The 61,147-nt window shown below is 35.0% G+C and overlaps 1 protein-coding gene across 6 annotated transcripts; it reads right to left on the bottom strand.

The window, feature by feature from the left end:
- Positions 1-7,588: 7,588 nt before the first annotated feature.
- Positions 7,589-14,142, bottom strand: LOC107867885. Of its 6 annotated transcripts, none has more exons than XR_001673424.2 (7): positions 13,919-14,128; positions 11,647-11,737; positions 11,079-11,172; positions 10,836-10,925; positions 10,450-10,573; positions 8,580-8,668; positions 7,589-7,923 (listed from the first exon to the last, which is right to left on the bottom strand). XR_001673424.2 is itself a non-coding variant. In XM_047411874.1 (7 exons), the coding sequence occupies exons 2-6, from the start codon at positions 13,554-13,556 to the stop codon at positions 10,562-10,564; spliced, it is 315 nt and encodes a 104-aa protein (XP_047267830.1). In that variant the 5' UTR covers positions 13,557-13,605; positions 13,919-14,142; the 3' UTR covers positions 8,681-10,316; positions 10,450-10,561. The 6 variants fall into 6 exon arrangements, 1 of the variants encoding a protein (XP_047267830.1); XR_007054983.1 differs by lacking the exon at positions 10,836-10,925 and adding an exon at positions 13,529-13,605 and having other exon boundaries at positions 13,919-14,120; XR_007054984.1 differs by lacking the exon at positions 10,836-10,925 and adding an exon at positions 13,553-13,605 and having other exon boundaries at positions 13,919-14,116.
- Positions 14,143-61,147: the final 47,005 nt, after the last annotated feature.

The following is a 61,147-nucleotide window of genomic DNA, read 5'->3' as shown; positions in this document are numbered from 1 at the left end:
TATCAGAGCCCAGTATCACAAACACATTGTGGGCGTATTGCTTATTCCATCAAGATTTAATTTTTCTCATTCTCAACAATCATGGGAATATTTCTAACACCATTTATATCACTCCCAACCAACACATATTAAATATAAACTCGAATAACTATTACATTGGGGCATCAGTTTCACCTTTTTCTCCTTTAACTTCTCAAACTCCTTACTAAATTGAATTTTTAATAAAGTACTTAGGAGCTTTATTGGATCAAATTATGGTCTATAAAAGAATGGGATAACGCTACATATGAGGAAACCACAAAAATAATCCAAGGGCTCAATGGGGGTTTACTAAGATAATGCACAAAGGCTAGAACATATAGAACGTATAAAACTGGGCTATTAAAGAAATTACTATATCATCTCCTAATCTCACATTACTATATCATCTCCTAATCTCACATTCTTTATTTTGCTTCACACAAACACCGGGCAAGTTCTAAACATCACGTACAACAAGGAATATACAAAAATCTCACTTCAAACATGGGACATGCTAAACTCAATAGGATCATCATAGACTCCTAACAAAATAATAAAATGAATTCAAATTTAAGCAAAAAAGTACAAGTTTCAAAAAAACTTGATCCTAAGAGTCTCAAAAGTAGTAATTCACTCATTCAAAATGCTTTTACCAAAAAAAATACTTGCACCATGTAATACAAAAATAGCACCAACAAGAATATCTTAAACAAAAAAATTTTAAATTGAGCTAAAATTTAAGAATTTTCCTACCCCACACTTAAAAATCTATTTTGTCCCTAAAATGAATTTAAAATTAAGAGACACAAATACTCCCTGAGGCCTCTAGGCCTAGCTAGTACCATCTGTACACATAAGTTAGATTCGTGGACCCTACACTGAGTTTTTGTCATGCTCCTTAGCTCATGTTTATGGTAATCAGATTTCTCATTAAACTCAACCAAAAATAAAAATTACGTGAAATAAAAACTAAAAATTGAAAAGAAAAAACTTACCTACTTAACTTGGGTTGCCTCCCAAGCAGTGCCTAATTTAGAATCGCGGCACGACCCAACTCAACTCAACCATATTTCTTCACCATTTTAGTCCCCTTTGGGAGCCATTTTTCATTAATTTTTAACCTTTTCAATTTGCACTCTCAAGGTCAATATCTCTCTTAACTTCAACCTTCATCCTATTAGGAAGTAGTAGTATTGGAGGCTCGGGCCGCTCTATAAGGGTGTTAGAAGAGGCCTTTAGTGGGCTAACCACCCTACACTCATCTCATTCAACAACAGTAATCATGCATACATCCTTATAGTGGGATAGCGTGTTTAGCGATTTGTAAACTTTAAATACCACCTCTTCATCCTCCAACCTCATTTTTAGTGTGCCCTCTCTTACATCAATTAAAGCGCTGCCTATCGCTAAAAATGGATTTCCCAAGATGATTTGTACCTATTCATCTACCTCAAAATCAAGAACAATAAATTCAGCAGAAATAATAAATTTACCAACCTTTAAGAGCACATCCTCAATCACTTCTTTGGGATGGGATATGGTCCCGTTTGCTAGCTATAGTAGTACAGAGCTCGGTCAATGTTTTCCCCAACCTAACATGTTGAACAATAATTGGGGCATTAAGTTGATACTTTTCTTTAAGTAATAAGTGTCTACACCACCTCAGTGTTGCAAATCTAAATGGGAAGAGTAAACTTACTTGGGTCCTTAAGCTTTTTCAGCATCTTTTGAGTGACTATCGAACTATACTCTTCATTGAGTGCTATTGCATCCACATCCTATAATTTTACCTTATTAGCAAACAGATCCCTGAAGTACTTAGCATACTTGGGCATACTCTGTAAAAAATCTAACAAAGTTAATGTGAAGTTCTTTCAACTTGACAAAGAACTTCTTAAAAATTGCATCTTCTTTTGCTTTAATTTTTCTCTGAGGGAAGGGTAGTGGCAATATTTTCTTTACTTCTGCTGCAACAGATTTTTCTTTCAAGTACTCAGACTTCCTTGAATTTTTAGCACCCTGTCATTTACCTGTTGGGTCACCACATCATTATCTACCTCTTTTATTCCCTTGGGAAGTTCTCCTTGAAACTCTTTACCACTCCTCAAGGTAGTTGCCATAACCTTCTTTCGATTTTATATATTTTCTAGAAAATAACCTTGTGATCTAATATTCATTGCTTATAATGATTGCCCTAACTGTAAATCTAAACTTCTTGTCCTTGCTTGCTGATTTTTCATGTCTGCAACCAACTGTGCTTGATTAGTTAAAAGCTGCTTCAACATCTCCTCTATATTGCTAGTTGACTGAGTATTTTAGGCCTGTAGCTATGGAATTTATTATTTTTTGCGTTCAAGGATGAGTTTTTCCCTTCATGTTGTAGGCATTACAATAATTTTACCTTTGAGCATTGCCCACATACATTACTGATTTCAGATTTGAAGGACACATAGCCGCTAAGTGACCACTATTACCGTATACTTCACACCAACCTGCAGCTTATTTGATGGCATTGACTGTGGCTGCAGGTTGTGGAGCTTCCAATTTCAGGCTATTGAACTAAGTGTTTATCATATTCTCCAATGCTGCAACCTGAGCTAATAAGGCTATGAATTGTTCCACCTCCAATACACTAGTAACTCTATTTGTGGCACTTCTATAATCTGAATACAATTCGGGATTTACTTGTGCTATGTGGTTCAATAATATGTACAGCTTATCATAAGTCAACTCCAGCACTTGACCACCTGCGGCTAAATCAAGCAAATTCTTTGTATTGTGATCAAGAGCTTCTACAAAAGTATGAGCAAGAACCTTATTGGACTATTGGTGGTGTGGAAAATCCTAAAGTAAAGCCTTGAAGCATTCCTAAGCATGATATAGATTTTCATCAGGCTTCGAATTGAAGCTTACTATGTCACTGCGAAGTCTCACAGTCTTGCTTGAGGGAAAAAATCTACTAAGGAACTTTCTGGATAAGTCGTACTATCATTTTATTAAATTGACCGGCTCTGCATTCAACCACCTTTTACCTTCCCCTAATAGTGAATGAGGAAAAATTATCAGCCTCACATAATTTGTATACAACCCAGTCAGAATGAATGTATTAGTAAGCTCAATGAAATTTTGCAAGTAGACTTATGGATCCTCGTATCCTCGTATGGATCCATAAGGCAAATGCATTCATTTGCCTAACAATCAACACCAAAGTCGTATGAAAGAACAAGAAAAGATCTTTGATAATCAATAAGAGTAAAACCTAGGGTTAAAGCACTCCTAACAATCATACTATGTTATTGAATACCATTTGTTAACTTGCTTATCTTGGTTGTTGATTCGTAGGGTTAGTTGCATGATCATGGTTTCCAAACCTCTAATCTTTTACCTAATATGGACATTACAATTAAGTTAATTAAAGCTATCATCCAACATTTTAAAACAGTAAGGAATCTAAGTATATCCCTGTCCTAAAAGCTAAGTTCAATTCCTTATTTTATAAGAGACTAAAAACCCCAACTTTGTTTATTCCCATGTTCTGTCTCCCTATTCCCTCTCCCGAGATCAAACATTTGACAATATATGTATTTTATGGGTGGTCAATCTATAAAATAATTAAAAAATAATAAACAACCAACCAAATATGATAAGAAAAATTAATCAAATTTAATCTGAAACAATAGTACTCATGTTCTTGGCTTTAACCTTGAAGAGAGGATTTTTAGCCTATAATATTAATAACCATGATCCAAATAATTGAATACATGATATGAAAAATTAAAAGCTAATTAAAAAAATGTTTAACCTTAAAAGAACCGTGTAACACCTCCAAATTGATGCCTAGGTACGTCCCATGTGTCCACCCCCGAATCCAATACTGTCCAAGTAATTATGTATTTATAATAAAATATTCCTACTCCTTCTATGATTAAAATAATAACTATCCTACGATTCCCTACTTCCTTAAAACATGTCCCATGCTATTATAACAATAATGGGAAAAACATCCATTGTGTCGGCAGAATTTAACATTTTGGCCGTGCATGGGCACCCATCGCGACAAGAGGGTTGCTTAACCCAAATGTGGGTCGTAATGCGATCCTATCGTGACACCTCTTTGGAATTTTCTTCTCAAAAATTGGTTAAGTGTTGGACATTCCTTCATTCATCCTTGACTTTGTGGTGTATTTCTAATGAATTTTCTGGCTTTAAATCATCAATCTATCACCATATTCATCCCACAAAGCCTCCTACATAATCAAACACCACAAATTAGAGATCAAAACAACACAATATCCTTAATGATGAACCAACACAAGAGCTAAGATATGGCTAATTCGTGATGATCTTCACTTATTGTTTCAGCTCTTAACTTAATTAAATTGAGCTTTGCACATTACAAAAAAGTTATTCCATAAATAATTACAAATTTAACCCATTTGAAATAAATTAAACACATTAGAATCCACCAAAAACAACTAGACACATACCTAGCTCAAGCTAGTAAAACTAGTTTTCCAGGTTGAACTCTAAATGACTTAATTAAGTATTTGTTTAGAAAACATGTGGAACCTTGTAATCACATTCTTGGACACTTGAATGCTTATTTATATCAATATGAACATGCTAATACCACAAATTGCTCTCAAAACAAGTCTAAATAAGCTAGAATAATAATACTGATGTGTATAAAATTATGTCAGATCACTTAATTATTTATTTGAGCATCACCACGAGAGAATCTAAAGAGGTAAATAGATGTTAAGAATCATCCTCACCACACTCATCTCTTATCATAGCTCTTATCATGCATTTATCTTCATAATGTGAGGTTGTGTTGAGAATACTCCGAAGACCACTACTTCATTATTCAATCTAATTTAAAGAGTGGCCTCTCTCACATTTTTAGTGCACTATAAGTTCCAAGAATGGACAAAATAAGATGATAGGTACCCTTTCATCTACATCATAATAAGGAATAATAAAGTCAACAGGAATAATGATCTTACCACCCATAGTAAGAACATCATCTATGATTCCTTTAGGAACAAATATTATTCTTTCCATCATTTAGAGTATAACTGAACATTGCCTTAGTTTTCCTAAACCCAGAGTATAAAATATAAATAGGGGAACCAAACAGATGTTTTTCTCCAAATCACTCAAAGCATGGACCATATAAGATTCACCAATTTGTATTGTAAGGGTGAAACTCCAAGGGTCCTTAAGCTTTTTGGGAATCTTGGTCATCACCATGGAACATCACTCCTTAGTAAGTGGTACTGTCTCAGTGTTCCCAAGATTCATCTTGTTTGACCCCACATCCTTAAAGTACATAGCGTATTAATGCATTTTCGTTAAAACATCTAACAAAGAAAGGTTAATGTGAAGTTCATTAAACATGTTAAAAAATTTCTTACAACGTGCATCCTCTTTAGCCCTTTTAAGACTCTGAGGGAATGGTGGTGGTGGTAACGTTGGTGTATGCTCAGTTGTCTTTCCTTTTGGCCACTCAGACTTCCCTATATATTTTTCTTTTCTTGTTGTCACTTTGTTCTCATTTTTTACTGTGGAACCAACTTTGTTCTTACCTTATATTTTTTCTTTGTTGGTCTGTGAATTAAACTTCCTTATTGCTGCTAAAACTGTTTAGGTTGAGCTTGATTATTGCCGTATGAGTAGTTAGAATGACTTTACCAGTTGCAGTCATAGGCATTGCAATAATTTGGATTTCAAATTTCTTGCAATACACATGAAATTCATTGAATCTAACTTTTCCCCTCACAAGTCTGTAGAGTGACTACTAAAATAGATATATTATAAAATAAAATTAATACTGACTGATGGAAAGCTAATCCGTAATACTCCTAAGATTTTCTGCTATCAGTTGGTCAGTACCCACACTAGTCACTACTTATATTAAATCCAAATAAAAGAGGGAAGTAATCCTTTAAAATGTTCTTGATCTCCTACTTCTATGAAGGTATACTCATTAAGGCATGTGTCGCTAAGTCACGAAAAAAAATCTCATACTCGGTAACTATAATGGCACCTTACTCAAAGTCATTAAACTCATTTCTAAAAAATAGCCTTAATTTTCAAGGCACAAATTTCCTGAGCAAGGCATCAAAAAAACCTATGTCCACATCATAGAAGTTGAAGGCGTACCCAATCAAAGGCAGTGTAACCATATCATGAGACTCAACCACACAAAAATATACAACCTACCAAGAGAATTAATGAAAATCTCATATGCATGTTTTCCCATCCTGACAAACTATCAAATATATTCTTCTCCATTGATCACATCCTAGCTACAACCTGTAGTACAATAACTCTAAATTCTAAAGTATCAATAAGAAAAATTATTGTAGTATTTGGCTATGCTCTATGAGTCTACAAAGCCAAAAATTATACTTGCTTGAGAGGTTGAACTCCATCCATAGTTTGAGATAGATAAGGAGTGATGGATCGAGCTCCTATTGAGCATTACCATCAAAAAATACACAAACCATGGTATCTTTCAATACTATGTTGGATACAAAACCTTGTGGAACTCTGGGTAAATAAGTGTTCCACCTCATACTTTACCACTGCCATGGTATTAAAACCCTCATTGACCCCTAGCTGGAGAAATAGCATTGGGTCCATACAAATCATCCTCATTAGTATCTAATCTAATCCTTAACATTAGTTGAGAGAATAAAATATATGATTTAGAATTCACGAAGTAAGCAAATTCACATGATAAGGAATCAAAGAATATAATATCCCAAAGAATGTTCAATAGAATCTCAAAGATAGATACACATGTTATTGCACCAATTTGTGAGACTCTATTGGACACTTGCACTCATACTCATAAGAATGGTGAACCTTGAAATCTAATTAAAGTATATCGGACCCAAATGACCAAAGATAGTCATTGTCATAACTACAACCCATCTTCAAGAGGAAAGTATAACTTAGTAATCTAGAATACATAAAGTAACGGAAATAATGATAATATTGGATGACCATAACCCAAATGATGTCATCAATCCTAGGTAGGTAAGTGAATAGACCTGATACTACTCTAGTATACTACAACATTTTAGTCCTACTAACACTCTTATAAAGTATGGCCTAAAGTAGCAAATAGTGTGGCGTCTGATCAAAGGCTATGCTTTTGGACTTTACAAAACACTTTTTGGGGGTGGCCTAGAGAGGCGTAACCTTTGAATTTAGGCCACGCTTTTGAAGTGTTACCATATTAGCTACACTTAAAAAGCATGGCCTTAGTTTTGTAACATCTCTTTGGCAGTAGTTTTATTTGATAACACTTGAAAAGCATGGCCTTAGCTTTATTATTGGCCACGCTTTAAAAGTGCAACCTTATATACCTCTTCGACAACAACACATATAAAGTGTAAACTTTTCTTATGTATATGCACACAATTGACATTCCACTTGGCACACTTTTAAAGTGTGGTAACATTGTATAATAGAAAATAATGCTTTTAATTTGCATGTATATAACAAGAAGTATATACACACACCACACATAAATGATCTCAAACACCACATAATCTATATATATTATAGACTTGGTCTAAAACGCCAGATATATAAATTTAAAATATGTACATAATAGACCACAAGACATTATCCAAAGCTTTGAACAATGAGTAGATATGCTCATATCTTGGGAATTACAGAATAGAAATTCCTAGTCTAAGTCAAAAGCAATAAAAAAAACAAAAATAATCAACTTTAGATTCACACAGAAGATCACTATTCCAAGTGTTTGCAGCATTTCTTGCACCATTAGATCAAAAACATAATGTTGCTTAGTGACAAAAATTGTAACAGCTGGTTCAAAGCTTCCTATTTTCTTCTTTCACTCCATTAAGTGAAGCCCATCACCTACACACAAATAAGAGAGAAGGATAGCAGTGTCAACTTAAACCATTAAATTTACATTTCTACTATTATAAGGTGTTGAAGAAATAAGAAAAGGTAAATGAGAAATGAGAACTGAGCGATCTAACATGAGAAAAGTGTCCCTTACTCTTTTTTCTTCACCGTCTTAGTTGTATTTTCAATATCAACAGCTCAATAACAGAAGTTTATAGTAGTGAAATTCTCAGGCGTATTTGCTCTTCCAACCCCTTGATTCGCCCATAGTGCCCACGTCTTCCCGTAATTCCCTTTATTTATATTCATTGTATTTTTTTACTTACCAATGGATACAACAACAACAAAAACATACCCCGTATATTCCTGCCTATTCCTACCAAGTGGGGTTAAGAAAGGGTAAGTGTATGCAGTCCATACCACTACCTCAACGGTGAGATAGAGATGTTGTTTCCTATAAAACTCTGGCTCAAAATAAAATAATCTGGATAAGAAATAGTAAAAGGACAAGATAAAATGGAAATCACCACACCCAATACCATATCCAAAAGTCAAAAATGATACACCAAAAAAATAAAATAAAAGATGTTTTACATGTTATCTTTCATTAAAATTCTGCACAAACACAGGGCATAACGATACATTTAAGAATAATCTCAACATACCTAGATTGAAGTAAGTATAGATGAAACATCATAAATAGGACTCCATTGATTTTGTAGTATTTCCAAGCAAATACTTCCATCGGCATAAACTAACCAATCGATAGATAAACAAAGATGAGAAATCAACAAGATTGAAAATTACTCAAATTTATATTTTATATAACAACGTAGAATCAAGGACATCTTATATATAAAGTTAATTCTTGCTAGTACAAAAGGCAAGAAGTATAAATTTCAAATGATGTGGGAGATCATGAATTAGTTTCTGAAGAAAGTCACCAATGAAAAATAAGCAGGACATAAATCTAATTGATACAGACACATTAGATCACTAAATAAGCTAATAATTAAACATTAAATAATACAATGCTCAGATTGCATGGGTGCTGAGCTTTGATTGTATGGATTGCCAAATGCAAATAGAAGATAGAAAAAATAGGTGCAGTAAAAGAAGGAAATTTGTAGGGAAAAGGGTTACATTTACCTTCTTTGGGGTCCACAGGCAAAAGGTGCACAAGTACATCTACTAAAACTAGATGTAGAAGCCCCCGCTACCGTGGGCCCAATAATATTCCATTGCTATTATTTGTAATCATGCATTTTATATGTCGCTATCAGAATTGTATCAAATTTTAGAGAAAGTATCATAATAATAAATTGAAGTAAATTCAGGGAAGGAAATAGATATCCATCTACCCTTCCATCTTTCCTTCTTGTTGCAAGTTAATAGGAGATTGCAGTAATAAATATCGAGAAAGAAATAGATACATAACATTAAGAGAAAGTTGATACTACTTTTCTGTGCAAGCTATTTATATAAAAACTATTGATATGTAGGTCTATCACATTAAGTTGTGACTATATCATTAGTTACTTCAAAGTGATAGTTGATACTATTTTCCTGTACAAGCTATTTATACAAAAACTATTAAAATACAAGACGTTGGTGGAGGTAGGCAAACTTGGCTGCAGCTAACTTTGGGCAGTTTTTACCTATAGAGATAATTTAATTAGGCGAAGAAAAAATACAATATTTTATTTTTCTAATACGATGCTGTAGTAAAAGGTGGTAGTAATGAAGGGCTGTAGGATTGTTCTATTTACCCATTCAGACAAAGAGGCTACAAAAGGTAGAGGGAAATCAATTGTGATTGTAGTGAGTAGAAAGAATCTATGAAGGAAAGCGTGAGTAGTATATTTACCCGCATGTTGTGGTTGACATGTTATAAATGTCAGAGATAAAACATAGAGGAAAGAAATTTTGCCCGAATAGCAAACTTCAAAGTAGTTGATGAACTGATATTTGTACCATATCATTAATGATCATCACAAGTAAGTCATTGAGATGTTATAGATAAAATTGACTATTAATAGATCAAAAGGGTACTTTTTTTTTAGTCGAGAGTTATACTGAAGATGTCTCGTAATGGAAGTGTTCCATGCAAGAAGTTAAAATGGAGGTGTGTTACAATAGCAAATAAATTGCTGCAAGTATTGTTACCTTTAAGCCTTTTTTGCTGGAGTGCATGGTTCGACTTTTTGCTTCTTGTCTGTTTCTCTAGGAGAAATTGGTGGTGATAATGTTTGAAAATCTGGGTTTTCTGCTTTAGTGAAGGATGTAACAGCCAACATACCAGGTGTTTGGTCGGGAAATCCGTAGCTTGGCTTTTGTAGATGGAGTCTAAACAGTTTATGAGCAAGATGTTGATTTGTACGTACAATAGACAATGGTTTTGTCTGAGTGGCAATAGGAGAAGATGGTGCAGTGAGTAGGAGATTACATAGTGGAGTATTTTTGTTTATTACTATAATCAGATTGGACCAAGATGTTTACTATTGTAATAGGATGTGATGAAGATGAGTTACATACCTGGGTAGCAACATTTTGGTATATTTGTTTGCCAGTGAGGGATAATATTGTCTCTGCCACCATTTTCAACACTATTGTGGTAATTGTATCACTGGTGTCTGTAATGTTAACCTCAAAGTGGCACCTGTGATACAAATAGAACGAAAATAAAATATGTAATGTTAATATCGGAAACGTTATCTTTCAAAAAAACAAATAAACTTATAATGGGATCTTATTTAATTTGACACATTAATTTCGACAGTAGAAGTGATCAATGTGTGATAATACTTCATACTAAATGAAATTTTTTAATCCATCCATATTTAGGTAGAAATTTTTTATACAGTAACTGATTCAGCATAATCAAAATACTTAAGGTTGATCTTTTTTGTCTTGATGCGTACAAAGTGATTGCAATGTGAGCAAGCGAGTAAGTAAAAGAACTGGGGACGATCAGGAAGTGATATTTGTCCTTCCACAAGGAAAGTCTTCACCTGCAGTATGAATCCAAGGATATTAGGAAGTACGCTGATGATCTGTACAGTAAGGCATTGGACAAATTGTTGACAGCAGCGAAAATTAGTGCAGTAGATGTACACACTGCTAAACTAGGATGACAAGTCTAAAATTATGGATATAGGGAAAACCTCATCTTTAATAGGTGCAAGAGTCTGGGAAGATGTTGATTCCGATGAGCTTCGTAAAGTGGACGATATCAATATTTGCTCATTTTCCTCCACCCTGAAAAATGTTTAAGTCAAGTAGCGAGTATGGTTTTAAGTAAAAGTATTTCAGTAGTATGACATGGCGATTGGGGATTAGTTAATAAGTACCACTTCACAAGGGTAGCAACCTACATGTACTTAGGATTCAGTAAGATATTTAACTGGTTCCTTGTGGCTAATCTTATAGCTGCGTATGTCATAGATAGAGAGGAATTTTAATTAAATACAGAGGAATAAGTGCAACAGTAAAAGGGAAAAGTTACAGAGATTGATGTAAATAATATACTACCACGGAATTTAGTAACTCCAATATGTTTAGCAAGAAAAACGTGGTGCCAATGCAAGTGATGTAGTAGTGTAGCGCCTTCGTTATCGGCCAAATCATCCCATATAGTAAATAGGGTAGGTTTTTTGCTGGTTGATGTAAGAAACAAATAATTTTTTATTACGCAATAATGCTTTAATAAGCGAGAAGGGTTGAGTAACTCACCTCTGATATATGAAAATTGCCTCCCGGAAGTGCTTACTTTGGTAGGTAGTATATTGCAGTGCGCTGGAATTGGCTACTGCCACCAATAAGTCTAGCATAACGGGAAATAAGACAGCAGCATCAAATTCTTGTAAAGAACTTTATCACTTATAAGTCTTTCTGGATTACATGCTATGTGTTGACATAACTCTTCCAATACATTAACAGAACCTTTAGATGCATTTTGCAGATATATTTACTATCTATGATTTTATTCATAATCTACCACTACATTAATTTTTTGTAACAAGGTTAGCTAAATATGAAAATAATATTAAAAGAAAGATCAGCTGATGTTGATAACCGATGTTTTACTTTATCGTTCTACTCTTGTGCCAGAAAGATTCACATGATAGAATTAACTCATAAATTAAAGCGGAAGGAAGGCAGGGGGAATAAGTTTGAAGTTCATCAAGGTTCATGCAAGAAATATTACATCCATTGCAGCATTTGATCATATTGGGGTAAGCACAATAAAGGAGAAACTTTAAAACAAGATGTAGTATGTGATACTTTTTCTTTAAACAACTTTTAAATGCAATAATGACAAGATATGATAAATACATGCAATACATTCTGTGAAGGTTAATCAGATAAACTCTATAAACCTTAATCTCTGGTAAGAAATGAGCCTCTATAAGGTTGAGGTCTTTGCACTTATATTCACGGATGTTAAAATCTTCATCCTTAGAATCTCTAGAGTTCGAAAAGATTAATGGAAAAGTACTAAAATAATCAAAATGACCAGCCTACAGGATATTGTTGGTATTTCCTCCAATTGTTTCTAAGGTAGACATCTATTCCATTCCAAAAAATGAAAAAAGATCTAATCCAAGCAAAAGTTAAAATTTACTGGATGTGAACTCATACAATAGAGATAAACAGAAGAATGCATCTCACATGTGTGTACTCAGGTTGCTTCCTTGCAATCAAATACATGGTTTTGTGATTCGAAGCTATGATATGAAAAGGTAAATGTAGATTCCACATTACAGTAACTAAAGATACCTTTTGTTTTTTTTATGAGTTGAGTTAAGATGCAAATGATCAAAGAAATTAAATTGTGTCTAATCCAATGACGCATTAGATTATGATGGGCACCTCAACCCCATGGCTTTGAACTAGATGTAAGAAGAGTACCACAAATTGAACCTATTATCCCAGTATAAGCATTCACGATAACTTAGTGTTTCTATATCAGATCAATAGTTCTTAATTCCACAGCTTTAGGAGTCTAAAGCTGAAATCAATTAGAGTATAATCATTGTCCCACCTATCCCACCACACCCCTACATCAAAAGAACAACATACCAAGTGTATTCCGCTAAGTGAGTTCTGCGGAGTGTAGAGTATATATAAACCTTATCGTACCTCGTGGAGATAGATAGGGTGTTTATATAAAACCTTCAGCTCAAGTAACACAAAACAATGCAATTTGAACAGCAGAACAAAACAATACAGAGGTAGAATAAGGCATAGAAAATAATACATAACAAATAATAGATAAATAACAGAAGGAAGATCATAGAACTTGAGCTGGAAAAAGAAAGAGAGAAACCAAAAGAAATCAAGAACTCACAACCCGGTACGGAAAGGAGAGCACAGTTTGGGTGAATGCAAGCCAAATAACACCATAGCCAAAAAGAGAAAGGCAAACACCAACAAGCAAAATAAACCAAGGAGGTAACTTGTTGCAAGCTATGCCAGGCAAAGTCCCAACATTCTCCCCAATATCATTTGCCAATACAATAATACTCAGCTGTTGCTGACTAAAACCCAACACTGATTTCAAAGAAGGGGAATATAGTGGGAAAGTTTAAGCATTACCAGCTGCTATCTATACCTAAATAGCAGCAGCAAGACCTACCCATGGTGGTCTATTTCATTCTTTTAGTACAGCCATTCTTGAAACCATAAAATCTGCATCCAAAATATGAAAAGATCAAATATTTTTGAGTCCAAACTAAGTAGGAACAAGTTGAAAAAGACCATCAGGTATTATGGTGGAATCACAACACACCATTCTTAAAATTTGCATCCTAACTCCTCACATTCACTTCAATTGTAAAAAGTAGATTCATAACACACCCCAAATTGGCATTTCCAAAATCCAAGAAACTCAAAAGAACTAACAAATTCCCAAAACCAAGCTCAAAAATTAATACAACAACAAAAATGGTGTTCAAATTCACTGATAGAGAAAAAAAGACCAAAAAGAGATATTGAATATCACCTTTAGGTTGACAATTCCTCGCCGGTCGTTGCCCTTCCTTGCCCCTTGCCGGTGGTTGCCCTTCCGAGCAAACGACGACTTTGTCTGCTTCGATGGTGTGTCAGTGCTATTCGATGGTGGAGAGCATTTGGTTCCCTATTCGACCGTTTGTGTGAAGTTATAGCGTAGGGTTTTATATTTTTAACATACTCATTTTTTTGGTGAATTATAAGTTGGAGGGAAATTGAAATATTTGGGAGGGAGAGAGAAAATTTTAATAAATTTTAGGTCACATTTTTAAAATGTTGTCTTTTAAATTATAATAATATTACACTGAAAAATGTAGTCATATATGTGAATAAGTGTTGTCAATTATATCATGATTTGGTAAGATTTGTAAAGTGTGGTCTACATCATTGAAGACCATGCTTCCAAAGCATTGTCAAAAGTAACATGGCAAAAAGTTAAAAACTAAGGTTACACTTTAAAAGCGTGGTATTTAATGGTATAGGCTACAATTGTAAAGTGTGGCTTAGGTTTAATGTGGCCTTAGGCCGAAAATATTATAGTGGTAGTAATACTGTTCTTAGAATCACCATTGACTCTAAGCGAACCCATGACATGGAAATATACTGAGAAATATTGATAATAGCAACAAAAACAACACTTATGAAAAAGATGAACATTAATAATATAATAAATATCCAAAGAAAATTGAATCATCACTAAAAAAGTTTGAGATCAAATATTCAACATCTAACTATATGTCTGGAAAGCGTCTACTAAGATGTTTCAAAAGCAAAAGAAAAATAAATATAGAAGGTAAAGAGGTCAACTTAAACTCCAACATCTCACAGTATCTCCAAATAGGAAACGCAATACGAACTAGCTCAACGATGACGACTAGAACCTGGGTCTACACCAAAAAGGTACAGAAGTGTAGTGTGAGTATTGAAACACAGGTATTCAGTAGGCATCATTAGCTGACTGAGCTAAGCTATAATATAAAGATGATATAAAGTAAGACAATAACATAAAGTCAAGGTATAGAATCAAACCTAAATCACCTCCAATATCACTTTAGCAATATCTATACTGCGAAGGCAATAACATGATATACTATATCAAAAGACTTCATAATTGTCATATCAAATGAGTACCATTTTTGAAGCGTAAAGTCACATACCCAATATCAATCATGTCATTTCATATTCAACACATACACATCACTAAAGTATAAATGCAAGGCTTACCATGAAATCTCAAACCATAGGGAAGTACAGGCAAAAGAACACAACCAAGAACTCATCACGGCCTCCCATACCACCATAGAGTACTCCAAAAGAGTACAATACAAAGAACTCATCATGGCATCCCATACAATCGGAGAGTACACCAAATGATAAACAAATAATACAATAAAGCACAAGTACTCTATATTTGTCGAAGCCGCGGGTTGTACAACCCGACCATGTCTTATTACCCAGAGCAATATCATGTGATCATACCATAATTTACTTACAACGAAACCAATATTATTATAACATAGCTATATAGTTACTAAATCTCTATTTCATTAATAAATTTCTTGTTTTAGTGTATTGAAGTTAACCTTCACTTCCATAAGCCATTAGACTATGATTCTTATAGTTCCTAGTCATCATTTATGGAACGGCTAAAAACTACCCATAATATTCGTTATTCCTCTATCCCAAAGCCATTTGCTAACTAAAATTTTCACGGTATAAGTCACCAATTAAACCACTTCAGCATCACCTAATAGAAGTTGACCTAATGATTCATCATGCAATACTAAGTCTAATATCATTGAGCACATTACAAATTTAAGGACTAGTTCCCAAAATTTATGCAAGTAAGGTCCATCAATAAGTCCACTAGGCTTATAACAACAAGTCATAATTATTTTTTAGATATAACTTGTTATCACATAATCTACTTTATTAGGCAATATTCTGCAACATGACTATTATTCCAAGTCGAATAGATTTGATAGGTAAGCCTTTGGTTCTACCCATGAGTACACATACCAATTAGCCTTAACCTATTAATAAGTATAAGTTACGTCTAGTTACCAATTAGGATCAACAAGGGTCACACCTCTCATTTCATTAATGAGGACAAGTAATGAATAACCATTTTACAAAGAATACATCATGTCACAAGTACATACCCGTTTTGCTCCACATAGCCTAACCTCATAAATATCTATTCATTTACGTAAATTTTTGCCACATGGTATCATCATAACATCTTTATCTCTTTCAATTCACTGGGTGTCAACTCAACATCAACATATCCTCCAAATTCACTAGGTTTCAATCATATCTTAAACATATCCTCCAAATTCATCGGGTATCAAAATAACATCAATATATCCTGTGGATTCACTGGGTTTCATTTTGATAGCACCATCTCTTTAGGATTTATCGGGTATCAACATCTCATAAATATATCCTCCGAATTCACCAAGCAATATCATGACATCAACATATCCTCTAGATTTATCGGGCAACATCTTACATCATAACCTCTTTCGGACTCACCGAGTAATATCATCACATCAACATATCATCCGGATTCCATTGACATCATCATACCATTCCATATTTCTTAAGGCAGACAATATACATACATGTACATAGCCAAAATAATAAGCAAAATCAAGATCATAATAATATGAGTAATAAGGATGTAAGAGAATAGGTATAGTTCTACTTTGCTAAAATGAATTACCACATAACAAGAGCATAAACATGAGCATGAGTATCCATATGATATATATACAATCATCACTTTCATAAGGCTATCCATATCATGAGAACTAGACAGTCCATTAACTAAACATATTAACCAAACATTATCCACATGTATAACCCTACCACCGAGGTAAACCATTAATAATCTCAACTACGAAATTTAGACATTCATCTTGTATCTAGATCTCTAAGGGATTTTATAATTCAATATTAAGGTAGGTCATGTCCAACTCCTAAATTACATGAATAACAAAGTCAACCATCATAAGTATATCACCTACCCTAATTAGACTAAGTTATCTAAATCATACCATAAGGGGTTATGAATCCTTATAAGCCTATTGGGGAAACTTTCTTCAAGTATTCCTCCCATTTCAATCAAACACCAAGGTTATTTCCTAACTAAGCACTAGAAAGGTCAACAAAATCCTAAGGTTAGGGGGAAACACCATTCTCATCTATAAGAACCACTGGAGTATTATCTTACTATTCATGAAACTACAAGTAGACTATCCAAGGTTCCAGGCTAATGGTCAAGCATATCATCTCGTATATTTAATAACCTATAAGAACCAACTAACCCGAATGATCACCAATCAATAATTTATTATCTAGACCCCGTCCAATTTCATAAGATACCAACAATTATACTACAATCAAGATTAATATAACTATATGTAAACCTAACCTACCTTGATTCCAAGCAACTCACGAGCTAACAAGCTTTTCCTTTCCTTTCATTGAAGCTTCCTCTTTCACAAGTCAAGCTATCACAACATAATCTAAGCACTACAATAATAATAACCTTACCCATTATGGCATTGTTGTGCCATGCGTTCAAGATAACAACAAAACCCCAAGTGAGTTTCACCTTTGAAAAAAGAATTTTCTAAACCAACTCATTGTTCAACTACCATGAGAGAGTCACAACCCTCAAGGAATTTGATTCCATCAATCAAATTTGGGGCTACACTTGAGCACTATAGATTTAGGGGTTACGAGTCATGAAATCATGAAATCAAAACCAAACTAGAAGAGATTTTACCTTAGATTGTAGCAAGGTTCAATTTCACAGGTTTTTAAGCTCCAATTCAACACTCAAAACTCACTTAGAAGGTTTTACACTTAATTAGGGTTTAATGCTTAAGAAGGGGGCAGAAAAGACCAAAATCTCCACCAAGACAACACTTAAGTAGGCTTTTCCAAAGGGCTCGAGTAGTGCAATTGCGCCCTCTGCCTAGCCACGATCACATCCTATCCTCTGCGGTCGCAACATCTTAGTCAACGAAAGGCATGTCTGAAGCTTCGAACTTTGTTTCGCGGTTTGATTAATACCTCGAGATGCATCCAGCGTCTAATTCGAACAAATAAAATATACAACCCCATAGTTTTGGACGTTCCAAACCCATTAGCAATGACTGATTTTGCATTTAAGGTCAATTTCTACAGTTTTCTCTTAGTGGTCAATTAGGACCAATAAACACTTCAAATTAAGAAAGTGGTTCAAGGAACCAAACGAACTGCCAGATAACTGATCTATCAATTCTGGCAGGTCACTACTGACCTGGGGCGATTATAGAGAAGCTCTAAAGCAAAATAATCAAGAATACTAACAGTGACCAGAAGGGAAATTAAAACATCCACTACAAAGGAACTTTTGTCTCCAAAAGTTAGTGTTAAGAAAGTACTTGAAGTCTCGAACAAGTGCATATACTGGGACCAAATCTTACTCTCGATCTCCCAAGTAGCTTTCTCTATTGGGCAGTGCCTCCACTGAACCTTGACCACCAAAATCTCCCCAGTACACAGTCGTCTCACATCACTAGCCTAAATAAGCATGATCTCCTCCATAAAAGTCAAATGAGCATCAAACTAGATTGAGTCCCACCTAAGCACAAGAGAAGAATTAGGAATATACTTTTGTAACATGGAGACATGGAAATCCAGATGAACAATGGAAAATTCTAGAGGTAAGGACAACTCTTAGGCCACCTCGCAACTACTCAGAGAATCTCAAAAGGAAAAATATAGCGAGGGTTAAGCTTACCCTTCCTCCAAAATCTCATCATATATCTCATTAGTGAAACACAAAGTAATAGACAATCACCATCTTCTAATCTCAAGACATAGAGTCTACGATCAACGCTGGCCTTCTGCCTATTCTAGGCTGCTCTTAGCCTATCCTCAGTTACCCCTGCCCTATGTGACGAGTCCTGAAGCAAGTATGTACCAAATGGTCTAACCTCATCTAAAACCCTCATATGGGGGAACAACGCAACCTACCATACACCTCATAAGGTTCCATCTTAATACTCAAATGATAACAGTTGTTGTAGGAAAACTCTTTCAATAGTAAGTACTAACCCCACTGATATCCAAAGTCCATAACTTAAGATCGGACCATATCTTTAAGCACCTAAATAGTCTACTCAGATTGACTACTCATTTTTGGATGAAAGGTTGTACTCAAAATCCAGTTGAGTACCCAACTCCTCCTAAAATACTTTCCAAACCTCGAAGTAAACACAGAACCACAATTTGATATTATAGACACAGGGAACCCTTTCAAACAAACTATTTCCCAAACTTAAATCTAGGGTAATCTCTCAGCACTAAAAGTCATCTAAAAATGAATAAAGGTATGCAGAATTTTTCAAGCTATCCACAATAACCAAAATTCCATCGTGACCACAAGGAGTATGAGTCAAGCCACTAATAAAGCCCATGGTGATCCTTTCCTTCTTCCATTCGGGAATGGGTAATCTTTGAGTCAATTTACCAAGTCACTGATTCTTTGCCATAACCTGCTGACAACATAGGCAATGAGCCAGAAAGTCTACCACATCCTTTTTCATACCATCCTACCAGTACAATTGCCTCAAATCTCTATACATCTTGGTTGTACTAGGATGAAGAGAATATGTAAAACTATGAGCCTCATGCAGAATCAATGAAATAAAATCATCGAGTCGGGGAAGACAAATATGACCCTGAAATCTCAAGATACCCTCAAAATACATCGTTCTTCTCCTCGACTCACCACTCACTACTCGATCACAGATAAGGCACAATTAACTATCCTTGAACTAACGGTCATAGATTTGCTCAAATATGGAGGACCTCCCCTCCACACAAGCTAAGATCCTCAGAGGATCTGAAATATCAAGGTGAAACATAAAATTGGCCAAGTACTGGATGTCCCGTGCCAAGGGCTTCTAAAATTAAAATGCAAGCCAAACTGCCTATAATCACTGCCTTTCGACTTAAGGCATCTGCCACAATATTCATCTTACCCGGACGATAAAAGATAGACATATCATTATCCTTAAGAAACTCTAACCATCTATTTTGGCGAGCATTAATCTCTCGCTAGGTCATAAGATACTAAAGACTACGTTGATTGGTGAAAATCTCACAACGCACACCATATAAGAAATTCCTCCAAATCTTGATTTCAAAAACAATCGCTGCCAACTCCGAATCATGAGTAGGGTAGTTGCGCTCACGCACATTAAGCTGTCTAGAAACATAGGAAATGACATGACTCCGCTACACCAATACACACCCAAGAAAATCATTAGAAGCAACACAAAACATAATAAATCATTCGCCCTTAACTGGTAGAGCTAATACTGAGACTAAGGTGAGATAATCCTTAAGCTTTACAAAGATCAACTCATACTCCATGGACTATCTAAAAGGAACTTCCTTCCAGGTCAATCTAGTCATATGGGATGATAAGGTAGCAAAGCTCTCAACAAAATACCTGTAATAATCTTCTAACCTAATAAAACTAGGAACCTAGGTCAGAGATCTAGGCCTACCCCAATCACGAAGACAAAAATCTTAGCCGGGTCTACCATATTACCCACTTTGGACAATACATGTCTAATAAAAGACACTAACTCAACCTAAAATTCACACTTAGAGAACTTGACAAAAAGCACATGCTCTCGTAAAATCTAGAGCACAATCCTTAAATGTTATGCGTGCTTCTCATAACTCCTCGAATATACACGGATATCATTAATGAACACAATAATAAAAGACCCTAGATAAGGTCTAAACATACAATTTATCAAGTCTATAAACGCGGCTAGGGCATTAGTCAACACCAAAGACATCAACAAAAACTCATATTGATTATAATGGGTCCTGAAGGCTATCTTTGGGATATCCTTAGCCCTAATCCTCAACTAATAATAATCAGGCCTCAAATCTATATTAAAAAATACAGTTGCACCCTGAAGGTGGTCAAACAAATCATCAATGTGAGGAATAGGGTAATGTTCTTCACTATCACCTTATTAGTCTACCTATAATCAATACACATCCGTATAGATTCATTTTTCTTCATTGCAGAAAAAATAGGGTCTCCCTACTGGGATAGACTTAATCTAATAAACCTTTTATCAAAAAGATCCTGGAGCTGAGAGTTCAGCTCCTTAAGCTCTACGGGAGCCATATGATAAGGTACCATAGAAATAGGTCGGGTACCAGGCTCAAGGACAATAGCAAACTCAATCTCACGGTTAGGAAATACATTAGGAAACACACGTACAATAGAACCAGAGACAAGTGTCGGGCTCTCTACATGGGTATCACACACATAGGCAAGATATGACTTGCAACCCCTCGACATAAGTCATCTAGCATAAATATAAGAAATAATCTCTATTAACTCATGACTAATCGCTCCTTACACAGGGCATGGCTAAAGTATAGGTCATGGATAAAAAATCCAAGACCCCATAATATTGCGATAATCAATCCATGCAGAGAATCATATAAAAATCTAACATATCCATAATAATAAGATCAACATAATTATCGACATTACTAACTTTCACAACACATGATCTGAATACCTATTCCACTACTAAAGAATTACCTACAAAAGTAGATACACATAATGGCACAAATAATAAATCACTAGTCAACTCTAACCGTGGTGTATAATAAGTAGATATATAAGAATAAGTGGATCCAGGATCAAATAAAGCAATAGTGGACTTGCAGAATATAGGAATTGCACCTATGACCATAGCTTCTCAAGTCCACACCTTGGGCCTAGCAGGTACTACATCCAATAGACCACACTCGCCACCTGGCTGGGCACCTTAATTGCTACCTGCATTGTCTACCTTAGTACCACCGTTAGTACCTCGGTATCTACCTCTACGACCTCACGCATGGCCCCTACCATAGGGATAAATTGCCCTAATATGAGTAACTCCATGGGTTAAAAGAACCATTGCCCCACTACTGGGGCACTCTCTAGCGAAATGTCCAGGAAGTCTATAAGTAAAACAAGACTCATGAGACAAACAAAAACTTACAAATCCTGCAAATCTGACTTAGCTACCACGCCTAGCATGGCCCATAGATGAACCTCTCAAAGACTGATCGTCATCCCTACTAGGGTGCTTATTAGAAATAAATTGATCCCCATCAGCTGCCTACATTAGATTACTCTGAGGCTGGAGAGATGGACACGGAGGATGTCCAGCATAAGAAATACTACCTCTGAATAAGGAATTACAATGACTCCCTCAAAATCGTTCCTAAAACTTGGGCCTCTTATCACGGCCTTCTCAATGCATGTCGTCCATCGCGCTTACATGATCCACAACCTCACCAAAGATACTACCCATAGAAACCAAACTCTGAGCAGCCATACTAATATGAAGTCTCAATCCTCTTACAAAGCAGCGAAATCTCTCATACTCAGTATCTAAAATAGAAGTCGCGTGTCTAGCCAACTCATAGAAATAAGTGCCATACCCAATAACTATCATAGAACCCTTCTTCAGCTTAGATAATTGATTTCTTAAATGATTTCTGAGGCTATACGGCATAAAATTCTCAAAGAACATCTTAGAGAACTGAACCCAAGAAAGAGGGAAATATCCAACTAGTCTAGAACTCATAAAAACCTTCCACCAGTGTTTTGTCTAGTAGATAAGTCGAATTGAAATGTGTTATAGTCCACGCCATGAGTCTCAATGATAACTAACGAATGAAGCCTATCCTCACAAGCAGTTAGAAACTCAAATGCATCGTCTTTAAGAATACCAACAAATCTAGGTAGAGCAAACATCAAGAACCTACCTAGTATTTTCTATTTCTCAGTAGAAATAGCATCCTAAATCATAAATGGTTGATCAATTGTCGGCTAAATAACATCCAGAATAAGAGGAACCTAAACTCCAGAAGCTGTAGCTGCAGGCTGTACTTTTGTTCTGGTAGACTGCAAACTATCAACAAAACACAATAGTTGAATCAAATCATCCATAATAAATGAAGAGGAGATTAATCCTAGTGGAACTTGATCTGGTCCCTAGCCTACCATTGGCTGAGGTAGAGGAGTCTCTAGCTTGGTTATAGGAATACAATCCTGGAGAGGTAAACCCTAATCTCTAACTGGGATAAATCACTAGTTTGAGTCTTGAGACCCTCCTTAGATATCACTAAAGCATGTTTCCTGAGCATCTTCAAAAGTGTAAAATCAATAGAGAATCTTACAAACTAACTCATCTCTTAGCACGATAAGAATGAAACAAGTAAAGGACTACTAAAAATAGGCCATAACCTCCTAAAGATACTAAATAGATGTCAACATTTTTATCCGTAATACATTATTAGACACTTGCTCTTGTACTAATAATACCGGTGAAACCTATGCTCTGATACAAATTTTCCATGACCTAAATTTTGAGTCATGATGGCACCTACCACATCCCACCAGTAGGTAAGCCAATATCATAACCCAAAGTTATTGCAATGGTTACCTCGGTAGGAATGTCAAACAAAGAGTCTATATGTGAATACAATATAAACAATAATATTACACAACTAAACACAATCGGTATTAAAACACAAATCCCATGATCTGATAGTATTAATACAAGAGCTTCTAAACTTGAGAATAGGAATTTTACAATCTCAAAGCCTAAACTGTCTTAGATAGCCTTGTGCATTTTTTCAGAAGCAAAATGCATATAAAGATAGAGGGAAAAGACGATAAATAGAACTCCAAGAGCTCACCCTATCACTATATAGTCAACATAGGATGAAATATCTCAATGATAGCGACTAGAACCTGGGTCTGCACCAAAAAGTTACAGAAGTGTTGTATGAGTATTAAAACATGGGTACTCAGTAGGCATCGTCGGCTGACTAAGCTAAAGTGTAATATAAAGACGATATAAAGTAAGACAATAACTTAAAGTCATGGTGCAGAATTGAACATGAATCTCCTCCAATATCATTGTAACAATATCTTTACTACTAAAGCAATAACATAAAATACTTTAGCAATTGACTTTATAATTTTCATATCAAAGGAATACCATTTTGGAAGCATAGCGTCACATGCCTAATATTAATCATATCATTTCATATTCAACATATACATACTACTAAAGTATAAACACAAAACTTACAATGATATCCCACACTGCTGAGAAGCATACGTAAAAAGAACACAACCAAGAACACATTATGACATCCCATACTGCAGGAGAGTACACCAAAAGAATCCAATACAAAGAACTCATAACGGCGTCCCATACCACCGGAGGGTATACCAAAAGATCAACCAATAATACAATAAAGCACAACCACTCCATACATTCCAAAGCCGCGGGTAGCACAAACCTTCCATGGCTTATTTCCGAGAGCCACATCTAATGATCATAACTTAATTTACTCACAACAAAACCAATATTAATAAAGCATTGTTATATAGTTACTAAATCACTAGTTCATTCATAAACTTTGTGTTTTAGTATAGTAAAGTTCACCTTCATTTCCATAAGCCACTAGACTATGAGTCTTATTGTTACTAGTCATCATTTAAAGAATGACTACAAGTCACCAATTCTATTTGTTATTCCTATATCCCATGGCAATTCTCTATCTAGCAATTTCATGGTATAAATCACTAATTAAACCACTTCAACATTAGATATTAGAAGTCGACCAAATGATTCATCATGAAATACAAAGTCTATTATCCTTACACATATTACAACTTTAAGGACTAGTTCCCATAATTTACGGAAGTAAGGTCCACCAACTAGTCCACTAGGCTTGAAGCCTACAAGTCATAATCATTAATTAGAAATAACTAGTGATCACATAATCCACTCTATTACGAAAAATTCCACAACATGACCATTATTCTAAGTCGAATAGATTTGCTAGATAAGACTTTTGTGCTACATAAGATAACACATACAAATTAGCCTTAACCCACTAATAGGCATAAGTTACATCTAGTTACCAATTTGGGTCAACACGGATCACACCTCTCATTTGATGAATAAGGACCAGGAATAAATAACCATTTGCCAATGAAGACATCATGTCATAAGTACATAAGCGGTTTGGCCCTACACGGCCTAACCTCACAAGTATCAACACATTTATATAAATATTCCCCACATGGCATCATAATACCTTTACCTCTTCCGGATATACCTAGAATCAATATAACGTCAATATATCCTTTAGATTTACAAAGTATCAATCATATCATCAACATGGCCTCCAAATTCACCGGGTATCAACATAACATCAACGCATCCTCCAAAGTCATCGGGTATCATTATAACATCATACTTCTTCCAGATTTACAAGGTATCAACATTTTATCATCTTATCCTAAAGAATTACCAAGAAACATCATGACATCAATATATCCTTTGATTTAATCGAGACACATCTTACATAATTACCTCTTTCAAACTCACTAGGTATTATGATTAAATCAACACATCTTTTGGATTCACTGGATATCATCATGCCATTTCATATTTCTCAAGGTAATGAACATATATACACGTACATAACCAAAATAATATGCATATTCAAGCTCATAATAATAAAGTAATAAGGATGCAAGAGAACGTGTATCATCCTACTTAGCTAATAAGCATTACCACATAACAGGAGCATAAACATGAGAATGAGTATCCATATGATATATAGAAAATGATCGCTTTCAGAAGGATATCCATATCAAGACCACTAGAAAATATATCAATTATACATATTAACCAACCATTATCCACATTTATACACCAACCACTAAGGTTAAACCATTAATAATCTCAATAATGTAATATAGATATTCATCTAGTATCTAGGTCTCTAATGGATTTCATAGTTCAAGATTAAGGTGGGTCAAGTCCCACACCTAAATTCCAAAGTCCACCTCAAAAGTCTATTGCCTACTCGGATTAGACTAAGTTATCTAAATAATATTATAAGGGCTTATTATTCCTTTCTAAGCCTATTGCGGAACCTTCTTCAAGTATTCCTCCTAAGTCAATCTAAAATAAAGGTCATTTCCTAACTAAGCATTAGGAAGGTCAACATAATCTTAAGGTTAGGAAGCAACACCATTCTCATCTATTAGCACCACTAGAGTATTATCTTTCTATTAAAAAAACTACAAGTAGACTATCCAATGTTCTTGGCTAAGGGTAAAACATATATCTCACAAATTCTATGACCTATAAGAACCAACTAACCCAAATTATAACCATTCAAAAATTTATTATCTAAACCCTGCCCAATCTAACAAGATATCACCAATTATACTACAATTAAGATTAATTTAACTACAAGTAAGCCTAAGCTTTTTCTTTCCTTTTGTTGAAGATTCCTCTTTCATAAGCCAAGCTATCAGAACAAAATCTAAGCATTACAACATGAATAACCATACCCATTATGGCACTATTGTCCCATGGGTTCAAGATAACACAAATACCCAAAGTGGGTTTCATCTTTGGAAAAAGAGTTTCCAAAACCAACCCATTGTTCAACTACAATTAAGGAGTCAAAACCCTAAAGGAATTTGAGTAAATCAATAAAATTTAGGGCTACACTTTATATTAATGATTTAGGATGTTTGAGTCAGGAAATCATGAAATCAATACCAAACTAGAAGAGATTTTACCTTACATTGTAGCAACGTTCAATTTCATAAGTTGTTTAAGCTCCAATTCAACCCACAAATCTTACTTAGAAGGTTTTACATTGCATTGTGGTTTAATGTTTAGGAAGGAGGAACTAAGACAAAAATCATGTCCAAGACTAAATAGGTCTTGCTCAGGCCTCAGGTAATGCCGTTGCACCCTCCGTCTAACCGTAGTTGCTTCATTGTTGTCTCACCCAAGCCTGCACGATCTCTTCATCTTGGTCAAAACTAGGAATGGGTGAAGCTTAGAATGTGGTTTCGGTCTTGGTCTATGCCTCGAGATGCATTGGGGTCCGTTTCAAATAAATAAGAAATGAAACCCCATAGGTTTTGACATTCCAAAAGCATTAGCAAAGTTAGAATTTAAATTTAAGGTCATTTTCTAAAGTTTTTCCTAAGTGGTCAATTAGGACCAACAAAGACTTCAAATTGAGAAAGTGGTTCAAGGAACCAAATGAACCGCCAGGTAACCAATCTACTAGTTCTAGCAGTTCACTAATGGCTTGGGAGGCAAAGGAGAAGCTATATTTGCGCAATAAGTAAGATTATGGGCAATGACTTAAAGGGTCATTCCATGAACCCTAACTGTTCTTGGGAAAATAAAACCTCCTATTTTCTCTTTAGAAACTACGTATCAATTATAATTGTATGTAATGGGATTTAGGGTCATATAAACCTAACTAGTGACCTTTGAGATTCCTAAGATGACATATCTTTGATGTTAAAAGAGTGGGAAAAGACTTATATACCCATTGAAACTTTCTAACTTGAAACTTTAAAAACGGACAAATGAGAACTTCATACAATCATGGAGTTCACTACGGTTGGGAGCTTGATTTAAACTTTTTGAACATGATTTGACAATCCTTTGTATGATAATGGGATATATCTATGGTAGTACCTTGGTTCGTATGTTTTCTGCTTACATCAAGGGCATATTTGGGACTCGTGATCACTCTTTGGGATCATGGTTTAGAAGAATGATTGTGGTTCCCTCTTATGGTATGAGGGTACATTTTGCGAACATTCACAAATTGAATTATCTCACTAAGACAAGACCATTGTTAGGTCATACAATGTAATCACAGTTGTTGTCGGTCTAATGGTACATCACTGTAGAGTAGTGCTTTATTGAAAATAGGTCATAACTTTCTACTAGAATGTGTAATTAAGGCGATACTAGATACATTGGAAATATAATTAAAATATCTATCAATTAGTGGGTTTGAGGATAAAAAATACAACTGAATTTGGATGTTATGCTCGCTTTATTCTGATTACTATCCTATGGAATGGTCGGTAAAGGAGGTTTTTTATTGGATATGGGATAGGGGTTCTTGAGTCCTTGGTACTTGGCCTAATACCCTCTCATACTGTAAAAAATTCATTATTTACCCTATATATTCTAGATGTATGGTTCTAGCAAAAGCTTGGATTTTTTTTGCATTACAGTAATCAACACTTAAATATAGAATAAATTAAATTAAAGATCAAAGAATGAAATGAAATCAAAACCTTGGAATAAAGTCAAACAAACAATCAATATTCATAATGTATGTCAATATTCTAAGAAGCACTATTATGAGTACAAAGTGACTCTAAACCAACAACAAATACCAGTACATAAAGTATCTATCTCTAAATTGAAATAAATATATAAGTTGGATAGACAAAACTAGGAACAAGCTTTGAATAAGATTTCAACATGTATTTGGTAACTCTAAAATACACAATCTTTTTTTTGTGGGTAAAACTTGTAATAGCATCTTCACCGAACGGTATACAACGTAGAAGTGAGTACGGTTCACTTGTACTAATTAGGTGTCATAGGATTTGAAGCTAGAGTAGACAACTAAATTAAGTAAAGTAAACTATGAGTTAAGTAAATGACAAACATATTAAAAAGCCCTATGCATATCAACAAAAAATAATTACAGAATATAGGAATACCTCAATATTATGACATACACACTATATATGAATATTCAAAATCATAATATTATTCAAATGAAAGAAGATTAATGCAATTCCATACAATGAATAGAATGAATATAATGACCAAATATACACCATGTACATCATCTTCAGGCTTAAGCTTCCAAGTAAGGACCCATAGGAGGTTCACAACCCATCTACTAATCATAATTAAAATATTTTATCTTATTAATGCTTTTTTTGGTTTTTTTTTACAATATCTAGATTTAAGTTTACAAGAACTTTCATTGATTAAGTCATTTATGTAAAGGTTTACTTTTTTTATAATGAATTAAAGTTCAACAGTATTACCAATTATATTGGTACAAGAGATAAATAAGTATGCATAAACATGGCAATCAATAATGCACCACAATTAGCTCAATAATTTGATAAATGATCCCAAGTTACCAATACCTTAATATATCATGATATTAGCCTCATATGACAAATACGTAGATAAAACTAGCTCAAATCTTGCATCAAAAACATTATAAGCATCAACATTGGAAAAATACAATAAAATCAATTCAATGTATTAATAAGATCCATACAAGCACCCACATGAGAATCACCAAAGTAAAAAAATCAATTAAGAAACTTTTAAAGTCAAGATAAGCACTCTTAGGTAAATCAGGATGGCAATAAGATCTTTAATCTATTATAAGATTCACACATGCCCTTAGATGTGCATCACAAAAGTGATAATCAACCCAAATAATGTAAATAATAAGATTTCAACAACCCACAACATGCCTTATTTGATAAGTTCCCTTCCATTTATGTTTGAAGTACTTTAAGCCCTAAACATCCTCGAGGTATTATAAAAAACATGAAAACACTTATCATAAACCATTCCCTTTTGAAAATTCTCAAAATTCTTCTGATATATCAAAATAACTTACATATTCAAATATGAGTTTCCTGATACCCATATTGATATATTTTTGTGTGGAGTCAAAATCACCTTAGAAATCAACCCAAAAAATAAAGAGAAAATATGAAGTTTAGTATAATATCATTTTACGCATAGTATAAGGGTATAAAATATAAAATTTGATAAATAATGCAGTTGTAATCAGGTTAGAAATCATTAAAATATCAATCTTTCACTTTACTAGGAAATCTCAAAAATATCAAGTTTATGACATTGTTTAAGATAATTTCACAATTTAATCAATGTGTAATTATCAAACATAAGTTCAAAAGCTTATCTAATTTAAAGGTGATGAAATTCCATGTCGGATTCCCCAAAAACATGCTCCCAATACTTGAAAATGGTGAAAATGTTTTCAAGATCAAAATAGGAGATTTTTTTATACTATTTAGCGATAGTGCCATACCATGCATACTCTACCGTATACAGAAGTAAAGGTGTCCATCTAGATAAACCACATTCATGGTGAATCGATCGCATGGATAATTGTTCACCTCTGACCCAAACACAAATAATTCCTTTGTGATTGCGGTGATTACCCTCACAGTCTTTATGATCAAAACTTCAACTTCTCAATTGATCTTCGGCTATCAACATACATGCATAAAAGGAATATCTGGTGCACCAACAACTACATAGTAAAAATATGCAAAGGCTTGAAGGTTGTTTGAATAGACCCTCATGTTTCAATCAGTAAACCACAAAAACAAACAAATAATGAAACTAAAGTAAAGTAAACTTCCAAACATAATTGAACTATAAGAATCATAAAGAGAGGTCATTATCAGCATTTTCAACCTATAACGCACTTTAGGAAATACAAACTAGTTTCTTGCCCAAACCTTAAAAATAACAATAGCGCCTTGGAAACCAAACCAATCACACTAACAACCCAAAATTAAAATTTTGGAGTTTTTGAAATTTAAAGAATTTTGTCAAATACTCGAATCTCAAAATATTTTAAAAAGTTAAACATAATAATCTGAAAGCCTCTTAAACAAATAAAAACTTTCATAAAACCCTCTTAAACACTTTGAGAACCCCACCACCAAATCCCGTTATTCATAAAGCTATAATGCTATAAATGGGAGGGATAAAATAGTCAAAACATATAAAAAGCTAAAACTCACCCCAAGGGTTGTTACATTATCCACCATAAAACCTACTTTCATCCTCTAATTTTAAGTATGGAATGTACTAAATATCTGGGGGTATGTACTTTAAATGCAAAACAAAAATTCCTATGCAGTCTCCTTATTCCAATAATGTTTGCACTAAACTTTCACTGCAATTGTTGGACCTAAACTTTCTAGTATATGATGTAGTCAAAATTACACCTTACGATGTAATATAAACTAGTCACTGTAAAATATAGAATCCAATAATGGTTAGGGTCAATCCCGCAAGGAAGAAGTAAAAATATCAATTAAGATGCATGTAGAGGCAATCAATAATAAATTCCAGTCAAAGTGGTGGTTTGAAAATAAATTAAATAATAATTATTGATTTGTAAGATCTAAAATAAATATGAGAAAAACACTACGACTGTCTTCCCAATTTCTTCATAATTCAATAGGTTCTTCATGCTTTGTAACTTATCTAAGTATTCAACTTATAGAATGAAAGATTATGTATACTTAGAATATCTCTATGATCTTGTTTGAGTAGTATCATAAAGTAAGTTTTCTCTTTGCCTGATCCTGCATTACAAACCCATATCTTGGATCTCAGATAACTATTATAGTGTATTGGCTTAAGCAATAAAGTAGATATTGGTATCTCTAAGTCTCTACTGATTGTTCCCTTCCTTGCATCTGTATTTGCAAGTTCTAATGTCGTGAACCATCAAAAAACATTCAATTCAAAAACTATCAATACACGTCCAAAAGCTATTAGAGCTTATAGGCTTAAGAAATTAATTAGAGGTTTATATCTCATGTTGCTTGTTCCCTTCTTTGCATCCATATTAGCAAGTTCAAATGTTCCACAACATAAAAAATCATTCGATTCGAAGGAACCTATCAATACATGTGAACACCGATCAAAGATTAAGGATGTACAACAAATACTACTTTGTTAATTCATCATCATTTCTACAAACTTGATTGTGATGTTTAGCTACCCTAATGGCAAGAGTACAAAAAAGAAATTTTATACAAAAATGTAATCTTTCTTTTAAAATAATGAAATAATAACCTAAAAAATCTTACATTAAATAAAAACCATAAAATCGATGTTTGTGTGATTCCAAAGCCATGACTGTTCCTTCAAAACTTACAAGAAAGTCATAATACAGTGACTAATACAATAAAACAAATAGTAGTATTTATAGACAAAACAAAATCTATCATAAATAAAATAGAAAATCTAAGTGGGTCATGTCAGACAAGAGGAAAGAATTATTGTGGTTTGATACCACAATAGTCCTTTAGTGCTTGTGGTATGCTCTTATATTTTGTAGATTTCAGGTCCTTAATTATATGACATTCAATACAACTCCATGACTTTTCTCTATGTTCATAAAATGTGGTCGTCTGATCATCATTTACTTAAACTTCTGCAAACTTCACTTCTTCCCATGATTTTCGTGACCACATGGTATGATCACTATTTCTAGGTACAGTTGTGGGATCCAATTATCTGATTCTCTCTAAATTTAGATCTTGTAAGCATGTTTACTGAAGATCCTTCCCACGATCAGGTGGTATAATTGTATGATTCAGGTATGATTATGATTGATTCTATTTTATCACACCCAGAGATTCACTTATCTTCTTCTTTATTCGATGCCCTTTTATGAATGTGGTTAAACTCCATGATAATTATAATATCAACTGAGGCTATTATGTCAAATATTTAGAACTTTCCTTACCTATTTAACCTTCAAGCACTCAGAAGCCCATTATATCTAAATTAAAACACCATTGTTCTTGCAAATATTCATAGTTTTATGTTTATCAAATGTTTTAATTTCATGGCATAACAAAAAATAAAAAATAAGCCGCAACATCAACAAGCCAGGACATGGAGTTAATTACCCAAAGCTAGTACAAGATGAATCTACAATTCAGCAAGAGAATGTTCTTCATTTTGTAGGTGTTATAGTGCTAATGCGGCGGATGAAGATGGAGATTCATTTAGGAAACCTTAATAATGTTTATATATGTAATAGTGTAGGTGGATTGAGTTGAGTCTCGTATCAGATAGGAGTAGGTTCTTTATCTTTTGTTTTATGCAATTATTTGGATAGGTTTGTCCATTTTTGTTTAAAGAATTAATTTTTGTTTTCCTTTATTATTTATAAAATCTCAAAATTTATCTAATAAAATAGCACATCAAAACCCTCAAATTAGAGTGTTTTTATGTCATCAAGTAAATAATAAACTATACTATCTATATGCATGACCTAGAGTAAACCAATAATACTACGGTAGTAAAATTTTCACCAAAAAAATATTTTTTAGAATGAATCTACAAAAACATAGTTCAACGCCTCAAATACCACTAATGATCAACAAGTTTAGTGTATATACAAATAATCATTATAAAACAATGAGAAAAGACATGGCATCATATTATCAATAGACAACCCAACACTTAAAATAATGACACTACCCAAATATAGCAACTAAAATACAACTCCTATGCACTCACATCAAAGGACTCCTATCACTCATCATATACCACATATATTTAGACTAGGACTAAATTAACACTTTCATTCTCACAAACTAGTAAGGTCGTGTTCATCTGATACCATAGATTTGTCCTTAACTTCAGCACCTTATTTTAAAGTATTAGTATTACTATAGGAAATTTATAGTCCTGATCTATAGGCTCTAGAGGAAGTATGGTACATATAGGTATAGTAACTAACCCTTTGTGGCACTATTTATAGCTTTCAATTTCTTTCTACCTTCTCCTTTTCCTTTTTAAAAATTTTCAATGTTTCAGACCCTAAGTGCAATTCTATTTTATTAATTTCTCTTTTTCCTTCTTTTTCTTTTCTTTCTTTTCTATTTTCTTCTTTTTTCCATCATACTGCACCCGAATAAATTTATTTCACTACAATTTCTTCATACATAATCTTTTATGCACCCCTAATCTAGCCACCCTCTACTTACATAATTTCTCTGAGTTAAGATGCATACTATCTAAGGAGAGAGAAGGACCAAAAGAAGGTTCATTGTAAAAATTAGGATGGTTAATAGGGTATTTCAAAGAAATGGTCTTTTTAAGGTCAAATTTGGATTCAAAGAATATAAAAATTATTTTGTAGGCTAATTTGGCCTTTAGTGGACTATTTTAGAAAAGGTCCTATGATCCTTCCCTAACTTTCTCTCCTACTATTTTGACATGACTAACAATACATGATTTTTATGACACACGTATGCCCGACTAGATAAATTTTTTACATATTCTTCACTTAAAGTTATTATTTCAGTCACTACATAGTTGGTTCATGCAAAAATTGAAAAGATTATAACAATAGCAATTCTAATGCAATGGTAAGATCCAAAAAATGATTAATGTTCAAATAAACACGAAAAGTAGCACATAAAACAATGTTTTTAGTGGGGTATCATTTAAAAAGTTTGTAATAGTTTGCATATTTTTATTTTTTTTATTGCACCAAGTTTTCTTCTTTTCTTTAACATTCACAAAAACAAAGAATGCCTTAAACACAATAATAAAAGCATCTAAACATGTTGGATATAACTATATATCACAATCAAGGCAAAAGAAACACAATAAAAAAAATCATCGATTGCGATTCACCCCACTCCCAACTTGGAAATAATGGAATGTCCTTATTGAATGATATCATGAAAAATGAAAAATTATGTAAGGGATATACTTGGGGTGCACTAGATCCCCATCGTAGTCTGATTGGCTTTGGCCTAAGATTGGACCTCTCCATTAGCATATACTCTAGTGGCCACGACTGTGGTTAGGGAACTCTCTACTATGTGAATAGCAACGACAGGCGGGGAACTCAATAATATAATAGGGGTAGAATCCTTACCCTTCAAATATGGGTACCACATTATTAGCATGTGGTACATCACCTACAATCTATATAAAACTGTCTTAGAGGTATTCTCGTGTACTCTGTCCTTTTTCTTATTATTCTCACCCGCTCTTTTTCTTCTCTTTCATTTTTTGTCTCCTCTTCTTCTTGTAGTGATTTAAATCACCTCTCATAACCTCAATCTCTTAACAATTCACCTAAATAATCTAGTCCAACTATAAGAATTTGGGACTAAAGAGTCCCTATCAATAGCTAACACCACTAAAGATTGAATAACTAGAAGTAGAGGCAATACAACTGGGATGGGTTGCTTTGTAAACTCCCTGACTACTTCTTTTACATGGAAAAATTAGTGGTGGTTGTAATAATATCTTTATTACATACCTCCAAAATATTAGCCATCATCTAACATTAAAATGTATCAAAATGAGTTTGAACTACTAATACATCACTCTTTATCTCATGCTCCATATAAGTTTTTACCTCCATGTCAAATTTATGGATTCGCACATCACTTAATCTCTGTATCCTCATAAGCAACCTTGGATAAGCATTAGAAATCAATGTATATCCAATTGTATTATATAAATTTGCATCCAAGGGTATTGTGGCCTTTTCAAAAGAGGATGATACACATATATAAAACATTGGGATCTCACTAGCTTAGGCAACCCTAACTATAGCTAGTGTATGAACACTTTGTGTTGGACCCGATGGATTCCTCAAGTTCTTCATCATAGCCATGTATACAATCTTCATTGGTGAATAAACACATCTTTGTAGGGTGAATTAATAAATACACCACATCAATATTTGATACATGGGCATTTTGCAGCAATGAGTGATAAAAAGGGGAAAGAAAATATAGGGCTAAACTTTAGCACCCTATCTCGAATCTTCTTCATGATGATCCATAGGATGTTTAGCTCTAATTCTATGATAAAACGAGCTTCCTGGCTTACCGTTGTCAGACCCATTCTGTTATTATTTGATGTGGGTAGATGTGACTCAAAATTTACCACCATGCCTTGGCCGGGTATTTTAGTGTATACTTATATATGGCTACACTATTTACCAGTGCTACATTTTCACTAGCCTTTGAAATACGGTCTGCCAACCACATGTAATGCACCAACTTGTCTTTTATAGATAATTGTTTGACTATTTTAAAAACATTAATCAAGGAATCATATTTTAGAGTCTCCTTAACTACCTTAAAAGCTATTCTTAATAGGCAACATAGATAGCACTGATGAAATTTAAACATATTAGTTTTGCACGATGCATCATATCTAATTAGGTGTGCCTTATTATATTATTGGGCTTTCCTTATGCAGTTTTATTCTTTATCGTGGCTGCATCATAGGAATATAACTTCCTCAAAAACTCTTGGTTGTAATATTTGATTAGCCTAGACATTCACCCAAGCTCGCACCCCTAAAATACTTCCACTAGCTCTAGAATATTTAATAATGACTCTTATAATATCTTCATCTCTTCTTTGATGATCTTCTTCTTTTTAATCTATTAGTCAATGGGACCCAATCATTGTAATAATCCAGAGTGCTTGGGATAATCAAACATCTCGGGTCAACACCTTTTGCAGGCGAATTACCAAAAGGTCCCATAGAGGATTTGGGGTTAGACTCTTCCTCACTCTCTGATAAGATCATCTCCACATCGGCCTAATCGTGTTTGCCTCCTTCCTAGTTCATGTTTTTTCTTTTTCTTTAAGCATATAAAAGATGATGAGGGTATGTGCTTCCACTAAGGGCTATAGATTTATTAGCTATGACATTATTAATTTCCTTTCTCTTAGATCTCTTAGTATTTGTCATGTGGTGTTTGTCTATGTATCTTGAAGAATACTCTAACTTTGTAATACTAGAGATGTCAGACTCATTATTTGAGATCAGATGAGTGTATTTTTATTCCTACTTCTTGTAGATGTTCTTCTTTAGCTTGTCCTATCTCTTGAGTATCGCTATACTTATATATGAAAATATTAGAATCAAATTTGTGTAATTATATAGGTGCAGGAAATCACTTAGACAACCCTTCCTGTGATAGTGTAATAAATGTACCATTATATTTTTTGATCATAGGAACAACCTTAATATATTGCGGATATCCAAAATTAGACTATCACATTCTATGATCATGCATTGATATGATAATAGTGGGATAAGATCATATGATTAGCTCTTACAATATAGACATGGGTACCCACAGTAATACAACATACCATCGTAGTTGCATACCGAAATCATTGGTTGTGTTTTGGAGTTTTCCCACAATTAACATATTTTAAACATTACTATTGAGCCCTTTGATACCCATTTTAAAACCTCATTGACTAATTTTTTTGACCAAAAAGTTACTCAGACATCCCCTGTTGTTTTCACTTATTTAAAACCCATACACAATATTTATTTTAATAACCTTACTTCTATGATATTCCCATGAGCCATAATTTAATTTAAAAATAATTCTTTTAATTATATGAAGCAATCAAATGTAAAAGTTTTCTTTTCAAATTCAAGTACGTGAAGGGTGAATGAGTCTTAACATAGGAGAAGCTTAACATAAGAATTAGTGGTAGAATTATTTTACTTTATTAATATTTTGATCAATTGATCTTGTATGAGATAGAGGTTAAATAACTTGAAATAAATATTTGGTCCTAAGTATAGGGTATTATGTCTAAATGGCAAGTCTGGTCTGGTCGAGTTTAAGTTTCGTTAAATAGTTGTACACAACTGGTGACTCAGTATAATAACTGTGGAATCTATCAGTGCTTCCTCTCATAGAAAAAGGTTATAAGAAGAGTTACCTGAGAACCTATGATCTTTAAGGATTATTGTCATATGCAACCATGTCTGTTTATTAAAATTGTAGGTTTGGTGTCTTAAATATGGGTTTTCAAGAATTTGATCAGATGATTGGAACCACAATAATGAAATCTATCCACAATTATGGTGATCAATCATACTATAACTCCTAATTTTCATCCCTGAAGAATTTTGTGTATCTTATGGAGATGATTGAACCTACAACTGTGTGTTCATCCCATGATGGAGAAACCCATTCATTTGTTCATTACTAAGATAGTCCTGTACTTTATTTCTTGAACAATCCATACACATGTAACAAAGATTAACTTTTAACATAAATAGCACAAATTCATGGGTTGCCTCACAAGAAATGTTTAATTGAATTGCGCAACATGACGTGGCCATGTAGTTACTTAGACTTCACTAGTTGGCCCATGGTTTGCCTCCCAAAAAGTGGGTAACTAAATATTACAACACTACTTGGGTGTGCTTGACACCTAATGAATTATTAAAATACACATCATATACTACCTTTACTTCATCAATGGATCCAGGATACTATTTAACTATTTAGCCATTCACCTTAAACTTTTGGCCCTTCTTATTTTCCAGCTCAAGTGAACCATAAAGAACACATTATTCATTCTATATGAACCTCTCCCTGTTGATCTCACCTTGGCTGAAAACAATATCATAGTTTATTCAAAAAGCAATACCAAATTGTTGGTAGTGAAATCTCTTTCTCGATCTTATGATCTTGGAATAACATTATCTTTTCCTTGTACAACATCGATAGTTCATAGGTGCAAAGACAAAACATATCCATATCATTTAACTAATCTAGTCTTAATACTTCCACATTGTTCCACAAAATATTAGCTTTTTAAGTGACCACAATGAATTATGCTCAAGCTCAACAAGCAAGTGGAATACTTTACCATACATAGGATAATATGAAAAACTACTAATGGGGGTCTTTAATAATGTAATGTTGGCCTATAGTATATCATCTAACTTTGTTGCCTAATCCATCACCTTAGCATTCATAGTCTTTCCCAAGATGGACATTATCTCACTATTGGAATCTAATAACGCTCAACTTACATGCCAGTGGATATGCAAGGTGGTCATAATCAATATATTTACCCAACTTTAGAGTCGGGATCGAATCCATGAGGAACAATGTGATTGGCAATTAAATTAATTCGTAAAGATAGATACAAGTCAAACTCAAATAGATAGTATAAAAAGATAAAATGGGGAGATAGGTTCCTACACTAGTATTTATTTATGAGTTTTTCTAGTATAAATTTGGGGCTATGAAAAATTAGGCTTTTAACAATTAAGCATGGATCTTTGGGTTATGCACTACTAAGGGAGTGACATGTGGAAGTTGGTAACCAACATCAATTTAGTAAGTCAAATATGGGTAGGCTTGATTATATATTTTAAAGCTAGTCATTCGACAAAACACTAAGCTTTCACCCATTAATTCTTTTGAATACCTAATGGGTGTTTTCAAAAATTGATAACCATAACCTTAATCTAGGCATCCCTATTTCTAGGATAATACCCATGGAATCGTCAACCTCACATTCACCTTTATGTCTATGATAGTGAAAATTTAGCAAACTGCACACATAATTTTCTATTATTTCTTTGGTTTCTACATCCCTCTTTCAAGGATGATATGGATTCCTACACTTCACTCAAAACCCTTCTTTAGAAGATGGCATTAAGCTTTCTAGAGCTGGGAGCTATCACTCATTAAACGTATGTGGATATTTGAGGCTTTCACCCATCAAATCCCAACAAAATTAGCATAGCAATGTTTAAACCCATAAACATAAACTACCAAATAGATGCTAACAATAACAACCCACACACACTCTAACCCTTATTCATACATAACCCCAAGAGGGAGATTTAGCTACACATAAGATAAATAAGCATAGATATACTCATAATCTCTATCAAAATGAATTATTGATGAGTAAAGTGAATGTTACTTGAAACATGGCTCTCCCATAATATCAACAATGCAAGTGACCAAATCTTCCACTTAGAAAGTCTCCAATTTATTATTCACCAAAAATTTATTCAATATTTTTTTCTCCAAAAATAGAGTCTATGAAGTCTAAAGCTAAACCTAAAAATTAGGGAAGATGATTCTTTTTCATATAAATTAAGGGTTTGGGGTTTTTTGTTCAATTGGGGATCAACACATGTAATTACAGATTTTTCCCTTGGTTGACTTCCTTTGCTAGCTTGTGATCATGTAAATCTGGCTGCAACCATGAACACGCGACTACGGTTAAGATCTGCGATTGCAGTTGGAAGACATATGTGTGACTTCTATGATTGCAGTCGATAGACAACCACCACAATACCTGAGGCTCTACTACTCCAAATCTTCAGCTGTACTTTTCTTGCTCCCCTTTGATTATTTTATTCTCTAGTCCATATTTTTTGTTCTCCTCAACTTTGTGCATTCAAAGAGTGGATAATAGTGCATCTAACCACAAACTTGTCTCATATATTCATTCTATACCAGGTAATGTGCATGAATATTGAGTGCGAATGAGTGGTGAAATAACCACTCTTCAACACCCCAAACTTAAAGCATTTTCTTATCCCCAAGCAACACTACCTCTTACTACGAGACATAATTATTTAAGCCCAACCGTTATGCCTTATATATAACAATGACCTCAACTTTAATTGCAACTACAAGTAGGTCATTGCACATGTGCTAAGCTAGTTTCACTACACCTTTCATCATAAGATGCACTATCAAAGGATGCAAGGACATCAAAGAGCCACTAAGAAACAAAACCAATAAATTAAAAGTTGCTTAACCTTTATTTAATATTAACTATACTCCATTTTCATCCTTTCTTAGAAGGTGAAAAAATTACAAACATCAACTTGTTTCAGATTCCAACCTTACAACAAAAGCAATTTCGTATACCAAGTTACAAAATACGCAACGTGGAATATTAAGTTCGTAACTCTCTTTCTCACAAAATAGATCTCTATAAAACATGTGTCATACCATAGGCTTGCCCATATTTTCAATCACCACTACTAAGAAAGATATTGGTTAGAGATCTCGAAGGACTATCTAACCTTGTAATGTAGATTTGAGTTAGGGTAGGATATAGTTTTTGTACAATATGTCTAATCCCTTCCTTGAACATAAACATCACACTTCTTACCCTTCCTTTTTGACTATTGGATACTCTTCTATATTTTCTCTCAATTATCATGCCTTCTTTTTGTTTCCTTTCTTCACCCAACTTCTTTCATTTCTTTTTGTTGAATGTTTAAATTCAATTCATTCCTTCATTGTATCCTTTTTTTTGGTAGTTTTTTTTAAGTTTAGGGCCAATAGTTATATAATACATATTTGGGGAACCAAAATTTCTTTGATCAATCTTTTCCACCACCAACTTATTCTTTTAGCCACAAATAACAATTTCATGACCAAGGAGGGTATGGTTCGAAAGAGAGATAAAAAAATGGTTTACGGCTTGTAATGCATTTTCCAAAGGAAGTTCCAAAGGGTTAATGTGGGTAACTAGCAGTTCTATTCATGATAGGGTAGGTTTTTTAGGATAGAGTAGGTACAAAAATCACAAAAGTGGTATAAGGTCATATCTCCAACCAAACACAACCAATATTAGCTTTGAAAGATGAATGGGATAAGTTCTAGATAACATAAGTATACAAGAGATGCATGCAAATTTCTCTCCATACATGGCATTCAAAAGTCTCCAAGGGATCTCAAATGTTCCTTCCTCTAAAGACCAACTTGGAGTATCTATTTCTATTCACAAGTCAAAAATTTTCGGAGCCACAAAAAGAGGAAAAGTTTTATTAAAACATCACTCACGTCCATGCCCTTGATATTTCAAAAAAAAATTGGGGGGGGGGGGGAATGTTAATTTTTCATTAGCACCCCCCACTATTTGCTAAACTATGGCTACCACTAAAGTTGTAGTATTACATTTTTCTTAGAACGGGAATACTAGCTATATGGCTACTCAGTCTACACCAAGGGTATAAAATGTGATCCCAAGTATACAACATACAATGCCCTAGGTACTCAGACTTTCCTTGTATTTTTGACACTTATGATATCGGTTCTTAGAATTCCCCAGCATCTATGCTTCAAAGCCCAAACACGACACTTCTAAGACCCCATAAAGTTTCCTCGTAGTCTGAGCCTTAGAGTGTGTCAAGTGAAGTATAACTTTGATCCTAAAAGATTGAGAAGTGAATTCATAAGTGAGTATGATGTTAACCATATGGAATTTCCCTAATTTAAACCTTTTATCACATGGTAAATTTGACAAGCTTTTCGTCGATATAAGATTTGCCCAAATCTGGTACCCGGGTAAGAAATTATGACTATCTTAAGTCCTAGTCGTAAAACAACATCATTTTAGTGCTTTGGGCGTCGCGGGGAGGGTCTATTGGATGATTGTTAATTTCTAGTTTAACTCTATGATAGTGGCGCATCACGGAGGACCCCAATTTCTCAATTTCTAGTGGCCTAGCACGATTGGGATGCGCCGTGCTGAAGTTCTAGGTCTCAACTGGTAGGGCAACATGATGGCTCTCCATCACGGTGACTACCAATTTCCGATTTTTCAACTTCCAGTGAGCCACCATGATAGTGGCGCGTCACGGTGGCCCATGAAGTCAGGTTCCCAGATCAATTTTTTTCTAGTTTTCTTAAGAAGTTAAAAAGGGCACTTTGGACTTTTTCCAAGCCTCTTAAACTGTGCAAACACCAAATCAAAGTCATTTACAAGTATTGTATGAAGTTTTTCTCAAGTTTTCTCTCAACAAAACTCCTAAGCATCCAAAACCTCTTCCAAGAATCTCACGAATCCACCATAGATTTTCTAAATTGAGTGAAGATTCTAGGTTCCTAAGTTAAGAGCTTCAAGAAAACTCATTCAACAGTATGAATAGGGTTCCAAAAGGTGAGAGTTCATGCAAAGCTTCTAATTCAAGGTATGTGGGGTTTTGAACCTGGGTAATCCTTTCACCCTTGTACCCAAAAGCTTATTTAAACTATAATTCTCTGCAATTTATGAGAATTTACATGGAATTGAATTGGGATATTTCACCCATTGTTATTGGTTGCAAGCTTTTGCTGTTTTCCTTGAATTAAGAGTCTAATGGGATGATTTTTTTACATGTTTTCTTGAGAAATTGGAGCTGGGTCTATACCCCATGATTTTAATCCTTGAGAAGTTAATAGTTGAAATGTTTGAAACATTGAAGTATATGAGTATGTTGAGATTTTGAAATAAATTGCAGAAATTTCAAGATTTCCACATGAGTTATGAATCTATATGTTATCTATTATGCTATTGATGAGTTTTAACGATGAGTTTTAACTTGAGATTGAATTATGAGTTATTAAGCTCTACTTGAGACTTAAGATTTTATGAACTCTTGTGCTATAAGCACCTATGATTTGAGTATTCTGAGATTGTTGATTAATGTTTTTACCTAATGGTCATTGACTATTCAAATCCACTCTGCTACATGAGATTACATATTTGATTATTGGGTTCTTATTAAACCATGAGATTTTTCTAAAGTGAATCTTCATGAGATGAGGGAAATAAATTAAATGGGGTAGTATTTAGCACCGAGCGGGTAAGTTACTATGGTTTCTTACCCCAAAACTACCTGCCACCGTAGGTTGGGCCTGAGGCCGAGTATATGATTATTATTGGGCCTAAGGCCGAGTTGACATTGGACCCGAGGCCGAGTTTTTTTAGTAATCACTAGACCTAGGTTACACTCTTTGAAAAGAGTCTGATGCTACTCTCTAACATGAGGTCTCTTCCTTAGGAGGAAAAAATGTTGGACTCCATGTAGCTCGCATAGTTTATGTCGGTTAAGAGAAAATCCCTAAACTAAAGTATTTCCCATTGAGTTAAGATAATTTACTTTGAAACTAAAATACTTACCCTTGTTGTGAGTATTTTTCCCTAAATCTTGAAATGAGATATTTTCCTAACGTGAACGAAATGCCTTCAAGTGTTTCCCAAAGTTACATGATTTTGAATTCCAAGTATTTGAGTTCACAGAGTTATGAGTTTTTAAGCATTAAAGAAGTTTTACTCCCCATGAGACATATGCATGAGTTAAAAGTATTGCTTAAAGTTTCCTTTAGCCTTGAGTAATGAGAATAAGAGAAGAGTACAAATTTCAAAGATGAAAGTATAATGACTCACGAGATTATGTTACATGTTCCATTTTACATGATTCATGAGCTTCACATTTGATACTTATTCAAGAAATGTGAGTCATTACTTATTACATGAATGATTTGGTTAAAGAGTATTGATGCTCTTTTTTATAAATGCATGCACCCCTAGGATGAATGTTTCCAATGTACAGATATTGTAAGAGCTCGCAAAGTTCCCACGTAGTATAAGCCTTAGAGTGTGTCAAGTGAAGTGTAATGTCGGCCCTAAAAGATTTAGAAGTGACTTCCTAAGTGAGTATCGTGTTAATCATATAGAATTTTCCCAATTTTGACCTTTTATCACATGGGAAATTTGATAAGCTTTTCGACAATATAAGATTCGCCCAAATCCAATACCTGAGTAAGAAGTTATGGCTAATTTAAGTCCATTTCATAAAACAACATCATTTTGGGGCTTCGCGTATCGTGGAGAGGGTCTATTTGATAATTCTTAATTTCCAGTAGAACTCCGCGATTGTAGCGCATCGTGGAGGACCCCAATTTCCTAATAGTCAATTTCTAGTGGCCTGGCGCAATTGTAACATATCGCGCTAAAGTTCCAGGTCCCAGCTAGTGGCATAAAGCGATGGCTCCATATTGCGGTGACTACTAATTTTGTATTTGTCAATTTCCAGTGATCCACCACGATAGTGGCGTGTCACGGTGGCCCATGAAATTGAGTTCCCAGTTCAATTTGTTTCAGCTTCGTTCAGAAGTTAAAAAGGGTACTTTGGACTTTTTCCAAGCCTCTTAAAGCATGCAAACACCAAATCAAAGTCATTTACGAGCATTCTATGAAGTTTTTCTCAAGTTTTCTCTCAACAAAAACCCTATGTATCCAAAACCTCTTCCAAGAATCTCAAGAATCCACCATAGATTTTCTAAATTGAGTCAATATTCAAGGCTCACAAGTCAAGGGCATGAAGAACCCTCGTTCAAGAGTACTAATAGAGTTCCGAAAGCGAGAGTTCATCCAAAGATTTTAATTCAAGGATTGTGGCATTTTGAACAAAGGTAATCCTTCTAGCCTTGTGCCCAAAAGCTTATTTAAACTATAATTCTCTATAATTTATGAGACTTTACATGAAATTGTATTGGGGTTTTTTACCCATTGTTATTGGTTGCAAGATTTTGATGTTTTCCTTGAATTGAGAGTCTAATGGCGTTAATTTTTTACATGTTTTCTTGAGAAATTGCAGCTGGGTCTATACCCTATGGTTTTATTCCTTGAGAAGTTAATAGTTGAAGTGCTTGAAACATTGAAATATATGAGTTTGTTGAGATTTTGAAATAAATTTCTGAAATTTCCAAATTTCCACATGAGTTATGAATCTATATGCTATATTTTATGCTTTTGATGACTTTTAACTTGATATTAAATTATGGGTTATTAAGCCCTACTTGAGACGATATTTTATGAACTCTTGTGCTATAAGCACCCATCATTTGAGTATTCTGAGATTGTTGAGAAATGTTTTGACTAATGGTCATTGAGTTCTGAAATTCACACTACTACATGAGATTACAGATTTGAATATTGGGTTCTTATTGAACCATGAGATTATTCCAAAGTGGATTTTCATGCGATGAGAGAGATAACCTAAAGGGAGTAGTATTTAGCATGGAGTGTGTAAGTTACTATGGTTTCTTACCCCAAAACTACGTGCCACCATAGGTTGGGCCTGTGGTGGAGTTTAAGATTATTATTGGGCCTAAGGAGGAGTTGATATTGGGCCCGTGGCCGTGTTTGTTTAGTGAACACTTGACCAAGGTTATACTCTTTGGCAAGAGGATGGCGCCTCTCCCCAATATGAGGTCTCTTCCTTAGGAGGATAAAATGTTAGACTCCATGTAGCTCGTATGGTTTATATCGGTTCAGAGAAACTCCCTATACTAAAGTATTTTCCATTGAGATGAGATTTTTTCCTTTAAAACTAAAATATTTTCCCTTGATCTGAGTATTTTTTCATAAATCTTGAAATGAGATATTTTCCTAACCTGAACGAAATGCCTTCATGCATGTTCCAAATTAAATTGATTTCTAATTCCAAGTATTTGAGTTCAAATGAGTTATGAGTTCTTGAGCGTTGAAGAAGTTTTACTCTCCATGAGACATATGCATGAGTTGAAAGTATTGCTTAAAGTTTCCTTTAGCCTTGAGTAATGAGAATAAGTGAACGTACAAATTTCAAAGTTGAAAGTATAATAACTCATGAGATTGTGTTACATGTTCCATTTTACATGATTCATGAGCATCGTATTTTATACTTGTGCAAGCCATGTGATTCATTACTTATTACATGCATGATTTGATCATAAATTATTGATGTTGTTTTATATAAATACATGCACCCCCACAAACTTTGTACATTTCCAAGTGCTAATCAACATATACGTCTATGTGCTACATTGTCTTACAATGTAGGTTAAGGTGTTCAGTCCCCACCTCCTTTTTGAATTTCGAGTACTTCTATCTATATTTCTACAGTGGTGAGTCCTCATGGTTCAAGGACATATAGTCAGACATTTCAATATTTTGAGAGACTATATTGTTATTTCCAGTTCATTTCGAGTTAGTTGGGGACCTATCACAAGGACACTCTAGTTTATTGATTAGTAGAGGCTTTGTCAGACTAGTTATCAGATGATGGTTTTGTTGTGGTTTTCAGTACTGATTGGTCGCTTGGACCGAGCATTTTCTCTGTATTTTCTTTCATATGATATGTCTATGCTAGTGTTTGAATTTTTTCCTCTTGAAATGAGTGTTATTAGTAGAAATAGGCTCAAAGGGTTATTCTGGGGCTACTTGTTGCCTTAAGCACCGTGTGACGTCTCGGGAGGCAATTTTGGGTCGTTACAATGCTTTACCCATAGGAATGTCATCACTCACTCCATTTTGAGGAGAAGTTAGTCTTGTATTATTAATTTACAAAATAAAGCTAGAGTAAAAAGAGAAAAACTATAACTAGAAGAAAATCATGATAATCCATAAAATGAGGGCACAAACTAGGACCACAAACATGTAATATAACCAAACAATAACACAATATCAAATATATCAACCCAAAATGGCATCAAAAGAAATATCCAGTAACATATCACCAAAATATTACAAATTCAAGGGCACCCCAAGCTAAATGAATGCAGTATCTGTACTGCATGTGCAATAAGAAAAGACTTAGAGGGGTGTACCTAAGTATGCATCAAGAGCTATCCTCTCTCACTAACTCTGCACTATCACCCTCAGCATCATCAGCAGACCAATCAGCAGGGGCCTCATCCTAATTGTCCATCCTAGTTTAAGGTAGTTGATGGTTAGGATTGAGCACCTTGAAGATGCCCTTTACCCTCTTGCACAACATCCTAAAGAATTTATCGCACTTTTTTTCTCCCTCCACCATTTTCTCTGATAAATCCCTGAGGTCCCTGTGTGATACAGCTAAGACTGAATAAGTTGTATCCAAATACGCAATAGTTGCTCCTTATTTTACCTGCTCCTTCCAGTATTTCTCCTAGTCTGACTGTACTATGTATGAGTGGTGAGAGATGGAGAACTCTCCCAATCTCTAAGGCAGCCTAAACAGTAATTATTTAACCACCCATATCTAATATGATATATCATCGAGGGGGTTGACTGGAGATGAACTACATGAGTCTGTGTCCTCTTGGATCATTTTTCCCGAGTCTGCCTTCTTATTATTGCTCTATCGTGGGGAATCCTTACCTCTAAATTTATATGGGAAGAGGTGGAGACCTAGGAGTACACAGTTATCTGAAACATACTTCTCCACCCGTGCCCTCCCGCATAGCTTTATGATAAGGGAAGGGAGGAGAAGATGTGTACCTCAATGAATTCTGATGTACCTCTATTCTAAATGCATAATCTTTACCACATTTAGGGGGTTGCTAGAGAGAAGACAGGTCACCATCCTAGCTTTCAAGTCTCTAACAATGGTTATGTGAGTTCATGGAGGTACTCGGCTAAATACAACATTTAACCAAAGTCTAGCCTCAGTTGTGATGTTATTCATCATAATGTCTTTGTAATGCCTTGAATCTGGTACCTAGAATGCCACACAGTGCTCATGACCCCGAAAGTTCACAAGCTAACCCATGATGGATATCTGTACTTGAACACTGCATAAAATACTATATAAATGTAGAAATAGTAGGTTGAAACATGGCATAACGTTCAGAACAAGTAAACATCTGATAAAACCATATCTGAATAACGTGGTACTATAATACCAAAATTGAAATTTTTTTTGAATACTTCTAGTCTGAAAACACTGTAGTCAGAAAGCCTCCAAACTGTCTGAATATGGAGTTGATGGGATATGTCACCATCTAACTCCAACTGCTGAAATAAACTATGTAATGAAGAAATGAAGTAATGATCATGTCCTCGAAGGATGAGGAGTCACTGCTAAGTTTGACTGCTGAAATTAGAATGCTACTGATGCTCAGGCACTCGTGCTTCGAAACCTATAGTACAAAACACCATAGAGGAAATGCGTCAATACGATTAGATGTACTGGTATACAAGTGAGGTAGGATGAATGCAAAGGATTCAAATAAATGAACAATGCTAACCAAGTGTATAACATGAACTTTAGAATACATGCATGAATAAGTGAATATGAATGAATTCATAATGGTATTGACTAGTGAGTTTGATTACTGATAACATGAGTCACTGATAATTGATATAAATGATACTGAGCAACTATGTTGGACAGTCTAGGTTCTGATGGAACTAACTGAGTTTCATACTATTCTGAGTTGACTGTATCTGACAGTCCTAAAATTTTGAAGAACTATCTGAGTTTTATTACTGAGACTGAGTCTGAAACTGTAACTGTGGGAAGTAGTCAACTAACGGACATGCCCCGAATAAATTAATATAGCTAGGTTGGGGTCCAATCTTTAACCCCAATTTGAAGGGTGTCAATACCGTGCCACAGGTAAAGACAAATTATGGGTGACCCTCATCTAACAGTGTCCCCAAAAGAGAATGATGGGACCCTCATCTGACAGGGTTTATCCACCTCATCAACCCTCATCTATCAGTGTTGATGTCTCAACCTATGTTGGCTACATAGTTCTGGAACGCAAGGATTTCTTCTAAGGATCACACCCTCAATTGTCAGTGTGTGTCTTCATCCTTGGGTTCACTCGGCGCTAAATCCTACTACCATCTGAATAGAAACTAAACATGATCAACTAAAATGAACTGGACTGAGTTCATTATGTTTCATTAACTAATAGAATACTACTGAACTTATTGAAGTACTAAGCTTTCTTAGAATACTAGAATTATTGAGTTTACTGAGATTTCCTGAGTCACATGACTGACTGAATTCTGCTGAACATGGCATTAATGAGGATATCATGAAAAACATGACACTGGCTCTAGGCACACAACTAAATTTTTGGGTCTAAGTACCCCAAGGACTCTATAGAAGGAAACTGACAAGGCATGACATTCTTGAATACACGACCAACATCAACAATCCATAACACACTAAGTTAGGGATTTGATTATGTGCATGGTTATCATAATCTTGTATATGGTAGGAATACATATACTAAATATAATAATTTCATAATCTAACATCATTAGAAATCCAACAAATATCTACATTGCACATCAATAGCATGGGAGTCATTTGAACAAAAGGGTAAAATATGAAACCTTTAATTAAGTCGCAATTGATTCATATTACATAATTTCTAGTCTCTTAGCGATTTTGTCAAACACTTAGGGTGAATGACTTAGGGAATGGAATAATCATCAAACTAACATATCATAACCAACTAAAATACATCGTTTTCAACTCACATGCTAACATAATTTCATAAAAACACATAAAGATTCCAACTTGGTAATCATAAAACAACAACAACCACATAAACATAATCAACATATAGAATAAATATCATAATTCATAGTTTAAAACTTGATTCTTGGACTTCATGCATGAAAGGAATCCATGAATGAATACTATGCATACCTGAGCAAGGAAACCAAGAATGTTCTTGGAGTTCTTGGATGGATTTTTTAAGATTGACCTTGATTATCAAGGGCTAGAGTTTTGTTTGTTAGGAGATAATGCTCTTGTTTTTGACAAAAGTGAGTAAAATAATAGATTTTAGGGATTAAATCCCGAACCTAGATATGTTAAAACCTTGGGAAAAGACTAATTTGTCCATGGGCAAAATATTTAATTTTCTTCAAAATATCCTGATTTGGTAGGCTGGCGCAGCGCGATGCGAGCCATCATGTTGCCACTTTTTTTGTGACCTGGAATTTTGGTGCGATGCAGAGACATCGCAGAGATTCACTATAAAAAGGACAATTGGGATTTAGGATCCCTCCACGACGTAGTGTAATCCTGGAGTCCTACTGAAAACTGTCAAATGTCATTTTGGCTTATGGCCCAATTCACCACTAGATGAAATGATGGTGTTTTACGACTGAAACTTTAATTTGTCATGACATCTTACCCAGTTATTGGATTTAGGCTAATTTGGTATCGATGGAAATCTTATTCAAATTTCCAAACAACAAAAAGAGAAAATCTTGAAAATTCTACATATATAAAAGTGTATTCATCTTTAAAGCATATCTTTGACATCTTCGGGATGAATTTAAGCTAGGTAAAGTATAGGGTATTAAAATATCTCCCCCTTGGGAACATTCATCACTTAATGACACTGACTGAGATGGGAGAAATGATATACTAAATTACATGCTGAGCATGAACAATTGAAACATGTTTTCATGACTGATATAACATATAAGATAAATGCATTATGTTGAATATGCATATCTGATGCATGAATAATGGATTTATAACTACAAGACTTACTGATAAGATGAGTTTCCCATCAAATTGAACATGCATATCTGATGCATAAATACTTGACTGAACTGACACAATAATGCATGACTGACTATGCCATGGTAATTGATACCAGGTTTATAATGGAATTCTGAATATGAACTGGACACCAAGTTGTAACTAAAATCTGAACATGAAACTAAAAGGCTTAAGAAAAGTTGTTGCCTTGTGCTGAGTCTATATTAGCGGAGAAGAGGTGAGGATACATGGTACGCATGTCTGCTTCAGCTTCCCAAGTAGCTCTCTTAACGGACTAATTCCGCCAAAGAACTTTTACTAGAGGGACTTCTTTGTTCTTCATTCTACGAGTCTAATAGTCAAGAATTTTTACTGTAATCTCTTCATAAGAGTTATTCTGAATATCTATGCTCTGAATACAGACTACAACTGTTGGGTCACCTATGCCCTTCTTGAGCAAAAAGACATGGAAGATTGGATGAACTAAGGTAAGATCTTATGGCAATTCAAGCTCATAAGCTACTTTGCCAAAGCTATTGAGAATTTTGCAGGGACAGATATATCGAGGACTGAGCTTTCCCTTCTTGCAGAATCTTTTCTCTCCTTTTATGGGAGATATCTTTAGATAAATATAGTCACCAATCTCAAACTAGAGATCTTTTCTACATACATCTGCGTAAGACTTCTGTCGGCTCTAAGCAGCTCGAAGTCTTTATCTGATCAACTGAACTTTTCTAAGGCATTGAATACTAAGTCAGGTCTTATTACTGAGGCCTCACTAACTTTGAAATTGACTAGAGATCTGTATCTCCTATAATAAAGATCTTCGAATGGAGCTATCCTAATAATGGAATGATAGCTATTGTTGTATACAAACTCAATCAAAGAAATATGGTCATCCCAACTGCCCTTGCAATCAATCGGACACGCTCACAGCATATTTTCTAAAGTGTGAATGGTCATTTCTGCTTGACCATCTGTCTAAGGATAGAAGGCTGTACTGAGATAAAATTGGGTACCAAGACCTTTTTAGAATGCTTTCCAGAGATAAGAGATGAACTGGGTATCTATATCTTAGATAACAGATACCGGAACATCGTGCAATCTGACCAACTCTCTGATGTAGATTTTGGTGTAATCCTTGGCAGAATAAGAGGTATGGACTGGGAGGAAATAAGCTGATTTGGTCATCCTATCTACAATGACCCAAACCAAATCATGATGATGACGAGTACGAGGCAAAACCATCACGAAGTCCATGTTCACTTCTTCCCACTTCCAAGTAGGAATATTGAACTCTTGCATGGACCTACTAGGTTTCTGATACTCTATCTTAACCTGCTAATATTTAGAGCACTTAGCCATAAACTTTACCACATCTCTCCTCATCCCACTCCACCAATAGGTCTCCAACAAGTCGTGGTACAACTTTGCGGCCCCGGATAAATAGAGTAGCGTGCACCATGTGCTTCTGCAAGAATTCACTGATTCAAGTCATCTTCACCTAGAACACACAGACGACTCTGAAAATGCAATACACCATCTCCCCTTTAGGAGAAAACCTCAATCTCCTGATCCTTGACTAACTTTTTCAACTTGACTAGACCGAGATCTCTATCTTGCTTTTCTTCCACCTAAAAAATAAGAGATGATTCTGAAAAACTCTGAACCCATATATCACCCTCTTCTGTATCAAATAAACGAACACCTACTCTAGCAAGCTGGTAGACGTCATGAGCTAACTTTTTCTTACTGTCCTAAACATGAGAAACACTACCCGTACACAGTCTACTGAGAGCATCGGCCACTATGTTATCCTTGCTCGAATGATAAAGGAAACTCAAGTCATAATATTTTAAGAACCTAACCACCTTCTTTGGTGAAGATTAATATCTTTCAGAGAAAACACATACTGAAGGCTCTTATGATCTATGAACATATCTACATGAACTCTGTATTGATAATGCCTCCAAATCATAAAGGAAAATACTATGGCTGCTAACTTAAGAACATGAGTATGATAATTCTTCTCATGGGGTTTAAGTTGTCTAGAGGCGTAGGCTATGACCTTACCATACTGCATGAGGACACAACCCATACCTACACTGGATGCATCACAATATGCTATAGAAACCATTTGAACCATCTGGAAGAGCAAAAACTGGAGCTGACGTTAGTCGTCCCCAACTCCTGAAAACTCTTCTCGCAAGGATCTGACCACTAAAAATTGACTTTCTTTTTAGTCAATCTGGACATAAGGGATGCAATAGAAGAAAATCCCTCAACAAACCATCTATAATAGCTAGTAAAACTAAAGAAATTCCTGATATCTGCTGGAGAGACAGGTCTGGGCCAATTTCTTACTACTTTGATCTTTTAACGATCTACTCTAATGCCATCACTGGAAATGATATGAACAAGGAATGCTACTGACCTTAGACAAAATTCACACTTACTAAATTTGGCAAATAGTTGATGATCTCTAAGAGTCTAAAGTATGATTCTGAGATGGTCTGAGTGATCACATTCACTGTGAGAATAGAGAAGAATATCATCAATGAAAAATATGATGAACATGTCCAAGTACTGCTTGAACACACGATTCAACAAATCCATAATAGTTGTAGGGGAATTGGTAAGACCAAAAGACATGACTAGGAATTTGAAGTGACCATACTGATTTCGGAAAGTTGTTTTCAGAACATCTCATTCTTTGTCTCTGAGCAGATGATAGACTGATCTGAGGTCAATCTTATAGAAGTAGCTGGTACCCTTAATTTGGTCAAACAAATCATCAATTTGGGCAAGTGGATACTTGTTCTTGACTGTTACTTTATTGATCTGATGGTAATCAATGCACATTCTGAGAGAACCATCTTTCTTTTGCCCAAATAAGACTGGCGCATCCCACGAGGTCACACTAGGTCTGATAAATCCCTTATCTAAGAAATCCTTCAACTGCTCTTTATGTTTTTTGAGTTCTACTGGTGCCATTTTGTATGGAGAAATAGATATATGCTGAGTATCTGCAAGAAGGTCAATGACGAAGTCTATTTCCCTTTCAAGAGAAATTCTTAGAAGATTTAGAGAAAGACATCTAAATATTCATACACTACTGGGATTGATTCGAGATTGGGAGTTTTGGAACTAGTGTCCTTAACTCAAACAAGATGATAAACATATCCCTTAGATAATATTTTTCGTGATTGAAGGTAGGAAACAAGATGACCTCTGATGGTTGAAGTACTACCCCTCCACTCTAGGATAGGTTCATTTAGAAACTAGAACTTGATTATTCTATTTCTGCAGTCGACTATGACATGGCAAGAATGAATCCAATCTATGCCGAGAATGATATCAAAATCTGTCATCTCTAATTTGACTAAGTCTGCTGTGGTGACTTTCTGAAATATCATAATCGGGCAGTTCCTATATACCCGCCAGGGTTTGATGGTTTTAACCACTGAGGTAGATACTGAGAAGGGCTCTTATAGAATATCGGGACTGATTCCAAAATCAACAGCTATATAAGAAGTAACAAACCACAAAGAAAATCCTGGATCTAGCAAAGCGTAAACATGCAAGTGAAAGATCTGTAATGTACCAGTTACTAAATCAGGAGAATTTTTTGAATCTTGATGGGACTGGAGAGCATAAAGTCTATTTGGGTATTGCCCACTAGTAGCACAGGAAGTGGCACTCTACTGATTTGGGTAACTGGACTAGGCTGAGGAATGGTTCTATTGACCCTGATAACCTGACTGAGGACAATATCTGACTCTGTGGCCTGGCTTGCCACATCCAAAATAGACATCACTGCCAGCTCTGCAAGTACCCTAGTAGTTCTTTCCACATGCCTGACAAAGGGGATTAGTTTAGGCATTGCTAACTATCCTAAGACTTAGAGCCTGTCGCCCTATCTTTATTACCATCCCCTAACATAGGAGCTAGAGCACTAGCTGAAGAAGGAGCTGAAATGGATAACTTAGGATGAAATTGAGAACGGTTTCCTCCTTCTGACTTAGGCTGAGCAAAGTTGAAACTACCTATCCTTACTCTTTTATTTTGCCTCTTTCTCATCTTAGTAATTTGTTTTTCTATCTGTTGAGCATAGGTCATAAGCCTTTCTACGTTCATATCACTATTTAATTTTTTCAGTGACTTGGCGTGATAGTGGCGTATCGCGCTAAGGCCCAAAATTGGGTTTATCAGTTTTCAGCTTTCGTTTTTAAATTTGTCCAAGGGTAATTAGGGTCGTGGAAAAAAACCCAATTACCCTTGGACGAATTTAAAAATGGAAGCTGAAAACTAATAAACCCAATTTTTGGCTTTGATGTAATGCACAACTATAGCGCCAAGCCACTGGAAAATGGAAAACTGGGATTGGAGAAACGTCATGATGTGGTGCCATCATGGTACAACTTTGGATGCCATTTTGGCAACCTTCGCAACGTGCCAGCATTGTGAAAGCCCATTGGAAATTGACAAATAGGAATTTGGCCTCCTCGACGAATCGCTGTGATTGTGTAGTCACACTGGAAATTGACAATTGTCCTTTGGGCTTCCTACACGATGCATTGAGGGTAATAATGACGGTGTTTAACAATTGAAGCTTAAAATCTCCATAAATTCTTACCCAGTTATCAAATTTGGGCAAATTTTATATCGTATGAAAGCTAATCGAATTTCCTACACTATGGCAGGCTCTAAACTAAAAAATAATGTGTGTTTCAAAAATTTCGTATATGAATACTAATCGGTGGGACTTATATTATTCTAGGGAAATACTGGGTGTTACAATATCTCCCTATTGGGATAATTTGTCCTCCAATGAAACAGTTAAGCTAAGGGACTGATGGACTGAGCTTACATACTGAATATGTTTTTTTGATGAATGGAAGGGATGAATTAACTGATTCATAAAGGCACGAATGACATGAACATGATGTGCAACTAAAACTGAGCATGAGAGAGAAAATCTTAAGAAGATTTGGAACGTTACATTGAATTTGGATTTGCGGTGAAAAGATAAGGGTACTTGGCCTGCATATCTGATTTCGCTTCCTAAGTGGCTCCCTCAACAGATTGATTCCTCCAAAGAAATTTGACTACTAGAACTTTTTTGTTTTTTAGTCTACGAACTTGATGATCAAAAATTGTGACTGGAACTTTCTCAAACAAAAGTCTATTCTGAATATCTATACTTTTAAAGGGAACAACTATAGCTGGATCACCAATACTCTTTTTCAACAATGATACATATAACACTGGGTTTAATTAGGCTAAATTTGAAGGCAACTCTAGCTCGTAAGCTACCTTTCCAAAATGACTGAGAATTTTGAAGGGACCGACATATTGGGGACTAAGTTTCCCTTTCTTTCTGAATCTCTTCAGTCTTTTCATGGGAGAGATTTTCAAGAATACAAGATCACTGACCTTAAATTCAAGATCCTTTCTTCTCACATCTGCATATAATTTTTATCGGCTCTGGGAAGCCTTATGTCTCTCTCTAATCAATTGAAACTTTTCCAAATTATCAAACACTAAGTCAGGCCCTACTACTATAGCCTCACCTACTTCAAACCAACCAATTAGAGATCTACATCTCCTACCATAGAGATCCTCAACTGGAGCTATACAAATACTGGAATAATAGCTATTATTGTATGTAAATTCAATTAAAGGAAAATGGTCATCCTAACTACCTTTAAAATCAACAACGGATGCTCTTAGCATATCCTTAAGTGTCTGAATAGTCCTTTCTTCTTGACCATCTATCTGAGGGTGAAAGGCTGTACTGAGGTGGACTTGGGTACCAAGACCCCTTTGGAATGCTTTCCAGAAAAGAGAGATAAATTGGGTACATCAATCTGTGATTATAGATAAGGGAACACTGTGCAACTTAACCAACTTTCTGAGATAGAGATTGGCATAGTCTTAGATGAGTAAGGGGTACGGACTAGTAAAAAATAAGCTAATTTGGTTATCCTATCTACGATAACCCAAATAGAGTCATTCTGACAACGGGTACGAGGTAAACATGTCACAAAGTCCATGTTCACTTTCTCTCATTTCCATATGGGAATACTTAACTCCTGTATGGACCCACTAGTCTCTTGGTGCTCAATCTTAACTTGCTGCCATGTAGAGAACTTAGCTATAAACTCAACAATATCTTTCTTCATCCCAGTTCTCCAATAGATCTCCTACAATTCGCGGTATATCTTAGTAGCCCCTGGATGAATGGAGTAATGTGCACCATGTTTTTTTGCAAGAATTCATTGCCTCAACTCATCTACAAAGGCACAAAAAATCAACCCTGACAATGCAAAACACTATCTCCCTCTTGGGAGAAAATCTCCACTTTCTAATCTCAAACTGAATCATTCAACTTAACTAGAGTAGGATCTCTATCCTGCTTTTCTTTCATGTCAGAAACTAGATATTACTCTGAGCCACTCTGCACCCATATACTACATTCTGTTGAATCGAGTAAACGGAAACCTAGTTGGGCAAGCTGATGAAATTCCTGAGCTAACTTCTTCATACCATCCTCAACATGTGCTACACTACCCATAGATATTTTATTAAGATCACTAGCCACTACATTGTCCTTGCCCGGATGATACAGAATGCTCATGTCATCATCTTTCAATAACTCTAACCATCTTCTTTGACATAAATTTAAATCTTTTTGAGAGAACACATACTGAAGGCTTTTGCGATCGGAGAACATATCTACATGCAACCCATATAAGTAATGCTTCAAAATCTTTAAGGAAAATACAACTATTGTGAGTTTAAGATCATGTGTTGGATAATTCTTCTCATTAGGCTTAACTTGTCTAAAGGCATAGGATATGACCTTACCTCTCTGCATAAGGACACAACCTAAACCTACTCTAGATGCATCACAGTACACAACAAAACCATCTGAACGAACTAGTAGAGTAAGAACTACGGCTGACGTGAGTCGAGTCTTCAACTCCTGAAAACTCTTCCCACATGAATCTGACCACTGAAACTTAAATTTCTTCTTAGTTAATCTGGACATAGGGGATGTAATAGAAAAAAATGCTTTAAAAAACCAAGATTAATAGCCAACTAAACCCCAAAAACTCCTAATGTCTGATAGAGAAATGGGTTTAGTCCAGTTTCTCACCACTTCGGTCTTTTGAGGATCAACTATAATACCCTAACTGGAAATAATATGACCAAGGAAAGCTACAGATATAAACAAAAATTCACACTTACTAAATTTAGTGAACAACTGATGGATTCTAAGAGTCTGAAGCACTACTAAGAGATGGTCTGCATGCTTATTTTCACTATGAGAATAGAAAAGAATGTCATCAATAAAAACTATGACGAACATGTCTAAGTACTTCTTGAACACTTGGTTCATCAAGTCCATGAAGGCTGATGAGGAATTTGTAATACCAAAAAACATGAATAGAAAATGACCATGCCCAGTTTGGAAGGATATTTTTGAAATATCACATTCTCTGACCCTATGCTGATGATAGCCTAATCTAAGGTCTATTTTGGAAAAGTAACTGGCACCCTGAAGTTGGTCGAACAAGTCATTGATTCTAGGAAGTGGGTATTTATTCTTGATTGTGGCCTTATTCATCTAACGGTAGTCTATGCACATTTGAAGAGAACGGTCCTTCTTACGCATAAATAGAATAGGTGCGCCCCATGGTGAGATGCTGGGTCTGATGAATCCCTTATATAAGAGATCCTTTATCTGTTCTTTCAACTCTTTGAGTTTATCTGGAGCCATTCTATATGGTTGAATAGATATAGGCTGAGTATTTAGGAGAAGGTCTATTCCAAAGTAGATTTCTCTTTTTAGAGGAACTCTTGGAAGAACATCAGGAAATACAACTGAGAATTTATTTACTACTGGGACTAACTTAAGAGTAGGAGTTTCCGAGTTAGAGTCTTTGACTCACATAAGACAGTAAATACACCCTTTTGATATCATCTTTCTGGCTCTAGGGTACGAAATCAAATGAACCCTAAGAGCTATGGTACAACCCCTCTATTGGAGGACTGGTTCATTTGGAAACTGAAAATGACCTATTATGTTTCTACAATCAATTGAGGCATAGCATGAGTGGAGTCAATCCATGATGCGAATGACATCAAAATCCATCATCTCTAACTCTACGACATAAGCTAAGGGCATAGCATGAGTGGAGTCAATCCATGATGCGAATGACATCAAAATCCATCATCTCTAACTATACGAGATAAACTAAGGTAACTTTCTGAGATATTATGAACGGACAGTTCATGTATACTTGTCTGACTATAATGGAAACACCTTCTAGTATAGACACTAAAAAAGGTTCTACTCGAGTTTTAGGACAGACTCCGAAATTGATAGCTATATATGGAGTAACAAAAGAAAGAGAAGCTCCGGGGTCTAGTAAAGCATAAACATATAAGTGAAAGACTTGCAACGTACCAGTAACTTTGTCAGGAGAATTTTCCTAATCAGGGCGGGACTAGAGAGCATATAATATGTTCGGATGCTGACCACTAGTAGCACTGGAAATGGTACCCCGGTGAGTTGGGCGGCCGAATGGAAATGATGACTGATAGGACTGGCCCTGTTGGCGCGTATCCCTACCTTTATGAGAAACTACCCGACACTCTTAAATCTGATGGCCTGGCTTGTCATACTCAAAGCACACATTACTAGCCACTCTACACTCACCCTGATGGTGTTTTCCATACTTTTAACATAAAGGATTGGTACGAGCACTACTAATACTGAATAGGGATTTAGAGCCTGGTGCCCTATTCCTATTGTTATTTTTTATTTTGGGTACTGGGCACTAGATGTAGAAGGTACTGGGGATGAAGACCTGTGATGAAACTGAGGTCGACTACCACCTTCTGACTTTGGTTGAATGAAATTAAAACTACCTATCCTAGCTCTCTTATTTTCTCTCTCCCTCTATTTAATATTTTACTCCTCAATCTATTGAGCATGGACCATCAGTCTAGACAAGTCTATTTCACTAATCAGTATTGCGATCCTACACTCCTTGACCATACTATTAGACATGCCAGACACGAACATACTTAACTTAGACCTACTATCAGACCCCACACGAAGACCATAGCTAGCTAACTGAGTGAACTTGAGAGAATACTCCCTTGAACCTATGTTGCATTTCCTTAAATTAATAAATTCTAACACTTTGGCCTTCCTCAACTCTAATGGAAAGAATTTATCCAAGACAGTCATGGCAAACTCTTCCTATTCTATAGGCCCTACATCAACACCTCTTTTAAATTTCCACTGCTTAAAATAAGTATGGGCTACATCCTTCAATTGATAGACATAATCATCTAGAAGATCTTCCTGGATGGGCTAAGGGGCTGGCTAAGTTCCAGTTTTTCTTCTATTTTTCTTCGGAGGCATGTTCTGTAAACAGAAGGAGGAAATAAATTAGATAGAGAGTTTGAGTTGAGCTCATGCTCACTCGCGCGACATGAATACTAAAAGAAAAGAAACTTTTTTGACGAAACACCTTGTAGACTCTCATCCATAAGTGTGGTGCGATACACACCCTAGTATAAGACTCAACTCGAGGCGACTTTCATACTTCCTAGGATACTTTAAAATCTTGGTCTCTGATACCAAGATTGTAATGACCCTAAACTAACCCTAGTCATTTCCCGGTGCTTACAGTCTCGAGGGACCACAAGCTAACCCGTGAGCTAGTACCTGTTGGTAGCACTGGGTAATATAATCATGAATTGTAGAAGAATAACTAAAGTGCCATTAGGTTTTAAATATCTGAAATCAAACTGAAATATAAATCTAGGAAAATGACTATCAGAATCTTATTAAGTACTGATAAACTGAATAACTAACTGACTGTAATATATGAAAAGCCTCTAAGACTGACTGACTTAGAGTTGATGGCACAAGCCCCCAATTAACTTCAATAATAACTGAAAAAAAGACATGAAATAAGATAGCCTATCCACGGCTGATAAAGACTCACTACTGCTGTTGTACTATTGTGAATTTAAGGGACTAAGTGTTATTCGATAAATAAATGTCAGCACCTATGATATGAGACATCATAGCGCAAAAGAAAGGTACACAATCAATACTTTGAATATATTGGTATGCTAAATAAGGTTGGCTAACATGCAAGGTTTCATGAATAGGAGTAATGATCTATCTAAATATATATGTAAAGCATGGAATACAGAATAGAGAGCATTAAATCTGTAGATACTGAACATGCATGATAGTCTATAAAATACTACAAATACATGAAAGTTTGTAGACACTGAGGATGAATGACAAAGCATATGACATAAAATGAGTAAAATCTGTAAACAAAAATACTTTAAGTTAATTGAAATCTGTACGGTTTGGTCAAATAATGCTAAAACTGAAGAACTGAACTGGAATTAGAACTGAGACTATATGTGAGACTGTAGGAGGTATCATTAAACTAACACTCCCCACTTTGACCTAATTGGGGTCCATGATGTGTTAGCCCATGCTAACACATTTGAAGCTTCTAACT

Source organism: Capsicum annuum, chromosome 4 (genome assembly GCF_002878395.1).
Source record: "Capsicum annuum cultivar UCD-10X-F1 chromosome 4, UCD10Xv1.1, whole genome shotgun sequence".
Taxonomy (NCBI): domain Eukaryota; kingdom Viridiplantae; phylum Streptophyta; class Magnoliopsida; order Solanales; family Solanaceae; genus Capsicum; species Capsicum annuum.
This window is presented reverse-complemented; position numbering and strand designations above follow the sequence as displayed.

What these genes read in the sequence shown, in the direction of transcription:
- LOC107867885 (XM_047411874.1), bottom strand. Translation starts at nt 13,556, where the DNA reads ATGGGTAGGTCTTGCTGCTGCTATTTAG. An exon ending in GCAATTTTCATATATCAGAG is followed by an intron (nt 11,173 to 11,646) that starts GTGAGTTACTCA and finishes AACATTTTTCAG; the next exon opens with GGTGGAGGAAAATGAGCAAA. An exon ending in TTGCACCTATTAAAGATGAG is followed by an intron (nt 10,926 to 11,078) that starts GTTTTCCCTATA and finishes TTCATACTGCAG; the next exon opens with GTGAAGACTTTCCTTGTGGA.